Raw genomic sequence first — 72,089 nt, forward strand, 5'->3', positions numbered from 1 at the left:
GTATATCCTCTTCTTTTGACCTTTCTTGCTCCTTTTCTTCTTCCTCTTCACAATCTATTTAGAATAATTTCTTCTCAGCACACTTATGACCTTTAGTGTATTTGCTATCACAACTGTAACAAAGCCCTTTTGCTCTTTTTTCTTCCAATTGTTGTGGTGTCAACCTTATAGGTTGTGGAAGACTAGGGGCAACAACACTTCCGTCTTTATAGTTGTGAGTGGTATGCTTCCTGTTTGCCATAATTTTGCTTTCCATTTTTCTTGCTAACCTGAATGCCTTCTCTAATGAATTAGGTTCCCAAAGGCGAACATCATGTTGGATATTATCCATTAAAGACCCTATGAACACATCAATCCTATGCTCCTCTGGAATATCTTTTACCCTTATGTTCAATTTTTGGAACTCCTCAATGTGCTCCATTATTGAACCCTTTTGTTTGAGACTTATCAATTGGCTAAAAAAAGTGTTGCTTTTTGTATCCTCATAATGTGCTATCAATTCTTCCGTAAAAATTGCCCAAGTGATAAATTGTTTACGAGAGCAAAGCCATTGATACCATACAAATTGATTTGGTTCCAAATATAAAGTTGCCATACGTACCTTTTATGTGTTTTGCACATTATTGAGATCGAAGAATTGCTCCATCTGTAATATCCATGTGGCGGGATCCTTGCCATCAAACTTCCTCATATCGATTTTTGGAATATGGTGAGTCTTCGATCCAACATTAGAGTCTATGGAATCATGATTAACATTTCTTTTGTTCTCATCATGCGTTTCCTTTAGTACTCTTTCACCATTAGTGACCATTTCTTGTAGCAACTTATTCATATTTATCTTCAATTCTTCCATCTTATCATCCATGCCATCAATTTTAGCGTCCATGCCATCAATTTTAGCGTCCATGCCATTCACCTTAGCTTCCATGCCATCCATATTAGCTTCTACGCCTTTCTTTAAACAGTCCATCTTAGCTTCTACACCTTGCTTTAAACCATCCATCTTAGCTTCTACATCTTTCCTTAAACCATCCATCTTAGATTCTGTTGCTTTTTGTGCAAGTGACACTTGTTGCACTTGTTCTTGTAATTTTGATATATCATATAGCATTTCTTCTTCTTCTTCATGAGTCATGCTAGAGCTTTCAGGTTCCTTACTAGGTGTTTACATTTTCTTTCCTCGGGACATCAGTAACCGATAATAATGCTCTACTAGCCCTTTGAATTCCTTCAAAATAAATTTTCAAACCACTCTTAAGCAAAAATTTAAAAGAATCTACACACCTTTTTTTCACTTTGTAGGAGCTCGATATTGCCTCTGATGTATCTCTGTACTTTCAGATCATCCAATTCTGAAATTGCAACCTATGGTAGCCCTCTATGTCCTCTTTCCAATGCCATAAGTCTGACCCAAATTGGATTCTCCAAGGAAGAGTTATGCGAAATCTCCCACAGTGACTTGATTATAGACTAGTTCAGTAGAGCGAACTTGTACGACGTGCCACGAGTCACTCTTTCGACCTTTGGATCTAAAAAATGCATACAAGAAACTACAGTCTGTCCTCTTTCTATACCTTCTTACGAAATTTCAATCCGATCCATAGAGAGAAAGTCATGACGATTTTTCCCACGTCACCTGTTTGGAATGTAATTCAGGAGTCTGCAAAAAGACCAACTTCCTCAGATCATATCTCCACAAATATAGCGCAAAAAGCTCTGAAATTTGAACCTGAGGTTCAGCGTGATTTCTTCTCAAATGGTTTTTTTCTGCAACTTCCGAAACGTCGAAGAAAAAAATTTATAGTGAAAATGCCACAATGACCTGTTTGGAGCAGCGAAACCGTAGAATCCAAAGCTATGATACCAAATGTTATGAAACCAGCTCAAGAAAAGATAGAAAAAATAGATCAACGCCTTAGAATTCAGCCTCTTCGAGGGGGAAACCTCCTTTACATTACATAAATGAACAATTCTTGGATGATTCAAATGAAAAAACCTCCTTTCTATATATAGGAGTCTGAGGAGTCACAATATAACCCAGCCAACCTAACAATAATAATATAAAGCCACAAAAATAACAATAGAGGGATTCTATGGGGCACAGTAATAACAATATGGGGGCAATAGGGGCACAACAATATTAATAAGGGGTATAACTACAATAGTAATGGGGTAATCACTAGTATTATAGGGACCCAACAGAGTCATATGAGCGCGGAGGACTGCGATGAGTGATTGCGATAAAGGCAAGTCTTGGGAACTATGCAAAGGCTTATGAAAGGCGAAAAAAGGTATGATTTATGTGGTTTTATGTGATATCTATTATAAAAGGTTTATAAGGATGTAAACAGACCCGACAGGGAAAGTATGTGAAGGGTTAGACTATGGGGTTAATGAATAAATGTTTCCATATTAGTTCTAATTAAGGGGGCCTTAACTATTGTTCAGTTATAATGAACCTTTGACCAGATGGTCATATAAATTCTTGGGTAGAAAATGGTTTATGCATAGGTTTATACGCATATTGTGGGTAAAGCAGGGGTAACCCTGCGTCATTTGGTATCAGAGCAGAACAAAGAAATTATGTGTGAAAGTTTCTTTGGAAGAATTTAGAACAGAAATATTTGGAAAGATGTGTATGCACGCAAGGGAGATCAGATTCTAATCTGACAGTTAAGTGCCTAGAGTAAAGTTGGGAGATTGCTAAGAGGAACACTAATCTTGATATTTCTGCATTTTGATAGAATGTTCAAATTTTGAGAAAAGTAGAACAAATTATTTATGGCCAATGAATCTGTATAATTAGAATTGTGAAATTTTTGAAATTAAAATTGGAGAAGAACAGTTAAGTTCTTAGAGGTAGGTGAGTAAGAATTAAGAAGAGACTGCAGAAACATAAAGAATCTACAGCGATGTTTTGAACAATCGAGATTCACTTGGATGTGAAGAGTGGGTGGAGAAACCATGCAGGTAATGTTTTATTTAACTCTGATTTGAGTTTTTTTGGATAAAGAAATAGATTGAAGATTGATAGTTGTAGCTAATGAAATATCTCAGCAAAAGAAGATCAAGCCTTAAGAAGCAGTAATGAAGGAAACTGTTAAGGATTTCTGAGTGGGAAGAAAACTCAGCAAAGGAGAAATTGTTGCCAAAAGTTAAGCTTTGCCAGGATAAATCTGTAAGATTGAAAGAAAGAATCAGATTCTAAATCTGATTGACAGTGGCTGAATATTGAGAATTTGTGCAGTGGAAGCATAAATATCTGTTGAAACAGATTTGCAGAAATGGTGAGATCCTGAAGGTAGGTGAAGGTATGCAAATTTGTCTAATGATTAGCAGATATTGAATGAGTGAAGTTTTAGAGCAAGATTACAATAGTTAAATTGTAAGAAGGACTATGTAAGTTCTTGAAGTAACAAAGCTTGAAGATACAGCTGAAGGATAGTGGAAAGAATAGTCCATTCAAAAGTGCAGGTGAATGGGAGGACAAGATCAGACAGAGATCTTAAAGGTGAGGAGATATGTTCTTATTTTAATTTGAATTGAAAATTGGGGAGGTGTGGTTTTTATATTGATGCACAGGTAGCAACAGAGGAAGGTGAGAAGATTGCAGCAACCTAGAGCGAGGAGTGCTTAATTGGTTCCAAAGGAAAGAACCAGAGAAATGCCAACAGACTGAGCTCAAAGGAGAGAAGCTTAGTGAGGCATATGTAGCAAGAAGGAGACTTGTTACTGTAGGGGTATTGTTGCAGCTCACAAAGGCAATTCCATAAAGGATGTAGGTAGAATTACTAAGAGATAAGGGAAGCTAGTAAGAGTTTCTAAGTTAAAGCAGAAATGTGGCAGAACCTTGAGGAATTCCTATAGAGATTGGATAAAGAGGACAATTGTGTTCTTCGAAAGTACAGATGAGTTGAAGCCTAGAAGGAGCAAAGAGAATTGTTCAAATGAGGTTCCAAAGATAGAGAACCAATTGCTTGCCAAAAGACCAAGTACAGAGGAGAGCTTGGTGAGGTAAGTGGCAGCAGGGCAGACTTGTTGTTGTAGAGGCTTTAGTGCAGCTCATAGTGAGTGAGTGAGGAACTCATAAAGATGGAGAGGATGATGACTAGTGACAGTCATAACAGAGGTTCTGAAAGAGATCACAGCAGAGGAAAAAAGGAGAAGGATGCCAAGACAAATGGCATGAGAATGAGCAATGAAGAATATGATAGAGAAATGGCTGAGATATCAATTCAGCTTGAAGTGTTAATGGAGATGTTGCAGGGAAATGATATGTACCAGAAATATGGTTATGTCATGAGAAAGAAAGTGAAGTGGCAGAGGCTACAAGAGAAGAGGGAACAGCAGGTGAATATGCAGTTAATAAAGGAGCTAAGGGAACTTGAACAGATTATAGATGCCAAATTGAAGACAGAGAAGCTCGAAAGAGTTGAGCTACAGCAAAAGGGAGATGCTGAAGAAGATGTTGAAGTTTCGATATGTGAACCAGAATGTGGACCATTACTTTTTGAAAGTGATGAAGAGCCAGAGGAGTTGGATCATATGAATGATTCAAAGCAGCCAGAAGACTTGATGACTGAAGCATCAAATGAGACCGAAAGGTCTTGTATTTTTAAAATTAATGATTTGTGTATGATTGCAGGTTTGGAAGAAGATAGGCAGTCTTTTAAAGCTGTCAAAAACATGAAAGAATACCTTCCAGAAGATGAAATTTTTGAAGTAGAATATGACAAGGAGACTGGAAAAGAAGCAGTTTGCTACAGTGGACAAGTGTTGAAAGACATCATTGAAATAGATGATGAGAAGGAGAGACTAGCTGACAGTCTCAAGAGTTATTTGAGTTTGAATCAGCATATTGATGTGATGACAGAAGAAGAGAGATCAGAGCAGCATACTGCAGTGTTGCCAAAGGAAGAAGAGGTACATAAGCCTTATATTTTTTATTATGATGATTGTCTTATAATTGAAGATTTTGTTGCAGAAACTGGAACATATTTGGCACAGGTGGACAACCAAATGAAAGAAGAAGAGGAAGAACATCTACTGAAGGATGTTAATAAAGATTTAGCAGAGGAAGAAGGACCATGTGATGATGGGTCAATAACAAATGAAGAAATAGGAGATTGTGTAAAATTTCCAAAGTTTACTCCAAGTAAAATCATTGAGTTATATAGAGAGTTAGACTTTCAAAGAAGAAAGTTAGAAGAGCAGAGGATAAATGTTCAGGATAAATTGTTGAAGAAGGATGACAAAGAAGTTGTCATAAATAATAATCAAGAAGAAGTTGACAGGTGCAGAAAACAGAAGCAGGAAATTATTCTGAAAGCCAATATAGCAGCAGCTGAAAAGGTGCAAGATAACAGTAAAGAAGAAGGTAAGGATGAAAAGGAGGCGATCAGAATAAGTGCAGAACAAGGAAAAAGGAGAGTTCATCAATCAAGATATGAAATCAATCAGCAAACTGAGGATATACTGGACAGAGAAATTGATCTGATAAGAAGGTTAATGATGAAAGTGTCTCGGAAGAAGACAACAACAAGAAAGGAGAGGAGTGACAACAAGAGGAAGGCAGCAGTAGACCATGAGAGCATGGCAAGTGGAGCATTGCAGCATAAGGTATGGAGACCTGGAGAACAGCAGCAGACAATAGCAGCAATAGAACAATGGACAAGCAAAGACAGATTACAAAATAAAGTCTGGGATCCAGGAGGAATCAATTATCCAGACTTATGACCAGGTGGTCATAAATTTTTATTACATGGGGAGTCTGATGTAGGAGCATTCAGCTCAAAATTATCATTGTATTTTAGTATACATAGGGGGTCTTGTGTTTCAAGGAAGTTGGTTTCCTAAGTATTGAATTAATGTAATTATTAAGAGTTTTGAGTGATTTTAATGAGAGAAGCTAGAATAGGATTTAATTGAATATGGTGAGGCATAATTGTAAATGTTCTCAAATGTAGGAGAACATGAGAGATTTAGGATAGTTGAGTGATGAGAGGATTGAGAATTGATTGTAAATCTTAGATTAGGATTCAGTTCATGATTTTGTGGATTTGAGAGAATCCTTAGGGATGAGAAAGAGATTTTAGGATTTTGTTGAGAAGCTTATGGATCTAAACCAGGAATTGGTTTTAGAATCCCTTTTTGTATAAATGTAAGCCTAAAAGGCATAGACAGGGGTAGACAAAGATAGAGAGAGAGAGAGAGTTAGACATTTAGCTAGTGTTTGTAAGCCTACGGGCAGATAATGAACAGAGGCCATTAAATTAGAAGATCAGGCCAAGGAGAGACAAAGAGTCTCATTATGTAATTGTTTGTTGATATATATATGCACAGAGATTCAAATTCCAATTTGTATAAGTGTGTTATCGAATATTGAATGATGAATGAATGAATTAGCATATTCTGTGTAACAGAGAGTTGCAGGTGGAGTTCAACAATTACACAGAGAGGGACATGACGAGGAGGATCATAATGGATCATTGAATCCATTAGAAAGATCAAAGCCAAAGCTCAGGAGGTAGTGTGCAGTGAAACAGCCAAGGGATCAGAACCTTGAAGAAAACCGGAACCACAGAAATACTGAAGAAATAGTGTAAAATCATAAGCAAAGAGAAGAGCAGAGAAGTGAAGAGGTGATGTACAGAAACCGTTGGATCCAATAGATCAACAGACCAGATCCAATCGCAGAGGAGAGAGAAGAATATCGCATTGGTGGAAACCCTCCAAGTGTTATCGGATGGCCTAAGGGAATAAGCGATTGCGATCATGCGATTAATCGTCAACCGTCGAATCGCGAGCCTGATCGATGGTTGAGATGTAATCGCATATCGCAAAGATTAGGAGCTAAAGGATGGTGTGATAGCCGATAGCCGATAGTGATAAGCGCTGATCGAAGATCGGGCAGATTGAAGATCGGAGGTCGGGGCGATTAGAGGTCGGGCGTTTCGAAGATCAGAGCAACAATGCGGAAATATTTGGTATTAACGGACCCAACAATAAATATGAATGCGTATGTATAATATTTGAGATCCGCTTATGTGTTTCGGAGCAGAATTTCAATGTAATTCTATGTATTACGGTTAAAGTGGGGTCCCAGTCTTTTAATGTAAAAGTGGTGTTAAACGATTCCGATAGTCGCATATCGAATGCGAAAGGGGTGATAAGAGTCATATGAGCGCGGAGGACTGCAATGAGCGATTGCAATAAAGGCAAGTCTTGGGAACTATGCAAAGGCTTATGAAAGGCAAAAAAAGGTATAATTTATGTGGTTTTATGTGATATCTATTATAAAAGGTTTATAAGGATGTAAAGAGTCCCGACAGGGAAAGGATATGAAGGGTTAGACTATGGGGTTAATGAATAAATGTTTCCATATAAGTTCTAATTAAGGGGGCCTTAACCATTGTTTAGTTATAATGAACCTTTGGTCGTATCGTCATATAAATTCCTGGGTAGAAAATGGTTTATGCATAGGTCTATATGCATACTGTGGGTAAAGTAGGGGTAACCCTGCGTCACATATGTAGGTAATCGATCATACCATGATAGGATGATGAAGAAGGAGATGGAGAAGGGGAAAATGCAAGAAGACACCTCTGTAGTTGAATATGCAACCGAGTCAATTAGAAGAAATGAAAGGGACACCAGTTTGTGACCGTTTCTCAAGATATGATATCACTAAAGACTCCTTATCTCTAATCCATATGGAGGTGGACAAAAGAAAATTCCCAAGAAGACACATAGCAAATAAGCAGCAAGAATGACTTGAAATTACCATTTTATCATGCAGTCCATGTCATCAGTGTCATGTCATGTCATGTGATGAGTCACCGTATGCCACATCACTTTTGTGGATTATGTAAATTCCTTTTCAAATGTATTATAAAGTTGAAGTCCAAAGGACATGTACAGAATATGAAGAGTCATGTAAAGTTGAAAAGTCATAGGAAGTCAAACAGACACAAGGGATTCAAAGAGTGACAAGGGAGGTGAAACATCACCCCATTAGTTATATATACACCCTAATTGTATGAGCAGAGGAATTTTCACCTTGGCTCCTCCCGCAAGGAATCGGAGAGATAATTTATTTCTTTTTGGGACCAAGTGGTGGCTCCAACACTCCATTATTGGAGCTAGTGGTGTTCGTTGTATACATTTGTCTTGGGAAGTTTACTGAATATATGAATCTTGATGGCCAACACATTCTTCATGCATGGATTATGAATGTTTGTAATAATGTTCTGTGAATGTTTATGATTCATGTTTGTTTTTACCTGTACTAAAGGAGTTGAACTATTTTGATTATTTTAGTGCTTATCATATTGATAATGTGTTGTAATGGTTGCAATGCCTGTCGCATCTTTGTGGACTATTCCTGTGGATGTTAGATGGATATATATTGTTTGTGTTTGTTTCTACCAAAGTGATACTATTACCTCTCTCTTAGAGGCTCACTTTCTTTTCCCTCCATAGTAGAAGAACATTGACACACCTACAACCAGACACTCACCAGGCACACTTACTTGCTTTTCGAAGGCACATGTGCATCCCTCTCTCTTGCTGGAAGTTAGATCCAAGAAAAATATTTAAAAAAATGGTAATTGGGTCGTATTCTATATGAGGATCATATCCCAAATGGTGTGATATCTAATTGGGACCACACATCGGGGAGACACCTTGAATGTTGGCATGTCCAGCACTGTCAACATTTATGGTGCTAGAAGGAGGGAAGCCATATTTTTATGGCTAATAACCTCACCCACCCTCATCATACTTCTTTTGTTCAAGGAAATTGTTGTAGCTTTTTCTATCACCTATTGCACAAGTGCTTCACGAAATATAGAAACCTCCTAGAGACAACCTCTGGGTTGATTGTAGACCAGTGCCTAGTGCATGTGAAATTATGAATAGGGCTTTCTACTGCACTCCAATTGTCACTTATTTTGAAAAATATAATAAAGGGGGGCTTGGTTCAATGGTATTTCATTAAGTTAGACTCAAGTAAATACATGGATTTGGATACACAGGGGGTAGATCTAGTTAATCTCGAAGAGAAATGATTGGTTTTGGTGGCCGACACACAATAATAGGCATCCTTAATATTGGCATTGTAGTAACATGAAGAGGAGGACAGAAAAAAAGGGAATTTGATGCAAGGTGTTGGGTACAAAGTAGAATCTTGGACATCAAGCTCCAACATAAGTATGAAATAATGAGGAGGTGAATTGGAAGAATTATGGAGCGCAAATTAAGATCTCGTACTCTATATCTCATGGACACACTTGTCACTAATCAACATAAGTAAATTTGTGATCATAAAGGTATTGTAAGCTATCAACTAACACATGTAAATCTTTAATTAACACAGGGACTATTACTCCTCAGCAGCATACATATAATCATGAGAAAGTGAAACTAGCAGCTTCATTACACAATTTCAAGAGAAGAAAAACACACATGAAGTAAAATACAAAGAGGAAAACATATTGTTCATTTATCTTATAAGAATCAACAAAATAGTTTCATTAATCTTTAAAGATCATTCCAAATCACCAATCCATATACATATAGCACTTATTGCTCAAATCCCTCATGAACAGGCAAATAGAACCAATTTGGAACCATGGAATTCAAGCCTCTTGCTTGCAGAATTCAAGAACCTTACTTAATTGTTTATACCCTCTATTTATCGGTCGAGGAAAGCTTTGAAAGAAGTTACAAAAATATCTTAGCTTGAGCTCCATCTGTCTCATGGACTAGATGTCTCGACGTGTTAAGGCTCTATCACCCAAATCATTGCAACGGAATGATTCATTTCTTTAAAATACAGCATAACAGAATAACAAAAAAACATAACAACAAAATCATGGGAAAAATTGAATGATGATTCCAGCTAAATATCTCCATGCCACTTCCTCTGATGACCTTCGATCAACCCACGTATCTTCTACAATGTGCCTCTTTCTGTTACTTGGCCATTCTCCTTATCGCTTTCTACATGAACTGAATGAATTTCCCATTTTCTAGAGTTGGGGGCGATCAATGGTGATGGCCTTTGTGCTACTCAGGAATAGAAGTTTTCAACTCATCCATCCCTCTAAAATTATTGTGTAACACTCTCGGAGCCTGATATACCCAATAACACTATGAATTTCCCATTTTCTAGAGTTGGGATCAATCAACGGTGATGGCCTCTATGCTACTCAGAAATCAAAGTTGTCGACTCATCCATCCCTCTAAAATTCCTGTGTAACACTCTCAGAGCCTAATATACCCAATAACACTATCTTAATGTTATATCGTAGATCCTCATTATTGGCACTTTCTACTTAAAAACATTACAAAACATGTGAGTTTCAGGATCCTTTGGACCCCTTTGTTTTAGCCCCTTTCTGCATTTCTTTTCATATGACCGAGGGCTATGACCAGGTGTTTAGCCTTAAGGTGCTAGGGCCTTTCGTTCCTATCCCAGGAACATTTTTCCTTTGTAAATAGCTTAGCACCCCTTTCTTTTGAGTTGCTCTAGTGACCATGCACTAGTCTAATATATCGAAGCTCCCTTATCAATGATTTCCAATCAGGGTTTTACTTTGGGAGTTGCAACACACTTGTTTCTCTGATCGTCGATAGCCCTCTGCATTTAGCCCCAGCCCCACGCCTTTGGTTCTTTGATTCTTCTTCCGATTATGCACTAACCCTGTATCAGAGCCCCTTTATCGGCGTTTTTCAAGTGTGTACTGTTGTAATATGTTGATATCCATCAACTTCCGATATGTGATTATCGATGTGACATCATCACTGCCACATGGCACTTCCTGAGTGGTGACATGTGTCACCCAAATATGTCCCCATAGCCCCCCTCACAATGGAAAAACAGACTGTCACGTGTCTTTTTATACTGCCACGTCAAGTTGACATCATCTTCCACATGTCCTTATCGAAGCCAATCTTGTGCCGCCACGTGTAGCTTATCGGGACCAACCAAAAGTTGCCATGTGTCCTACTATAGGCAAGAGGAAAGGGTCCATTCACCCTTGGTTTTGTGGGGAAATATTTGTAAATTTATTTTTGGGTTCCCCGGTGATTTACATTATCGACACTTTTTCAAGGTTCACGCGTTCAAGAGTTGCGATCCTCTAATCACTGATGTGCCAATCTACTTGATGTTGTGATGTGCCGACCGTCAATCTTTGATACTGTGACCTTTGATATCACACCTCTGACATGCAATATGTCGATGTGCTTGTAGTTCTAATTTACGATCACCGATCTTCGATATGTCAGACTGTTGGGACCTCCAATTGCAATTGTCGATATTCTATGTTGTTGAACCTTCAATATGTTGGGGCTCTGATATTTGATGTGCCGATATGCCATGTTGTTGGACCTCCTATTTGTGATCTTTGATATCAGGCTTCTGACATTCCTTCTTTCCTTGAATATTTCATCCTTGAACTTCAGAAGACCATAACTTTTGTTCCAAGATTCCATTTTTGGACTTCCACATATCGTTGGAAAGATTGTTCAGAGAACTTTCCAATGGAGAGGGTTTCATTTAGAATTTGAGTCCTTTTGAGGCTTGGAATATGCCTGCAAACCATGCTTATATTTTGCACTCTTTCGACAGTTGAAAACATAATTTTCAGTAGGTGACAACATTGGCTCCACCTGGGGACAATGCCTTGCTAGAAAGGTGCTGAGAACCTACAGACCAATACCCTTCTATCCATTGGGCATGGAGTTATTTTATTCAAGTATATAAAAACATAAAAATAAACATAAAGAACTGAAAGTATTATTGATATTTTACAATGGATCATCGGTATGTATAATGAGTGAGAAATTAACCTCTCAGTGCTAGAAGTAAAGCTTGAGGAATTACCCATTTACAGGCAGCTAAAGCATCTCACCCTCCAAGTTTTCCATCAAAAAATTAGTGTTTCTCTTTGTCTCAGAAATCTTTAAGGATCCAAACCATAAGGGATCAGGTTTGGCATGTTTCCCTTTGTCTTCTATTCTCACATCCCACCTCAAAACTAGATCTCCTAGCTGGAGAGGTTTGTCTTAGCCTTCTTATTGAACAAAGATTTCATCTTCTGCTCGTAGTTGATTAAATTGTGGCTTACCTACTCTTTGTTCTCCTGGAGCTCCACTAGTTGATTAATACTTCGAGTCAGGGAGTTTTCTTCTTCTTCCACATCTTGTAGCATCTTGGCAACTGGCATAGTGAGTTGTATAGGGAATATGGTTTCTTTCCCATAGACCAATTCATAAGGAAATTTCCTCGTGGACCTTTTTCGAGTTACCCTGTTATCCCATTCGAGTCCCAATTTCTCTAGCTTTCTACAATTGTTTTCTTCAGGATCCTCACCACCATTTTGTTGGAAGACTCAGCTAGTCCATTTCCCTAAGGATAGTAGGTAGTAGAGTGGCCAACTGTAATGTTGAATTTCTAATAGAAGTTGACAAATTTTACAGACTTAAAACCATGAGCATTATCAGTCACAATTTTCACAGGACACCCAAACCTAGCCAAGATATTTTTCTCCAAAACATTTATGACCACATTGTCAGTTGCATTTCCCGGCTAGGATTTCTTCCACCAATTTTTTGAAGTATTCTTTGGCTATGAGTATCCACTTGTGTGGGGTGATGGAAGGCAGGTGTATCTCTCTGGTAAATTCTAGGCCCCATTGTCTGAAAGGCTCTTCTATACAAACAGGGATTAAGGGGAGTGGGGCTAATTTATGCTTCTCAGTGAACACTTGACACTGCTGGCAGGCCCAAACATAAGAGTGAACTTCCTCGAATAGTTTAGGCCAATAGAATCTTGCTTTCAATATTTTATGCACAGTGGTCTTCCAGTTATAGTGCCCCCCACAAATGCCACTATGGAAATCATCAATCATCCTTTGAGTCTCTATTTCTACCAAACATAGAAGAATAATTCTCACTGGGTATTTCTAGTATAGTTTTCCATTTGATATAATAAACTTTTGGGCTTGTAACCTTAATGCTCTATACTTGGATTTATCCATGTTCACTGGGCACCTCAAGAATAGAATATAGTGGATGAAATCCTTATACCAGGTAGATGTTTCATACTTGATATGAATCTTTTGGACCGATGTCTTGATCAATGGTTGTTGTGTCCCCTCTTCATCTTATTCTATCAATAGGTTAATCCCCAAGGCCTGGAAATTGGACTTTGATAAGATTTTGGCCAATCCCTGTCCTTTGATGATTTTAGTGGGCTTGATATCCATGTCATACCCTTGGATTTTTTGCAATCCATTTACCTCTTTTTCCATCATTGTCCCCTTGCACCAGGATGTCTTTAACAATAGTTGTTGGAACATAAGACATAATGTTAGAATGTAAAACATAAACTATGAAGGCCTTCAAAGCTTTGACCATGTCATAAGCCTATTTTTCCAATATGTTATATTTCATTTCAACCTCCCGCAACACCTAGCTGAAGAATGCTATAGGTTGCTTGTGACCTTACTTATTCTTCTGTGATAAAACAACAACTATAGTATGAGGGGAGGCAAAAGAATATATGTAAAATGGCATGTAAAATCAAGCTAACTAGCATAGGGGCTTCTGCAAAATATCTCTTGATCCTAGAAAATGATTCTCAGGAATTTGGGCTCCACTTTACTTCGTTCTCCTTCTTCAACATCTTTGTGATGCCTTTCACTATCTCTGCATAATTAGGTATAAATATTCTCAAGAAGTTAATCCTTCCCAAGAACACTTGGACCTCCTTTTTATTTCTTGGTAGGGAAATGTGACTAATGGCTTCTACGCACTTAAGATCAATCTTCACCCCCTCCTGTGCTACTATATGCCCCAACAGTTTTCCTTTGCTCAGAGTGAACTAGGATTTATTTGGATTTAAAGACAACCCATACTTCCTACATTTCTCAAAAGTAAGTTTCAAATGTTCAATATGCTCCTCATTTGTTTTAGAGAAAACAGTGATATCATCTAGGTAGACCACTACGAATTTATCCTGCTCTCCCACGAAAGCTATATCCATTGCCCTCTGGAAGGTTTCTCCTTCATTTATAAGGCCAAATGGCATTCTTGCATACATGAAGGTCCCCCAAGGTGTAGTGAATGCAATTTTCTTCTGATCATCAGGATGGATTGCTACTTGATTATACCCTGAAAAGCCATCCATCATGGACATCCGAGTTGAGCCAACTACCTTCTGTAATATATAATCCATTTTTAGAAATGGGTAATTGTCTTTCAATGAAGCTCTGTTGAGGTTTCTGAAATCCACACACAGTCTTATCTCTCCATTCTTCTTCCTGACAGGAACCAGGTTTTCCACCCACTCTGAGTACCTCAATGGTACAATGATCTTGGCTTGAAGCAACTTCCTCACTTCCTTCTCGATGGATGGGAGTAAAAGGGGATTGATCTATCTGAGTTTCTGCTTACAAGGCTTCATACCATTCTTTAAGGGAATCTTATGTTGAATAACATTGGTATCAAAAGTCTTTAAATCTTCATATGACCAAGAAAATACATATTTATAAGTTTTAAAGAGATTTAAGTATCTTTGTTTATATTTTTGGGGGATCCTTTTGACAACTTAATCATGCAGGGTTTGTTCTCTGATCCGATGTTGCAATCCTCCACTTGTTCATCAACTCCTTGTTCAATAGGTTGTGAAGCCACATCATTGGATTTGAATATCCTCTCCAAAGGAACTAGACCACAAAGAATAGTATTTCCCTTTAGCTGTAGAACTATGTGTCCTGTGATAGTTTCCTCCCAAGATGTTGGTTGTTCCTTTGTTACTTCTTCTTCTTCTTGGTCAATCACCAAACTCGAGAATTCCCCAATGACTTCCATGAAACACCTAATTTTTTCATCATCTTCGAACACCTACCATTGTTTTACATTGTCAAGCATTTAGGGTATGTACCTAACTTCAATTTCATATCTAAGGAGTGGATTTTGCAGTGGCTTGAAATTATTGGAAGTTATAGCCAAGGAATCAGCCATTTGATTTCCTTCCCTGGGTAAGAATTGGACATTAAAAGCTAGGAAGAAGTTGTCAATTAAATCCCAAACCTCATTTTTGTAAGCCCTCGATCGGGGGTGCTTAGTTTGACATTGGTCTTTGATCTACTTCACCACTAGTTCTGAGTCTCCAAACACCGTCAGGCATTCAATGTTCAAATTCTTTGTTTCTTACAAGCCTAGTAGCAATGCCTCATACTTTTCCACATTATTTTTTGCCTAAAATTCAAATTTGAATGAGAGGGAATCAGGCTACCCTCTGGAGATATCAATAATACTCCTATCCCATTTCCTTCTTTAGAAGTTGCACCATCAAAGTACAGCTTCCAGACTTTGCCATAATCTCTGAGCTGTTGATCTAGTCTGCCTTTAGGTTGTACCTTTGTTTCTTCTAAAATGAAACCATATTCTTCTAGCATTAACAAGGATAGATCCCTCTCATTCCTAGACACTGGAGCATTGTTTGGGAAGTAATCTCTCTTGATTGTTTTAACGAAGCTTGATTCCCTGTACAGTCACCTTTAATCTCCACTAAAGATAGGGATGGTAGCATAAGTAAGATCCAATTTGATGGAACCTCCAATCTTTGATCCCCAATATCTGGACAAAAGCATACCGAACTTTGCAGGGATATTGGCTACTACAATGTCCATCACTAGAATTTTCACTGGGATATGGGTCAAATTCACCACCAAGTCCTTTATCACACCCAAGCACCTTACCCTCTTGGAGTCAAAAGAGTAGAGATCTTATTATGGTATTATCTCTAAACCTAGTTGCTCCATTACTGACAATGGCTACAAATTATGAGAAGCACATGAGTCATGATGTCGTTCTGTATTTTTGAGGTTGAGGGAGTAAACACATAGGACATCATCAAAACCACTTTGGAAGCTAGGATCTAGCCCTGCCAGCTTCAGAGAGGGATCTCTCTATAAAATTTAGCTTTGTTTTATGTGAATTTTAGGCTAGTTATGACTGTACTGATTGTTTTCTTTGAATGGTTTGGTTGATTTAATGGTTATAATTCCATTGGGCTATGGAGTCTGAAGATTTAACTGGATTTGGCATCAAATTTTAGAGGATTTTCCCAGGGCAAGCTAGGTTGTACTAGTTGGATCTTTCATAATATTAAATGAATTGTGAAATAGAAAAAATGTAAGGTTCAGTAGAAATTAAGGAGCAATTAAGAATTCCTTAATTTGACTTCAGAAGAAAACATGTAAATTACTAACAGCCAGAATAGGGTGCTCTAAATAACATATCCTATTCATCACAGTTTCTGTTAAGTAATTGATATTTTTAGAAATAACATAGAAATGAAAACAATGTTAAAACAAATGAACTGAAGAAACACATCACCATTTGGTACACCACATGAATCCTATGAAAAAGGTCCCTATATTATCAGTGCTCTGGCAACTTTGAAAAACTACAATATGCAAAGGAAATTACATTCAAAAGTCAACCCTTAATACTTCAAACAGTGAAGTATTTATACTAATAATTACAAAATCATTACAAAATCATTGTCTCAACCGACAGTGTATTATTAGCCTAATTCTAAACAATAAGATTTATCTTTGGAAGAAAAATAGGCCACATAGACAGCTGCATGGAAAGGTGGCTCTGCTTTGGTGGGTTCGATTGCTGAATCAACCTGAAACTGTGTTGCATTAATGTGTTGGCTGTTGTGATGGCTATTGTGTTGGCCATTGTTTTTACTGCCTCTAAATTAACCTTTAATCCAGTAAATCACAAACTTCTTCCCATCTTTTTTCATCTGGTATGTTCAATTTAATTACCCTCCAGTAAATGTCATCAACCTCTGTGTATTTTGCAAAAGTTGGATTCATTGTAAAAACATGTTTTACCTCATTCTGGATGTAGAAGTCATTTTCCATGGTTTCTAAAAATGCTCTTGTTGTCATACTGCCCTTTATCCCACTGAACTTGACACTGCTTCTGGCCATTTCCTTCATCTTCAAAACATAGTCTTCCTAAGTGATCAATTTATCATTAATCACATATATGCTGGGCAACCCTTTCTGGATTAATGCTTCAATTATGTTACAAAACCTGTTCACTCCTAGCTCTAGTGTTTCACATCTTTCCTCCAATTGATCAATGAGGTTCCTTTTAGTCAAAACTTTCTTGACTTCCAAAATAGTGGCAGTCCTGTCACTAATTCCTAATTCTTCAAGTTCATATTTAGACTTAGAATTCAGGAATATGATAATGTTGGAGGCTTTTGTGGGCATATCTCCAAGCTTTTCCCTTACCTGAACAATGGTTTCTGTGGCTTTTTCTATCAATTCTTTCTGTTCAAAGATGATTTGGATAGATGGCAAAATATCATTCATAGAGTCCAGAATACCCATCCAAATGGTTTCCTTGGCTTGGGCCAAGGTTTGACCAATTGAGGTATCTTTTTCTACCTTTTTCAACCTCTCCAATAGTCTCTGTGATTTCTTCACTTCAGTAAGACGAGAAGCTTCAGCTCTGGCTTTCTATTCTTCTAGAGCTTTGATCTTCCCCTGCAAAGTCTTGATCTCTTCTGACTGGATTGACATGTTCTCTAGTGCCTTTATCACATGTTTAGCACTTGCAATATGAGTGGAAGAAGTAGTTGTAGGGGTTGTTACTGTTGCTGGAAGCTGAGAAATGGGTATGGAATCTAGGAGGACAATGGCCATCTTCTGACTCTATTCTTTCTCTTTTATCATCTTCTCCATTTCTACCTCCATCTATCTAATCTGTATATTCTGCTCTATGATGAGCATCATCATGTCAACCTTTTGTGCATCATTTTCTTCAATGTCTTTGGTCAAGGGATCCTCTATGACTAGCAACTTAAGTTGCTTTCTCAATGCTGCAGAATCCATATTTTCTTCTTGATGATCTCCTCTGCAACATTTACATCTTTAGGATCATATCCTATCTTGATTATCAAACCTTCCAAAGATTTGATCCTATTATCCTTTTCTAAGGAGGATACCTTCTCCATTTTCAACTAAGACTGGATATTGGCAAATGAAACCTGTAACTTGGACAATGACATAGCAATATTAGTTAATGTGGAAGAACTAATCTCACTAGTTTGCTTATGCATCTCCATTTTATCAATGGGATGAATGTCTTTGGTGTTGAACTCAAATGTAGTACTCTTGTAGTCTACTGATGTTTTTGGATGTGGAATTTGGGCCTCAAGGAAGGCCATCTGCATCTTTCCATGCTCTGTGTCAAAAACTGATAACAATCTGCTCTGTGAGCTGGAGGTCTGCTTCCAAAACTGATTATAGGTACTGTTTTTAAGAATATCATTCTTAAGTTTAATTTCTTTGTACCTATCAAAAACAATCTTTTCCTTCTCTCCTTGGACATTCTGTGAATCTAGCTCTGTTTCCTTCTAACCTTGTGATGATGAAGGTCCAGTAGAAGATGTTACAAATTTGTTGCTTGCAGGAGGTGAGTCTATAATTATGATGGCAGCATGCTCTTCTATCTCCTTTTCAACATATGTCCTAGGAGTCACTTTTTCCCTTTTCCTGTAACTGATCCTGAATTCTTTGGCCTCACTACCTGTTGTTGATGATGATCCCTCCTCTCTTTGTCTTTTACTTGTTTTCTCCTGAGGAGTGGGAGTTTGTAAACTTGAAGTAGAAAAGAGTTGTTCTTCAGCTTCCTGCAAGGTATTCTCTGTCCATTCCAACTTATTTGCATACTTTTCTATCTCAGGCCTTGAGGTATGGATGTAGGGAGTAGTTTTGTTTTCTACTCTAAGCTTTGAAATAATACCACAAGGGTCATAAGACCATGTAAAAATCAAGCTAAATTTCATCTCTTTAATAATTTTGTCTGCTTCTTCACCTGTTGTCCTAGTATTACATATAAATGGGCCCACCTGTGTCTTTATGCGAAACTGTGACTTCTTCTTAGCCACCACAAAATGAATGTCATCATAATTTAACATCTGCCTAATGTATTCCAAGGCGAAAATCCTCAAGGGGAGGTATTTTGGGATTCTGTATGGTGCCAATTCACATCCATAAAGTATGATTTCTGTGTAGTTTTAATATAAATACCAACATCCAGTTTTGGCTTGATCTGTTAGATGTAAAAAAAAATTAATATCTTCACTGATTCTAGGTTGTATTGAGTTGTTTAGGATGTTCATTGTTGGGTGAACAAATTCTTCAAAAAACTTCTTGTATGAGAATTATTTCTGCTCTTTCATGACCAATGAAGTCCAAAAAATCATCGGTTGCTAGTTTCTTGCATCATCTAGCTTCTGCATTGAAAAATTGAACTTGTCTGCTTGTTAATAAAGGAACATGTAGATTAAAATGGAAGTGTAAGTAAACACTTTCTCTGTGGGAAATTTAAGAAACTGTTCATGAATCCTATCAGCCAAGAATTGAGTGAAATTGGATACAATGGATGGTTTACTATCGGTGGAAAATATGGAGAGGAAACCTAAAATAAGCTCATCTACCCACTGATCAAAATAATAACCCAAAATATATGAAATTATGGATATAATTTCTTTAGCTTGATCAGGGAAGATAGAGGAAGGGTATGGAGGATTCTTCTTAGGTAACTGGGCATTTTCAGGCAAGAAGATCTCAAATATTTTGGCTCTTGTAGTGAAATCCAGCTTCTGATAAAGCTGGGTGAGGGCTTCTAAGGAGAAAGGGGCATTATTTTCCATAGGAGGCGCTAGCATCATTTGGTCTATAGACTGGGCAGTAATTGTAAACAAGATGTCACTAGATGGGGCCATGATAGCTCTTTCGGTAGGGACATAACAAGCCTGACATTTTCTAGTGAATTCAAGGGCTTGGAAGGTCAGAGGGAAGATATAATGGGGAATATTTGACTCCTAGAGTCCAATTTCATCAATCTTGTCTACATGCTTGTCTTCCAACCAACTGTATAGCTCTAAAAACTCACAGTCACACTGGGTTTCATTAATCTGATAATCCCTATCAGCTAAAGGGATGTGATCTAAATCTATGGAGGGAGGGATCAAGGGATTGACAATTTTCTCTCGGGTTTTACTCTTTGGAGGCATGATTGTGTTATCAAAAATTAATAATAAGCGACAGGGTAGCTTACCAAGAAAAGTCTGAGGTAATGAAGTGTCAGGCAAAGCAAACATAGGACTTTCAATTCCGATCTTGGTCTGATTGTGCAAATACTTTGAAAATGATCGTTGTGTAAAATTTATGAATTACAGGGGATAAGCCAGTGAAAAGGAGAGAAAGGCAATGTTTTGAAAGATTTTTAAAGGCAGAGAGGTGAAAACCATTGGAGGTGGCACGGGATCGTTAATTTTGAACGGTTACCCGGGAAGGCGAATTGAATTTCAAATAGTTATTTTTGTCGGGAGAGCAATTAATTGGATAACAGCTAGGTGACATGGCGGGAGGTGAGTGGTGGAGGTGTGGAAGCGGGGACACAATAAAGTGGGTGAAGGGAAAGGTGGTTTCGGAGGGGGTAGAGGGTGGTAAGTAGTATCGCAAGGGGGGGGGGGGTACGAAATCAGGAGAGGGTGCCACGTTAGGATGGGGCCCGACGGAAGAAATAGCCTTTTCAGACCCCCCCCCCCCCCCCCCCCGGGTGGTAAAGGTAGGATGGAGAGGGGGGCCGAAAAAAGATATGGACCGTGGATCATGAGGGGGAGAGGATCTCGATGTTCTAACAGTGCTATCCTTTAACCAAATACGACAAAGAAACCTTCGCTCATATGTGCTTTTATTCTTTTCTTTCGAACATAGGATAAAGGTGAAATATGAAATATATGAAAACACTTTATCCTATCATGCATGTTTTTCCTTTTTACAATGTCCTTAAACTTAGGATAAAATGGTGTATAAGAATACTTATAAAACCAACTATTTTACCTACCTTTAACTAAACTAACATTTTATTCTACTAAGGGGTGCACTTAGACTAGCATACCCATTTTTTTCTTTTTGACAAAACGAAAAACTATCTAAATCCTATCACTTATTTCTCCTATTGATTCAGATTAAATAGTTGAATCAATGTCATTTTCTACCTAACTACTGATTTACCAAGATTAAACTGTTTGGAAAATCTTTATTCTCTAATCTATTACAGAAATTTAAACATGTTTAACCATGATTGTATTGTATGATTAAACAAATAGATAGTCATTGTGGCATTTTAAACAAGTTGCACACAACCTTTATTTATCAATGATGAAGAAAACTATCTATCAGTAATGGAATTTAAACTTGCAACACTTTTAGTATTATTTCTTTTTGTTTTTCTTTTGATGGGGTTCTATCTTTTATTCTTTTTCAATATTTTTGTTTTTTCCTTCTTTTTTTATACCCTCTTTTCATTTAGTATTCTATTTTTCTTTAATTTGGAAATATTTTTCAGATTGACAATTATTTACAATATAAGATTCCTGAGATAAAATACTCAATCACCTTCAGATCCTATAAATTATAGGACCCTAACAAGTCCAACATACAGTTATGGATAAGGAGGTCATGTACCACTAGAGTAACATAGAAAGGTGGTGTGGAGGGATCTTGTTCTTCGACATGGGGTCCAAAGAGAACCATTGGCCTTTCTTCTTGGAGGTTTAAACTATCAAAAGGTTGGACTGAAGCAGATGGAAACATGAACTGAGAAATTCAGAGTTATAGGTGTTTTGTTTTAGGAGTTTAGATAACGAGACAGGGATCTTGACTTTCTCAAGCTCTTTTTGAAGATTGAAGATGGCAGGGCCCTTTTCTGTTGTGCTAACTTCTACTGAATCCTTTTATTTTTCATAGATGGGTCTGGAAGGGGGAGGTGATTTCTCTTCTTGGAGGGCTTCAGGCTTATGGCAGTTTGGGTCTGAGGACCCCTTATTCTTTTGAATAATCGGCTCTAAAATCCCCTTCCCCTTGTCAGTTTGCTTAGGAGGCTCTGGGGAAGAAGTACCTTCATTTTGGTCTTGCCCTCTTGATCTCTTTCTAGATGACCATAGATCGTATTTCTTGTGTAGCTGAGCCTGCATGAAATCAGCGAACTACTTGCAGTAGTCATCGATCTCGTCATTGTTCAGCATTGCCTCAAGCTCCTCCTCCTCTTCTTCATATGTTATGAGTTCTTGTTCTTCATCAAAGAAAGAGGAATACAAGTTCCCCTTAACTTCATTAGCATCTGGTGTATGTTCCTCTGGATCATCTTCTATATATAGTGGAGGATGAATGTGATCTTGTTGCTCTTTCCTCTCCCTTTGTAGTATCTATAGGGGAGGCCTTCTGTATTGGGGATTGAAACCCCGATTGGAAGCTGGAAATTTCTGTCGTTGAAGGCATTTATTTTACAGCTCAATTTTTTTCAGTTTATTTGATAAGTTATTTATCAACATATCCATCTCCTCGATCCTCTATTCTTGGGATTCTCTTCCTTGACTTGAGGAAGTTGCCTCCTCTTTTCCATGTTTCTTCTGTCCAGGGTTAGATCTGCCTCTTGACTTCCCAGTTGACGTAACATTTGCTTCTACCTCGAGAACATCAGTTTGAATCTGGTCTAGGGAACGATACTTCCTCTCTTTGAGTGTGAAGCCAAAATCTGATTCAAAGGCCCCAGAAAAAACTACTCAGGCAGTGGCATGTGAAGGTTTAATCTTAGTAGGTAGATTATTGTACAATTTATTAAAACTTTTATAAAAGTTGAGATATCCTCGTCAGGCTTCTTCTTCATAGCATTGAACTCAGTAAGAATGTATCCATGGTCTCTCTTCTCTCCCCATTTCTACAAAAATGAATTCTCCATTTCTTCCCAAGTGGTAATAGAATCATTCAGCAAGGATTTGAACCATTTCCTGACTTCCCCATCCAAATATTAGACGAAAGCCTCAACACTACGTCCTGGTGCTAAACATTCAATTTTTTTGCAAAGGCACATAAAATTTCTATGTGTCTCTGTGTCGATATGTCAGCTTCTTCATTAAACCTAGGCAGGAGCTTGAGATAGTCATGTGGCATAGCATTTAAAGGTTGAGGCAGGTCTAATGGAGCATATTTTTTTAACAAGAAGCCTGGGATAGCCATTTGGATCATAGGGGGTGGTGCTTGATTTATTGGGGGTCTCTGAGGTATGACCAATTTTAAGACAAATGACTAGTCATGGAATGAGAAACTATTCACACTGTGGGTAGGGATTCTCTAGAGTATATCTTTTACCTCCTCAAATTTAGGGAGGAGAGGAAATGAGAGAGAAGGGGTGTCGATTGAAACTTATTCTTCTTTGACCTCCAAGGAGGTAGTACTGAGTAGTTGACCACTTTCTAAAGGATATACCATAAATCTAGGAGGAAAATCAGGGTAATGAATTATGGAATTTTGTGAGCTGGATAAGGTTTTCGTAGGAAATGAAGATACAGTAGCACCAATATTTGGTGTTTTTTCCTTCCAAATCCTTCTGAATATGATTCTTTCTGGGTTAGATATAGGTGGTGTTCTTTTCAGAGAGGTATCTGAGCAGGTATGGGGCCTCTTATAAGCCAGAGTGATCAAATAAAAATATGGACAGTGGAGTCGCCAAGGTGTTTATAATGAAATTGAGACAATGGAGTCACCAAGGTGAGATATCTTCAACCCACACTTCCCTTGCTCACCTAACAGAGAGAATGTAAATATTTGTCATACCCAAGGGAAAAAATATCTAATACTTTCCCCAGAAACGGTGCCAAAAATATGTTGTCACTTTTTCTATACATTGTTGCACAAGTTCTTTAGGAAATATAGAAACTCCTAGAGATAGCCTCTGGGTTGATTGTAGACTAGTGCCTAGGAAATCTTAAGAGATGAGTGCATGTGAATATTATGAATAGGTTTTCTGCTGCACTCCAACTATCACTTAGACTAAAAAATATAATAAGGGGGGGCTTGGTTCAATAGTCTTTCATTAAGGTAGACTTAAGAAAATACATGGATCTGGATACATAGGGGGTAGATCTAGTTAATATCAAAGAGAAATGATTGATTCTGGTGGTCGACACACAACAATGGGTAGCCTTTATATTTGCGTTGTATTAACATGAAGAGGAGGACAAAAAGAAGGGAATTCGATGCAGAGGGATGGGTACAAAGAAGAATCTTGGACATCAAGCTCCAGCAGAAGTATGAAAGAATGAGGACGTGAATTGGCAGAAATTGTGGAGCGCAAATTAAGATCTCATACTCTATATCTCATGGACACACTTGTCACTAATCAGCATAAGTAAATATGTGATCATAAAGGTATTGTAAGCTATCAAATAACACATGTAAATCTTTGATTAACACAGGGACTATTACTCCTCAGTAGCATACATATAACCATGAGAAAGTGAAACTGGCAGCTTCATTACACAATTTCAGGAGAAGAGAAACATACATGAAGTGAAATACAAAGAGGAAAACATAATTCTCATTGCTCTGATAGGAATCAACAGAATAGTTTCTTTAATCTTTGAATATCATTCCAAATCACCATTCCATATGCATACAGTACTTATCGCTCAAATCCCTCATGAACATGCAAATAGAACCAATGTGGAACCACATAATTCGAGCCTCTTGCTTGCAGAATTCGGGAACATTTCTTAATTATTTCTTCCCTCTATTTATCATCTGAGGAGAAGCTTTGAAAATAGTTACAAAAATGTCTTAGCCTGACCTCCAGTTGTCTCATCGACTAGATGTCTCAGTGTGTTAAGGCTTTGTCACCTAAATCATTGCAACAAAATGATTTCTTTCGTTAAAATACAACATAACAGAATAACAAAAAAATAGAACAACAAAATCATGGGAAAAAAATGAATGATGATTCTAGCTAAATATCTCCATGCCACTTCCTATTATGGCCTCCGATCAAGCCATGTATCTGCCACAATGTGCCTCTTTCTGTTACTTGGTCGGTCTCCCTGTTGCTTTCTACTTGAAATGAATGAATTTCCCATTTTCTAGAGTTGGGAGTGATCAATGGTGATGGCCTCTATGCTACTTGGGAACCGAAGTTGTTGACTCATCCATCCCTCTAAACTTCTTGTGTAACACTCTTGGGGCCTGATATACCCCTTAACATTGTCCTAATGATATATTGGAGATTCTCATTATTGACACTTTATACTTAAAAACATTACAAAACAAATGAGTTCTGGGATCCTTTGGCCCCCTTTGTTTTATCCCCTTTCTGCATTTCTCTTCATATGACCGGGGGCTATGACCAAGTGTTTATCCTTAAGGTGCTAGGGCCTTTTGTTCCTGTTCTAGAGGCCTTTTTCCTTTATAAATATATTAGCGCCCCTTTCCTTTGAGTTTCTTTAGCGACCATGCGCTAGCCCAATATATTGGAGCTCCCTTATCGGCGATTTCCAATCAGGGTTTTACTTTGGGAGTTGCGAAATGCTCATTGCTCCGATCGTTGATAGCCCTCTGTGTTTAGCCTTAGCCCCCCGCCTTTGGTTCTTTGACTCTTCTTGCGACTATGTGACAACCCTATATCAAAGCCCCTTTATCGGAATTTTTCAAGTGTGCACTATTGTAATGTGCCAATATCCATCAACCTCCGATATGCGATTGCCTATGTGATGTCATCATTGCCATGTGGCACTTCCTCAGTGGTGACATGTGTCACCTGAATATGCCCCCATACACCCCCTCAAAATACCAAAACAAATTTCCACGTGGCCTTCCGTACTGCCATGTCAAGATGACTTCATTTTTCATGTGTCCTTATCAAAGTCAATCTTGTGCCACCACATGTAGCTTATCGAGACCAACCAGTAGCTACCACGCATCCTACTGGAGGAGAGAGAAAATGGTCCATTTAGCCTTATTTTTGCAGGGAAATCCTTTGTAAATTTATTTTTGGGTCCCCCGACGATTTACACTATCGACACTTTTTCAAGGTTCATGCGTTCAAGAGTTGCGATCCTCCAATTGTCGATGTGCCAATCTACTTGATGTGTCGATGTGCTGACCATTGATCTCTGATACTATGACCTCTGATATCGCACCTCTAACATGCGATACACTGATGTTCTTGCAGTGTTCTGATTTGTAATCGTCGATCGTCATTATGCCTGACCGCTGGGACCTCCGATTGCGATCATTGATATTCTATGTTGCTAGACCTCCGATATATCAGGGCTCTAATATTTGATGCACCGATATGTCATGTTGTTGGACCTCTGATTTGTGATCTCCAATATCAGGCTTCTAACATTCCTTCTTTCCTTGAGGCTTTCATACTTGAACTTCGAAGACCATAACTTTTGATCCAGGCGTCCATTTTTGGACTTCCACATATCCTTGGAAAGCTTGTTCAAAGCACTTTCTAATGGAGAGGGTCTGATTTAGAGTTTGATTCATTTTGAGGCTTAGAAGATGACTTAAAACCATGCTTCTCTTTTTCACTCTTTTGATAGTTGAAAACATAATTTGTAGTAGGTGACAACAACAACAATATTCCTAGCACCTCCCCTGCTCATATTCCTGAAGTTAGTGGATCTTCTCAACCTGATCTTGAACAAACTTGTGAAAAACCATGCTTCTCTTTTTCACTCTTTTGATAGTTGAAAACATAATTTGTAGTAGGTGACAACAACAACAATATTCCTATCACCTCCCCTGCTCATATTCCTGAAGTTAGTGGATCTTCTCAACCTGATCTTGAACAAACTTGTGAAATATCTTATGAGCGCATCTAAGCCACCCCTCCTATAACCTATAAGTTTTTAAAAGCTATTGGATTGATTCCTGGAGTACACAATCTTCCTTATTTTCCAAAAAAGAACGCAACCACTCCGACTAGGATAGTGGTTTCAATAGTCGAAGGTATGGTTCTTGCCACCCTTGAATAGTTAGTAGAGACTGTGAAAAGCACAAAGAAACTATAACATCCTCCATATTTTAATGGAAGTGACGCAGACAACATTGTACTCTCAGACAACACTTTCTGCAGATTTGGTAGTGACGAAGAAGAGGAAGAAGATCCATCAGATTTCGAAGAAGGAGGAAGATCCATTAGATTATGACAAAGAAGAGGAGCACAAATATGAAGATATGGTGGACCAAGATCTGGGTTGTATGATTCAGGGCCGACTTTCTCTACTAGGTGTTTTATACAAGATGTCGAGGCACCTGGAAAAGTTGTTAGCGAAGTATGACACTGACAAAGCAGTGAAAGCGGACTCACAATTTGGACAACTTCTACTTGCATCTGCAAATGATTGAGGTACATTATGATCATGTTGCATGTATACTTTTTCCTTGTACCTTAGATGAGAGAGCAGTTGTATGGTACCACAGTCTCCCTCCAAACTCAATCCAAAAATTGAAGGGGTTTAAAAAGTTGTTTCTTGGAAAAATTGTCGCTGCCAAAACCCCTACGATGTTATTGAAAGAGTTGGGTAATCTGAAGATGGTGTAGAAAGAGAAAGTTAAATATTTTAATCATAGGTTCAATCGCATATTGAACATATTTCCTACATATATGAAACCTCATGAATCTATCACTATTGAGTATTACACTTATGCCTTACCAACAAGCATTACATAGTTCATGAAGAGAACTACGAAAGGAACTCTTGCAGAAAATTACGAAGAAGCTATTGCAGTTGAGAAGGACTTGCATGCAATTGGAGTCATCATGGATGATGAATCATCAAAGGACTCCAAAGACACGGGCAAAAGGTCTCAAGCCTCCTTAAGTATTGCCAAGTATAAAGAACCAACCGATCTTAAAGCTTGACCCGTACTATCAAGTCTTTGTCCAACGAGTTGGCAGAGTTGAAACAGAGGTCAAGAAAGACCATTGTAAGCAATAAGCCCCCTAAATTCAACTTCCTAAGAAGAATTTCCAACTTTGGCAACAACAACAATCAGCTAGCCAATTCTTCACAAAGCTCGAACGTCATGTTGAATGTTGAGAGCATGGACATGGATAAATATTGTTCATTTCATAAAGAATGTCACTCAGAAAAGACATGCCCACAAAGGAATCACATCATGAATTCTCTAGTTGTGCATTTTATCGAAACAGTACTTTCAAATGATCATATTGAGCCTGCAAAAGAAAGGGAAGAAACCACTGCAACCGAAGAAACTGTGAGTGTTGGGAATGCAGTAAATACCCTCAGTTGTGTACACACGCCTGAAAAGAAAATTGTTGACAAGCAGCCACTAAGTGAGGACTTGGATCAAAATGAGAATGGTCGATATAAATTAAGAAGCCAAGGTCCAGTTTCTAAACTAGAGTTGACAAGGAAAAAACTGACAGAACATTTGTTAAAGAAGATCACACCGCCTGTCAACTCAACTCAAACCACTCAGAGCAAGTCTAGAAACAATATTACAACGAAGAGTACTTCCACCAATGGAAAAATCAAGTCCATCACTCCAGAAGTATCAGATCAAGTTACTCCTCCAGACACTTCAGCGATGCCCACTGCACTTGATTATAATATAGTTGAAGAAATGAAGAAAATTTGTGCTAACATTTCACTTTTCAAACTTACAAGGATCGCGAGCCAACGGCAACTGCTCGTCCTCATTCTTGAGCAAATTGCCTCAGGTAACAACACTTCTTCACATAAGGGATCTGGTAAGTCTTCTGGTACCTTGGAATATGTACTTAATGCATTAACATTAGATGCTAACACACTCTGCCCTTCATTTTTGTTAACATTCAAAATAATTAATTACAATGTACATAATTTCTTAGTCGATTCTGATGCATCTGTAAACGTAATGCCACTATCTGTAGCTAATAAAATCAATGTAAAATAGGCTAAAATAGATGAACAGATCATCCATCTAGATAGGACTCTTTTCCATTCTATCGGTGAAATTAGAAATGTGCTTATCCTCCTATCATTTGATCAACGAGTTCATCAGTGTATAAATATAGTAATTGTGGACATCTCGGAAGCATACGGTGTATTGCTAAGTAGAGATTGACCCAGAAAATTACAGGTGTATTTTTCTATCGATTGGTCACCTTTATGGATTCTGTACAAGGGAAGAAACAACCAAATCTAGGTAGACTTACGTCCTTACATGAAGCATATTGTCACACCCTTCGAGGGAAAAAGTGAACCAGTTTCTTTCACAGATCTAATCTTTGGTAATTGCTTCTTGGAGACTGAACCAGGGTGCTACCTTGCTCAGCCTTCCCCAGTCCCACCAGACACATAGTTGGAACTCCTTCCTAGTCCAATTAGCGCAAATTACCTTTGTACAATAGATATTAGTAGTATTAGTAAAAGTGTAGGGTGTAGCTCTTGTACATATGATTTTTAGACTATTTTTTTTACAATTCCAAGACACAGGAGGGCTTTGTAGCTGGTTGTGTTTTGGTAGACCCACGACAGAGAAAACATCTTATCTCAACCTGCTTTGAATTTGTGTGCACTAATAACACAATGGAATATGAAGCACTCAACCTGGGCTTACAGAAGGCCATTGACCTCAATGTTGGGGTTCTTAAAGAAATAGGTGACTCAGAGATCATCGTGCGAAAGGTACGTAATGTTGGCATTATGATGCATGTGGTTTCCTTGATGGTAACTCACTAGCAATAGAATTCATAGGAATCAGTCCAGAGGAATGATAAACTTGGAAGTTCAAGAACTATACATTGGTTCTGTTAAGCCAAGTCACGTATGCACCCGAGTTTAGTGAAGAAAAGTAGTGTATGGTTTTTGCACCATGGTATTCTAAATACTAGGGGTCCTTGCCATGGTATTGGCCCATAGTAATGTGTGCGACAACGAATATTGATCCCGTCAAAGATTACCACCGGCACTAATGTAGTTTTGACCTGTGGTATTGGATAAGGGCTAAAATATATAAAGAAGTGAAGATGAAAGTGCTAAGGTGTGCAAGTGCAAGGGTTTTTGATGAATACTTCAATCTAAAGTATACTTGCATTGTAAGGGCCATAATTGTTACATTGGTCTGAAATAAATATTGAACCGATGAATACAATGATGGATCAGGATCATGAGACCTTAAATGACTTTTCATTGTATGATCTGCTCATGAATTGACTAGATCTAAGTACGGACGCATCTTTTTATCTCTGATTATTATGATCTAGGTATTTCTAAAGTTCTGAAGAGCTGCATAATTTTAGGTCAAAATTCGCAGATCTATACGCTGGTTGGTTTCAGGAAAAGCACGTACACACGCAGGTTCACTTCTGCAAAGTCGCATATATAAAGTAAGGGGTTTTTGATCATAAAATACTGGTCAACCTAATCATTGTTGTTGTTTCTCTGTTGTCTATCAATGATGTCCTCATGCTGATCTAGGTTGAGTGACAATGCCTGAAGTAGATCTGATTAAATGATGAAGTTGAATTTGGTTATTAATTGAATGAATATTGTTAAGATTACTTGTTGATTGTAATTGAAGATCAGAGATAGTTTTATTATTTGTTTAGAGTGTTCTAGTAGATCTGAGTATGATTCAGTGTTCTTTTCATAAATTGTAGTGGTCAAGTTTTCAGTTTTCAGTATATTAAGATCTGTACGTGGGTCTCTCTCCAAAAAAGTGTGTAGGCATGCGGGTTTCCTTAAGTGAAGTTGTATATACATTTTGGAAAATGAATGATTAGGGTTGCAGTTGATTATGTGTATTATTCAGTTATGTGTACTAGTTACAGTGATCTGATTGTTCCTGTTGATTGGTTAAGTTTTGGTTATGTATCGGTTGTTTTGGTTTCAGTGGTTGGTTGATTCAGTGTGTCATAAATTGATGATTGTATTACAGTGATGATTTAACATAGGTGTTGATATTGGATCCAGTCTAAAAATTTGATGAAATGTGATCCATGGATATTGTTGAGGCTTGGAGCCTTCAGTGAGGAAGTTGAAGCTTCCTGCCAGTAGTAGTTGGTGATCAGATTAGGGGGTTGGAGCTCCCTTCTACTAGGAGCTAGAGAACGAGTGAAGGTTGTAGCCTTTAGTAGGTGGGTGCCTACGTACTAGTATGAGTCTACACCAGTACAAGAATGTAAGAATTTTTTGATATTAATAAGTTTTGAAGACTTAGACGACAGCAGCGGTGGTTTTCTCCCACATTGGGTTTCCACCTTAAATCCTAGTGTTCATGTGTATTTACTTATGTGTGATAATTTATTCTATTCTTACTGCTCCTAGTTACTACTTATCAAGTACCTCATAGATCTCTTACATTTTGGTTCAAAGTTTAACAGATAAAGAATTAGTTGTTTTACAAGTTTACTGAGCATACGCTAGTTTCTTTTACAACAGTCACGTATATATGCTAGTTGGGTTCAGTCAAGTCACGTATACATTTTAGAAAAGAAAATTATTATTGAGAGCTTTTAAAATACTGATTCACCCCCCCCCCCCCCCCAAGTATTTTTCCCAACAATTGGTATCAGAGTAGGTCCTTCAAAAGAAGCTTGATCGCTTGAAGGAAGATCTCCCAAGATGAACAATCAAGACAGATCAGAATCTATCAGACCACCACTTTTCAATGGAAATAAATTTATATATTGGGAGACAAGAACCAAATCCTATATTCAGTCTCTTAGAGCAGATGTTTGGGAAATTGTCTAAGGAGGTTACCAATATTCAGTTGTAGTTCCCACAAATGCAGCAGAAAAGAAGACGTATGAAACCAATGCCAAAGTTTTCAATGTTTTATTGGGAAGTTTGATAGAATCAGAATTTGTCAAAGTTATGCAGCTAAACACAGCAAAAAAAATATGGAACGGAATCATTCAAATCTATGAAGGTGATACCAAGGTAAAAAGTGTTAAACTTCAAACTCTCAGAATTCAATATGAAACTCTCATTATGCATAGTGATGAAATTATTGCCAGTTTCTTTCTACATATAGATGAGATTGTAAATCGCATGAAAATTTTGGGTGAATAAATAAAGGACGCTACTTTAGTAGAGAAAATATTAAGATCTCTAACTCCTAAATTCGAGTCAAAAGTACTTGCCATTGAAGAGAAGCAAGATCTGCAAACTCTTACTATTTTTCAACTTCATGGGATCCTGACTTCTTTTTAAATGAGGAAAGGAGGTCCCTCAGAAGTCAGAGAAGCCGAATTTAAAGCATCTGCAAAAGGAAAAAAAAAAGGAAGAACGCAAGGAATTATGATACATATCAGAAGAATATGAGGTGAACTTTGTAAAGAAACTTCAACTGGGCACCGGAAGGTTCAGAGGTAAGCTTCCCTTCAAATGTTTTTCTTGTGGTAGAGTTGGTCATTATGCTGCTAAATGTCCTCATAAAGACAACCATGACAAAGGGAAGGATTCTGCAAAAGGTAATAGGAGATGGTTTGACAGTAGAAGAAGTTATTATACTCATGAAGATAGTGATGGCTTGTCAAATAGTGAAGAAGGTGAATCTGATCAAGATCTTAAATTACTCATGGATTTTGAGAAAAATACTAATGAGTCTAATGATAAATTTGTGGATGCATTAGAAGAAAAATATTTCTTTGAAGAAATTACTCAACTCAAAATTTTCTTGGAAGAAAACAAAGTAGTCGTAGATACTTTCAAGCATCAAATCATAGAAAAGGAAAAGCATAATGAGAAGTTACAATGTGAAGTAGTAAGTCTAAGAAAGGAACTTGAGAAAATAAAAATTTTGAATCTTAGATTTGCTAAAGGATCTGAAACCTTAGATTAAATTATCAAGGTACAAAGCTCTCCTCTTATGAAGAGAGGTCTTGGATTCATTGGAGAAACATCTCAAACAGAAAAGTCTTCATCCACCACCGAAAGTTATCTAAATGTAGCAAAAACCATTCAGCAAAGCTTCAGTAATGTAGCAAAAATTAGTCAGCAAAGCTTCAGTAATACAGCAAAACCCAGTCAGCAAAGGTCCAGTCCTTAGCAAAAGAATAAAGGCATTCCACAGGTAAATCATGATCACTCTAATCCAAGGATGAACAACAACAGAAGCACCAGTCAAAAGGTAAACAACACTAGAAGATTCTATGCTCACAGAGATTTCCTCTTTAATGGACAATGTTTCTCATGTCATAATTTGGTCATAAGGTTGTTCAATATCTGCTTACCTCTTATAGATGAAATTGAATGATTAGTTTGCAATAACTTTGGGCATGAAGAATCTAAATGCAGGAGAAAATTACAGCCAACATCTCAAAAGGGGCAACTATCAACAAGTTCCAAGGTATGGAAAAGGAAGGAGTTACAATCTAAAAGCTATGGCATAACATTGTTTAAAGAAGGACAAGAAAATCAATGGTACATTGATAGTGGATGCTCAAAGCACATGACAGGTGATAAAGATAAACTTACTTCATACAATGCTTTAGAAAAGGAAAAGAATGCCACTTTTGGAAATGACTCACTTACTATCATTAAGGGTAAAGGTTCTGTTTTTCTAAAAGAAAAGATTAAAGATGGTAATGTTATGTATGTTTATGGATTAAAGCATAACTTTTTGAGTGTTATCCAAATGTGTGATCAAGGAAATGAGTTGGTATTTTGATCACAAGAATGTGTGGTTCGTGAACTTGACACAAGAAAGACCATAATAAAAGACACAAGAACCCCGAGCAATCTGTATATATTGAAAGGTGGAAAAGAACAATGTTACCTAGGCAAGGCAGAAGAAAATTGTTTTATGGCATAGAAGGTTGGGACATCTAAGCTTCTCTCAAATAAGAAAATCAAGCAGGCTCAAAATTGTTCGTGATCTACCCTACATCACCATACCAGAGAGTACCATATCTAATTCATGCCAATTCGGTAAGAAAACCAGAGTTCAATTCAATGTCAAAGAAGGATCAGAAAGTAAGCCTCTTCAACTTATACATACTAATTTGTTTGGACCAGTAAGGAAAAATTCACCTTGTGGAGAACAATACTATATCTTATTCATTGATGAATTTTCTAGAATGTGTTAGATCGGTCTTTTGAAACACAAAGATGAAGCATTTGATAAATTTGAAGCCTTTAAGGCATTATTTGAAAATGAATTATATCTAAAAATCAAATGTCTCAGATCTCACAGAGCAGGAGAGTACATATCAAATGAATTCTTTGATTTATGTGAACAACATGGCATAAAAAGCCATTTTTGTGTACCTAAAACTCCTCAACAAAATGGCGTGGCAGAAAGGATGAATAGAACTATTCAACAAATGGCTTGTGCTATGCTTGATGAGTCTAGAACTCCTGACACCTTCTAGGGTGAAGCTTCACATACTACAATAAATATTCTCAACAAGGCTCATGTTCGTGTGAATAGTGATAAAACTTCGTATGAACTTCGATACGGTAAGCCTCCCACTATAAAGCATTTTAGAGTTTTTGGAACCAAATGTTTCATAAAAAATAATGATGAAAAACTTGGTAAGTTTGAAGCTAGAGAAGATGAAGGAATACTTCTTGGTTACTCGTCTAGAAGTAAAGGATACAAATGTTACAATAAGATACTTCGGAAAATTGTTGAGTGCATTGATGTTGTGATTGATGAAGCATGCACATGGCCCAAAAATGTACCATCAGCAAAAGAGGATGATGATTATGATTCTTTCCCACATCAAATTTCAATGATATAGAAGAAGAAACTAATGAAGTTGTAGAAGAAGATACATCAGACAAAGAAAAGGCTCCATCCAGGTATGTTCAAAAGAATCATCCAAAAACTCAAATTCTAGGAGAAAAGGAATCTGAGGTACAAACAAGAATAACACTTATAGGATCTTCTATTTATCTAGCTTTATTATCCACCATTGAACCACAAAATTTAAATCAAACTAGTAAAGATGAATGTTGGGTTAAGGCCATGAATGAAGAACTTGATAAAATTGAAAAGAATGATACTTGGGAATTGGTTCGAAGGCCTCATGATAAGAATGTTATTGGGACAAAATGGATATTCAAAAATAAGTTGAATGAAAATGCTGAGGTCATTAGGAAAAAAGCTAGAGTTGTTTGTAAAGGTTATCCTCAACAAGAAGGTATAGACTTTGAAGAAATATTTGCACCAGTAGCCAGACTTGAAGCCATAAGAATGTTTCTTGCATTTTCAAGTTTTTGAAATTTCAAAGTTTATCAAATGGATGTAAAATATGCTTTCCTTAATGGAGATCTAGAAGAAGAAGTATATATTTAACAACCAGAATCATTCATTATGGAGAATGATGAAAACCTTGTATGCAAACTCAAAAAAACTTTATATGGGCTAAAACAAGCTCGACGGGCATGGTATTATTGTCTTGACAAATATCTTCAAGAACAAGGTTTCACAAAATGATCCGCAGACAACAACTTGTACACAAAAATTGAGAGTGATAAACTGCTAATTATTGTTGTTTATGTTGATGATATCATTTTTGGTAGTAATGAAGAATCTATGAGTCAAAACTTTTCTTTTGTTGTGCAGAAAGAATTTGAAATGTATTTACTTGGGAACTAACCTATTTTCTTGGTCTACAAGTACAACAAGCAAAAGATGGCATCTTTCTCTCACAAACAAAATATCTCAAGAAAATTCTGAAGAAGTATGGGATGGAATAATGCAAACCTGTATGTACTCCCATGATGATAGGATGTAGCCTCAATTCTAATGATGATTCTCCTACAGTAAACCAACCAGAGTATAGGTCTATGATTGGCAGTCTACTTTATCTAACAAGTACCAGACCAGATATCATGCATGTAGTTGGGATTGTTGGACATTTCCAAGCCAATCCAAAGGAATCACATCTTCAGGCAGTAAAGAGAATATTCAAATATCTCCAAGGAACCCAATACTTTGGTCTATGGTATCCTAAAGATGCAGATCTTACCCTTCATGCATACACAGATGCGGATTGGGCTGGAAATGTTGATGACTAGAAAAGCACTAGTGGAGGTGCATTTTACATGGGGCCCCGATTGGTATCTTGGTTCAACAAGAAACAAAGTTCCATTTCCTTATCTACAGTAGAATCATAATATGTAGTTGTTGCATCTTGTTTCACACAACTTCTCTGGATGATGCAAACATTACAAGATATACAAATCAAATGTTCTCCACCCATCTCCATCCTATGTGATAATACAAGTGCTATTAGTATTTCGAAAAATCCTGTTATGCACTCCAAGACCAAGCATATTCCTATTAAGTATCACTTTCTACGAGAAAAAGTGCTTGAGAAAAAGGTTAAATTGGAGTATGTTCCCTCCAAAGAATGTTGTTGATATATTTACTAAACCCCTTCCTAGAGAATAATTTAAATATCTCAGACAAAAATTGGGGAGTTTTCTCTGCCTCCTTTTGTTGCTAATTCAATCTACTCAATCTACAAGTGAAAATTTAGAAGGTTGTTGGCTATACGTGGGTTTCATGAGGTATAGTCACATATATACGTGAGTTTCTTTGTAGACAGTTGCGTATGTTTTTTTCTAATAGAAAAATAGTGGGACAAACCCAAGATCAGCCTCTGACATGCTTCTGACAGCTATGATTTGATTTTGTCTTGGTCTAGTGTTGATGGGTACAGTCTGCTGATATGATATTGAGTTATGATATTTATCTGATTGATGAAGATGCTTTGATGAATGAGTTGTTGAAAAATGAACAGGTAGCACAGGTTCACAGGGAGAATTAGCCTTGCAGAATATAATGCATTGTTGGCATTCTCATTGCCGAATTATGCTACTTTTTATATCTTTTGGTCTTTGTTATAAATATCATGTATATCATTTAATGTAAAGGTCATGTGAAATAATTGTCAGTTTCAGTCATGTATGGACTTTTAAGATCATGTCAAATATGTAATCCCACTTGGTTGGGTGGTTGTGTTTAAATGTAATCCCACTTGCTTGAGTGATTGATGTAAGTATGGGCCATTGATGATAGGAAGGTCATCTTCTGTTGAGTCACAAAGTCATGTACTTCATTTTACATCCATCAGATATTTTGGCATGTGCTCAGGAGGAGCATGATCATAGATTTCAACATGTGCTCAAGGGGAGCATATTCAGCAGTTCAGATATGGAAGTCTTCATTTAACATTGGTCAGCCCTTTGCCCTTGTTGTCAAAGGGGGAGAGTAGCTTAATGTTTTGAAAATCTTGGTGATTAACTTGATGTTATTTACACGCTGTGGTGACAAAACACCAAAGTGGTTGCCATCAAGTCCAAACGAGGAGATTGTTGGCATTATGATGCATGTGTTGTCCTTGATGGCAACTCATTAGCAATAGAATTCAGAGGAATGATAAAGTTGAAAGTTAAGGAACTATACGCGGGTTCTATTAAGACAAGTCACGTATGCACATGAGTTTAGTGAAGAAAAGTAGCGTATGGTTTTTGCACCATGGTATTCTAAATACTAAGGGTCCTTACCATGGTATTGGCCCATAGTAATGTGTGTGACAACAAATACTAATCCCGTCAAATATTACCATCGACACTAATGTAGTTTTGACCCGTGCTATTGAATAAGGGCTAACCTATATAAAGAAGTGAAGATCAAAGTGCTAAGGTGTGCAAGTGAAAGGGTTTTTGATGAATACTTCAATCTAAAATATATTTTCATTGTAAGGGCCATAATTGTCACATTGATATGATATAATTATGCACTGATGAATACAATGATGGATTAGGATCATGAGACCTAAAATGAATTTTCATTGTATGATATGCTCATGAATTGACTAGATATAAGTACTAACGCATGCTTTTATCTTTGATTATTATGATCTGGGTTTTTCTGAAGTTTTGAAGAGCTGCACAATCTTAGGTCAAATTTTGCATATCTATACACTGGTTGGTTTCGGGAAAAGCACGTATACACGCGGGTTCACTTCTGCAAAGTCGTGTATATAAAGTAAGGGGTTTTTGTTCATAAATGACTGATCAACCTGATCAGTGTTGTTGTTTCTCTGTTGTTTGTCAATGATGTCCTCATGTTGATCTGGGTTGAGTGATAATGTCTGAAGTAGATCTGATTGAATGATGAAGTTGAATTTGGTTATTAATTGATTGAAGAATGTTAATATTACTTGTTGATTGTGATTGAAGATCAGAGACAGTTCTGTGATTGGTTCAGAGTGTTGCAGTAGATCTGAGTATGATTCAATGTTCTTTTTAGAAATTGCAGTGGTCAAGTTTTCAGTTTTCAGTATATTAAGATCTATACACGGGTTTCTCTCCAAAAAAGCACATATGCACGCGGGTTGCCTTAAGTGAAGTAGTGTATACATTTTGGCAAATAAATGATCAGGGTTGCAATTTTATTATGTGTGTTGTTCAGTTCTATGTACTAGTTATAGTGATCTGACTGTTCCAGTTGATTGGTTAATTTTTGGTTATGTATCAGTTGTTTGGGTTTCAGTGATTGGTTGATTTAGCATGTCATAGATTGATGATTGTATTACAGTGATGGTTGAACATAAGTGTTGATGTTGGATATTATATAAAAATTTGATGAAATGTGGTCCATGGATGTTGTTGAGGGTTGGAGCCTTCAGTGAGGAAGTTGAAGCTTCCTGCCAGTAGTAGTTGGTGATCAGATCAGGGGGTTGGAGCTCCCTTCCAGTAGGAGTTGTAGAATGAGTGAAGGTTGTAGCCTTCAGCAAGTGGGTTCATGTGTACTAGTATGAGTTTGCACTAGTACAAGGATGTAAGAATTTTTTATATTAATAATTTTTGAAGACTAAGACGACAACAGCGGTGGTTTTCTCCCACATTGGGTTTCCACCTTAAATCCTGGTGTTCATGTGTGTTTACTTATGTGTGATACTTTTTTTTTTCTCACTGTTCCTATTTACTTCTTATCAAATACCTGATAAATCTCTTACATTCTGGTTCAAAGTTTAACAGATAAAGAATTAGCTATTTTACAAGTTTACTAAGCATACACCAATTTCTTTTACAACAATCACGTATATACGCTAGTTGGGTTCAGTCAATTCGCGTATCCATTTCAAATAAATAAATAAATACACACACACACACACATATATATGATTGAGGTCTTTTAAAATATTGATTTACCCCCCCCCCCCCCCCCCCCAATATTTTTCCCAACACGTAATACTCTACACTCTCTCTCGCCTAATTTGAAAATTTATCAACAAGAGGTATGGAATTTAATTTCTCAACTCCAAGATTTTAATATCATATTTGTTCCTAAAATGTGTAACACAGTTGCGGATGCATTAGAAAATGTTTTTGCTAGGTTGTCACCACTTAGGGATGGTTTTTCTATTGAAATTATTTATAAACTATCCATCCCTAATACTATCACAATTTTACGCATTTTTAATGATGACCAGCAGATACTTCATTTCATGACAAATGCTGATGTATTCAAAGATGCAGCTATTAATGAAGACAAGCACGAAAAATCGTTGCAAGATGTTACTCGCGCGAACAAGGAGAACCACATGCCTAAGGACGTGGTATCATTATAAAATTTGTATGACTTGTGGAATTGCTTTATAGGGCCAGCCAACATTAAAATCCACAGTTCAATGTTGTCACATGAACAAATTAATCTTGCAATAGAGAAAGATCTGAAGTTTGTTAATCTCGGCACTTGCTACACACCACAAGAGTGGAAAGCCTTTATCCACTTATTCAAGCAGTACCAATATGTTTTCGCATGGACATACGATGAACTCAAAAATTATGACACGTGAATAATCTAACATGTTATCCCAATCAAGGAAGGGGTCAAGCCTTTTTAGCAAAAGTTGTGGAAGGTACATCCAATGCTTGAGCCCCTAATTCAGAAGGAGTTAGAAGTTGTTGGAGGCTCGGATCATTTTTAAAGTGAAACATTCAACCTGGGTATCTAATCAGGTCCCAGTAAGGAATAATTATGGGGAAATACGCTTTTGCGTATATTTTTGTTGTCCCTACAAAGAACACCCTCTAAAATTTTGAGTACACTCAAACAGGGAAAATTTTAAGAACCACCCTAAATTTATATGTATAATAAATGGGCGAATCCCCATGATACATAGGAAAAATGGGAGGCGATTTTATCACTAATATAATATATATATATATATATATATATATATATATATATATATTGGCGAATCTCTCAACAGATTATATTATCTTGTAAAGTCATGGCGAATCTTTCACTGAATTATAAAATCTTGTAAGTTCTTGGAAAAATTTTCATTGAATAATAAAACATTGTGAAGTCTTGGCGAATGTTTTGTTAAAGTGTGAAACCATATATGATAATAATAAAACACATTCATTAAACTGTAATATACTAACATACATGTTTGGAAAAAAGAAACATAATTTTCACTTCCTACAAACAATGTTGCAAGTTTTAGTGGCCATGTTTGTCATGGTAGGAGAGATTAATGTTTTCTCTACCACTTTTGTCAAGCTACCACTTTTTCCAAGCTATCAAATTTCTTTCTTATTCCATAGACTCAAATTGCGAGATTAAAAAAAAAAAAACACACACACATCAAGTTTGTTTACCCCAACACGCCAACAAGTAGCAAGCCCCAACTATATAATATAATGAATTAGTAGGTATCCCAAAGGCCTGAAGGGGATCTAATGGAAAGAAGTGACCATTGTCAGAAGCCTTCCAATCAATATATAAATGTAGATTTATTATTGTTTTAGTTGGAAATCTTCAATTAAATAATAAAATTTAACGTCCCTCCCAATCTAAATTTCTTATTAGCATAATTCACTACCTTCATACCATTTTTAACAGTGTTGTAACATGTGGATTAATTTCCTTTTTGGTGAAAATATAGTGCAGTGACCCAACCCCTACAGATCATTACGACAAACTAAGAATAGCAGAGAAGATGAAAGGTTGTACAAACCAACATATTTTTCAAACAACTAATCCAAGATCAGTACCTTAACTTTTTCATGAAGATATCATATTGAGAATGTTTGAAAAATGGTGGGAAATCTGGGCAGCGAATATCTCTCTTCTACGAGGGTGATGCGGAAAGAGTTAAGATTTGATTGTTTTGAATTTTTTTTTGTTAAATCAAAAAAACAATATTAATGGAGATATCGGTATTTTTTACTAAATTTTGTGAAGTGACTAAAAGTAACTTTAACCGTTCACCTTAAGATTTTTTTTACAATATAATTTCCTAACTCTATTTAATATCTTCATTATCATAAAAACCAACCTATATCCATTTTAACTCCACATCTACCACTCTTAGAGGGATGAAATCTATTTATCCCTCCTAGTACTTGGTAGACCCGTAATTAAGATGGATGTAAGCTTATAGAATTTCCCCTTTAAATAGTTTATGCTCACATGAATACCATGGTATTACCATGGGTCAATACCATGGGTTATCATAAACCTGGAGCTTAAAAACTACTATTAGTAATTTATAAAAATTAATAAAATTAATAATTGATTTTTATTTTATTTTTTTATTTTAACCAAGTTAAAATGTTTAAGTGACATTAAATTACAAGATCCATTTTTACTCTTGATCTACCAAGCCCCGAGAGGGATCAAATATTTTTTCACTCTATGTTAGTTTGCATATCATGATATTTGATCCAGAGTAAAGATGGATCTATGCTAGTTTAATTCCCCCTTTAAATAGGTTGCATTCCATGTGAATACCATGGGTCAATACCATGTGCCATCTTATTTTTATTAATACTATTATTAGGGTTAATAATGTTTTTTTTGCATGGTATTAATAATAAATATAAGGTGGCTTATGGAGTAAATATAAAAAAATGTTTTATTTATTTACCATACCTCTCGTTTATTTATATTTTTATTAATTTACCATACCTCTTTTATAAATATGGTATTTGGCCCATAGGATTCAATTAAATAAAACCTCTTTTTTGAGCCTTCTTAAATAGAAAGAGGGTTATGGACTAAATATAAAAAGGTTTTATTTATTTACCATACCTATAGTTTATTTATATTTTTATTTATTTACACGCTTGCGTGTTCATAAATATAAGGTGACATATGGAGTAAATATAAAAAAAAATGTTTTATTTATTTACCATACCTCTTGTTTATTTATATTTTTATTAATTTACCATACCTCTTTTATAAATATGGTATTTGGCCAATAGGATTCACTTAAATGAAACCTCGTTTTTTATCCTTCTTAAATAGAAAGAGGGTTATGGACTAAATATAAAAAGAGGTTTTATTTATTTACCATACCTCTAGTTTATTTGTAATTTTATTTATTTACCATACCTTTGGAGTAAGTATAAAAAGAGCTTTTATTTATTTACCATACCTCCACTATATTTATATTTTTATTTATAACTATCATAAATACATTTTCTTGAAAATGAGGGCGAATGGAAGATTATATCTCCTAATTTCAAGGGCTAAATTTACCTTTTTTACCCTCTCCCTTAAAATAAGGTGGGCTAACCTCCATACCTAATTTTTTTATAAATTAAATATGAAGTGATTTGTAACAATGTACTATGATACAAAATATTCGCCCAATAAAAATATAAACCCCTTAATTTAGCCCAAGGGCGAAAATTCGCCCCTAAAATTTTCCATGGACTCGAATTTTGGAGCCTACTGTGGATCATGCGATCAAGCGTTCCATAGTTACTTCATGGTCAGCTGATGCTTTTGAGCTCCCTCCTTGGATTGAAATTGTCAAAGTCACTTGCTCACACATGCTCAGTCTGCAACAAGTTCATGGGCGCATCCTTTTATGCAAGCTTGGAAAAGCATAGCATGTTCCATCAATAATGTGTTTGTGCGATGTCCAATCCATGTCGACAGTCAGTGCGCACTGACAATGACATTTTATCACATTCTAGTTGCGTTCATTCTTCCATTTCAGTGAGTTTTTCAAATTGTCGCCTTCGCTCACCTTTGATTTCGCGAGTGTCGGTTTCATGTTTCCGGTTATCTCTTTCACTTTCCTTCACTCTAATTAGTTTATTTTTCATGTTATCTTTTCTCTGGCATGTGTTACTTTCACTTTCGTTCACATATAGCAAGAGTCGTTCGCACTTTAGCAATTGGCATCTTTTCGCATGTTAGCTTTTGCGCAATGTATGCATTCTCATTTTGGTGGACTCAAGGGGTTATGTTTATGTGAATTAGTTGGTATAACCATGTAAACATCATTTTCACTCATTCCCAAAGTTTTAAGCATTGTCACACAAGTGTCATCACAGTCATCACAAAGTGTACCTTTAGTGTCACACTTGTCGTAAAGTTGTCACATTGAGGGAAATACGTTTATAATGTGTTTTGGATGATCTATGTTGATGTGTTTTAAAAGTATATCAAGTGTGTGATCATAGTCAAATCATATCACTATTCACAACAGTCTCTTCGGTCCCACACTTTAAGCCAAATTTCAAAAAAAAACTGACAACCTAGCCTCATCCAGCTCTCGAGAACTGCGTATTTTGCAACTTCAATGCTCAAGCTCAAAACTCAGCATTTCACAACTTCAGTGCTCAAGCCCAACCTTGCCTCCCAGAATTACTCAATTCATCCTCCCAACTTAGCCTTAACCACATATTGCATAGTCTCTAGCCTCAAACTCATCCTTGAGTTCTTGAACTATGTAACTGCACAATGTCCTAGCCTCCTTTGTGTCCCATAAATACGTAGTTTTCCCAAGCAGTGCAAAACCCCGCAGCTAAGCTCACTGAGTCAAGAAATTGTGTAGTTTATCTCCCCAATCCCACTTTAACTACGTAATTTTGCAATCACTTGGGCTCCTCTCTCCTCCTAAACTACGCAATAGGTTGATCTAGTGCCTATTCCCTCAGCCTCCCACCCTGAGCTCCTAGACTACTAGTTTTCTTCCATAACCCAGCCTGAACTGCGCACTATGCAGTCTCAAGGCTCAAGCTCACCCTTGACTTTCTGAAATGTGTAATTATGCAGTTAGTAAGCCTCTTTCCCAGCCTATCATCTGGTTCCGTCTAAGTCAGTGGATCAATATGCACCATATTATATTAAGGGTTTATCATACTGATATCGCCTTGTCATGATTTGATTGCAGACACAGGTACTCTATCATGAACTTATGGAAATATGGTGAAGAAGGAGATGGAGAAGGAGGACATGCTATAAGACACATCTGGAGCTAAAGAAATAAGATGATCATCCGGCGAGAAGACGAAGGAGCACCTAACTCTAACAGAAGATCAAGATCACATGGAAGACTCCTCACATTCAAGTCATAAGGAGGAGGAATAATAAGAACATGTACCATATTTTCGAGAAGACACAAATAAAGAAGCAACAAGAAAGACAGCTTGGCACTATCACATCATCATGTAGTTCATGTCATCAGTGTCATGTCATGTCCTATCATAATTCATCATATGCCACATCATTATTGTGGATGTTGAAATATGTAACTAGGTTCAGTATTAATAAATGTATTTGAGTCACAATGAAATGTATTTATCAAAATAATAATGAAGATATTTTTATTATTATTATTATTACAACTTATTAAAGCATGGGTTTCATGCTTGGGTCATCATGTTTTAGTTCAAAGTCCCCATTGAGGACTTCTAGGATTTATTCTGAGTCATAAGAGTCATTGTCCATTTAAAGAGAACCTTCTTGGGCTTTTGAATCATGCAAAAAGAATTAATATTGAGTCAAATAAGTTATTTGTCACCCCCACACCAAGTCGGCCTTAAGGAGATAAAGTCAGCTTCAAGAAGGGAAATTCAACCTTACTAGAAGGCTATATATATATAGGGCAGTTTGTATTCATTTGGAGAATTCACTTCTCTCAAGCAAGTTCGATATCCAGAAGAAAGAGCTAGAAAAGTTTGAAGTGAGGAAGGAAGTCAAAAAAATTGTGAAATTAGAGAAAGAGAAAGAAAAGAAGAAAATAAAAAATTTGGGATATCTCTCTCTCTCTCAGGTGGATTCCTCTAGGAGATCAAACTCTCTCTTTTTAGGTAGAAGTGTTGTTGTTGTTGTTGCTTCCAATTGCTAGATCGAAGCTGCTACTACAAGTTGTTGCTTCTAGGTCGAAGTTGTTATTGAAGGGTTATCATCTATAAGAAGGAATAAAGGGTTGACTTGGTGTGGAGGAAGTATTTTTCTAGGTCAAGAGTCTTGGATTATCTCGTGAAATTATTAAAGGAAGAATTGTTGACTGGGTTTTCCAATAGATAGGGGTTTTTCCTTGGCAGAGTGCCTATATCTTGTGTCTTGTGTTTTTTTATCTTCATACATACATATTTGGTAATTGCTTGATGAAAGAAATATAACAAAGAAGTAAAAGAATCCAACATAATTCACAAGTAATTATCATGAAAGAGAAATCTAACACTAACTCTACTAGAATTGATTTCTCAACATGGTATCAAAGCTAATGTCAAAGAATATTGAAGTTCACTTTGTTGGCTTGACGGAAATGGGTACTCCCTCTATGATAAGAATGGCATTCAATACTGCAGGAAGCTGGATCAAGAAGATCTTCTACTACTTATTCAACAAGGTCAAAATTCAAGGGTTCTTGTTTGCACTTACAAATTATAATGCATTAATTATTAATAGTGGAGCATCAAAGCATATGACAGGGAAGAGTAAACAACTTCACAGGAACCATCTTCTCATGTAGTGGAATTGGGATACAACAAAAACTATGTTATTATAGGCCTATGATCGACATCATTGAAGATGGAGAATAGAGCTAAGGTGAAGGATGAGGAAAAAGGTAGTTGAAGAATCTATTGAAAGGAATTTAAGGAACCTCAAGAAGTTGATAAAAGGACCATATAAGGATACCTTCTGAGGAAAGAAGCTTATTATCTTCAAGGACAATGTCTAACACAATAAAAGGGAGATAACAAATTAGAAGGAGCATCCAATTACAATGCTTGGAAGAAGAGGATATATCTCATCCTCGAAAAGAATAAATTCTTGGATCTGGTAATAGGAAAGGTGAATAAATCTACAGATAAATCAAGAAGTCTGGAGGGCCAAGAAGGAAGGAATAAAAGAGGGAAATGGATCAAGAAAAATTTGACCAAGTTTCACCAAAGAAGAATAAGATGGAAGGATCTGAAGTCAAAGACCTATTTGCTAGGAACTCGTAGGGACTTTATCCCTTACATATCATTCTACTCTAAGTTTTGAATTGATTTCCCTTATGTTTTGATTTGTAGGTTTAACATATTTTGGAAAAACATTTTTGAATTTTTTTAATAATTTTATAGGTATCCCTCGAGTTTGGAGGGAGCCATCACCAACCTCCAAAGATAAGTATATTATTACCTTTTCATTTTTAGTTTTCCTTACTTATTTAAGTTTGTTGGCATTAAATACTAATCACATTTGTATTTTTCCTTGTTTAGGAAAATATTGTTGAATACTCAAGGATTATGGAAGAAGGCCTCACAAAGACAAAGCATTGGAGTTACAAGGTTTGTTAAGAAACAATAGGTATGCCTTAAACTATAAGTTTTTCTCTCTTCATAAAGGTATATTAATTATTGATAAACTATTCTACATTACTAACATTATTGTGTCTAGCTCTCTTGAATCATAAGTATTATTGATTGGGTGATTCATCATTAGATAAATCTACCCTCATATCTTTGATTATCTTGTGAAACCCTAGAAAAGTTCTTTTTAAAAACCCTAACTGAAGGGTATGTTTATGATAATGTGTGAAACCCTAGCCTACTTAGGGTTATTGGTGAGGTCTAAGAGAATGTTATTCTTGATGTTTGATGCTATGATGATGTCATGTTTGGGTTTTAGTATGGTTAAGAAAACCCTAACTTGTTAGGGTTGAATGGTGATGTCGAAGATCCAAAACCTTTGAAGCATTGATAAATTAGGGTTTTTTATGTTTTGTATTATAACCCCAGAACATTAGGGTGTGGTAGGGTGTATAAGCAAGACCCTTATTTTAGATAATGTCCTAGAAATTAAATCCTAGGCATATGTGTGTTTGTCTGATCAAAACCCTAGTCTGATCAAGTTTGTTAGATGTCTAACTTTTAGTATATTGATATTTGTGTCATTGGGTTTGACTAACACATGTTATGATATGCTAGTGCATGAGGATGGAATTCTAGATATATTTGTTGATATAATTGTTGATGTTCATGAGTCCTACGGTTTGGAACTAAGCTCTAGTCAAAGTTTGATTCTCTAGGATGATAGTATTTATGAATTCTAGGATTTTGTAACTAAACCTTAGTAGAAGTTAAATTCTCTAATATGTGATGACAAGTGTGATAATCTGAGATTGATGAAATATTGTTGAAATCTGAATTTGAGTTGTGATTGGTTTTGATTATTGGGGCTCATGTATGAAATCTAGGATCTTGCACTAAATCCTAGTGGAAGTCTAACATATTAGTTCTAAAGTTGTTAAGATGCATAGTAGAACTATATTTGCTTGAATTTCTTCTAGGATTTGAAATATTTTGTATACCTCTCGAAGAAATATTGAAGCCTTAGATATAATGAAGGTTGTTATCTTGATTGAGGTACTAGAAGTCTTGATGATGAAATCTAGGGTTTATGACAAAACCCGGGTATGTAGTTATAAAAGTATATGTTTTTTGTTGTTTATGAACCTAACTAAGTTTAGGTATTTGGTTTATAATGTATAATGCCTCCATTATTGTATGACTTTTGAAATAGTTAATTTCATGCTTCTATAGATTTGGTTTTACTTGCTATCTAAGTTGTGCATGTACATAATATTCAAGATAGTGAAGATGCTCATAAGTAAAGCTAATATGATAAGCATGATGAAGAAATTTAAATGAATGATGATGGTCATAAGAAGGACGGAAGCCATGAAAGATTCTTCGATGTCGTAGATATTAGTGTGATAATTCTTGGAAGGTCTACCAAAAATATCTCACTTAAGTCACTATGCGACAAGTGACCTTAACAACAATTTGATGGTTGTTGTCATTCTAGATCTGCAATACAAATAGAAAAACTGCAGTAAAAGAAGATATAATCCAAAACAAAAAGCAGCAATATAAAGTATCCAGTATAATAATCCAATTGGAAAGACAAATTTAAATGATTTAATCTTTTATTGATAACACCTAGTGAAGGAGATCTACAGATTGGTCTGTGAGTCCCCCTCTGTGAGATGGGTCCTTTGATATCCTTGACGCTTCAGAAAAATCGATCCTCTCTCTTAATGTGAAAAACCCAAACAAAAGTGAAGAACTCAAAATGGGAGCTCAAATAAAAATGACGATAATGTTGACGATGATAATGATCATGGTGAAGAATGAATGGAAAACCCTCTTTATATAGCAAAGTATGGAGTTAATATCGAAAATGGAGAATAATAAAATATTATTGACCAAATTCAAATCTAACTACTTGGAATACTTTATTATATTTACTGGAGAGGGAAAAAGTATTTAAAATGGTTACAAAAAAATAATTATTAATTAAAATGATTATCTAGAAATAATTGACAAATAAAATTATTTATTTATTATTTCGCGAGAAACAAGAAAGGTTCAGAAATCAAAATAATTATTAAATAGTGATTTAATAATTATTCTAATAACAAAAAATGAATTTCAAATAAATAATGATTTATTTAAATATTCATAAGGGATTTAGTCAAATGCGAAAAGGAATAACTATTAAATAATGGTTTAATAATTATTCCTAGAGAAAATTAAATAAATAATGATTTATCTAATTATTCTCATGGGGTTTTTTTATTTAAATCAAAAAATTAATTAATAAGAGTGGTTTACTAAATTATTTTCCATAATAAAAGTGATTTTACTTTGGTAAAATTAAATCTACATGGTGTATTTCGATCCACCTAGTTAGAAATGTCTAGGTGATCATTTTTTAGTGATAACAGTACAAAAGAAGTTTAGCTCCCTAAGTTAAGAGGGAGGTTGGATGAAAGGAATCTCCCTAGTTGAGAGGGAGGGAATATCATAGTCACGATGGACACCTTGAAAGAAGAAACTGGAGAATGCATTTTGAGGATCTATTGAGATAAGAAAAGAAGGATCTATTTGTAGAATATGTTGTTGCATGTGAAGTAGGAAATTAAGATGTATGATTAAGGAATATTTTTTAAAGATTCATTTCGAAGTCCTACTATGATAAATTGGGAAGAAACATCTACTTGTCTGAAAAACCCCTGAGGCTTGTCTTTACTTATGTACATTTTAAAGTTTGTTACCGATTGGGGTTATGTTTGTACAAGTAAATATCTTAGAGGTTCGATAACATGTTGGTTACACGAGATATTTGTTACCGATTAGTTTGATTGGGGAGGACTCTACCGATTGGAATAATCAAGAGTGTTGAGGATTTGTGTGTAAGGCACATCTCTTGGGAGGACATTTGGACGACACTTTGTGTTGATATCTGGATCCCAAAGTAGAGAGGGTGGCATTGGTCATAGAGCCCTGACCTCGGATACGCACCTAGATCCCTCGGTTGATGGTTAGAAAGTAAACCTTATGGTACGTACAGAGGCTAAAACCTTTAGTCCATCTTAGGCCCCGCCGGGATAGACTACCCTGGTTAGGAATCTAGTCCATGGCATCGTGACTGCCTAAACTGGCTGAGGACCTTTTATAGATTTCCCTCATTGGGAATCTAGTCCATGGCACTTTGGTGCCTAAATTATTCATGGTTCATGTGATTTGAGATCCTCCTTGTACTTATGAATACCTCCCTAGTTAAGAGGGAGTGTTGAAATATGTAACTAGGTTCGATCTTCATAAATGTATTTGACTCACAATGAAATGTGTTTATCAAAAAAATAAAGAATATATTATTATTATTATTATTATTATGACATATTAAAGCATGGGTTTCATGCTTGGGTCATCATGTTTTAGGTCAAAGTCCCCATTGAGGACTTCTAGGATTTATTCTGATTCATTAGATTCATTGTCCATTTAAAGAGACCCTTCTTGGGCTTTTGAATCATGTAAAAAGAATTAATGTTGACTCAAATAAGCTATTTGTAACCTATAAACCAAATCGGCCTCAAGGAGATCAAGTTGGCTTCAAGAAGGGAAATTCGACCTCACTAGAAGGCTATATATACAGGGCAGTTCGAATTCATTTGGAGAATTCACTTCTCTCAAGCAAGTTCGATATCTAGAAGAAAGAATTAGAAAAGTGTGAAGTGAGGAAGGAATTCAAAAGGAGTGTGAAATTGGAGAAAGGGAAAGAAAAGAAGAACATACAAATTTTGGGCTATCTCTCTCTCTCTCTCTCTTAGGTGGATTCCTCTAGGAGATCGAAGTCTCTCTTGTCAGGTTGAAGTTGTTTTTGTTGTTGTTGCTGCCAGTTGTTGGGTCGAAGATGTTACTGCAAGTTGCTGCTGCTAGGTCGAAGTTGTTATCGAAGGGTAGTCATCTACAAGAAGGAAGAAAGGTTTTAATTGGTGTGGAGGAAGTCTTTGTCTAGGTCAAGAGTCTTGGATTATCTCATGAAACTATTGAAGGAAGAATTGTTGACTAGGTTTTCCCCTAGATAGGGGTTTTTCCCTGGAAAATTTCCTACATTTTGTGTCTTGTGTTTTTGTGATATTTATACATACATAATTTGGTAATTTCTTGATGAAAGATAATATAACAAAGAAGTAAAATAAGCCAACATAATTCACAAGTAATTATCAAGAAAGAGAAATCTAACCCTAACTCTACTAGAATTGACTTCTCAACAATGGATTATGTAATTACCTATTTGAAATGTATTGTAAAGTGGAAGTCCAAAGGACACATTCAGAATATGAAGAGTCATGTAAGGTTGAAAAGTCGGAATTCAAACAGTCAGCAGGGTAGCCAAAGAATCACAAGGAAGGTGAAGCATCACCTCTTGGTTATATATACACCCTCATTTTATGAGCAAGGGACGTTTCACCTTGGCTCCTCCCACAAGGAAATAGAGAGATGAGCTAGTTAGTTTGAGGAGCAAGGAAGTGGCTCCAACACTCCACTATTGGAGCTAGTGGTGTTCATTGTATACATGTGTATTGGAACTTTTACTTAATATAAGAATCCCTATGGGCTAGCACGTTCTTCATACATGGATTATGGATATTTGTAAGATTATTCCGTGAATGTTTTTAATTCATCATATGTGCTAAAGTAGTTGAAATATTTCGGCTATTTTGGTACTTATCATATTGAGAATGTGTTGTAATTATTATTACCATTATCTCATCCTCGTGGACTATTCGTTGGATATTAGACAAATTCTCCTCGTTACATTGGTTACACTGATCGTCACCTCTGTGGACTATTCTGCTTGATGGTGTACGAATCATTCTCATTTATGTGTGTCTCTAGTAGGGTGGTACTACTACCTCTCTCTTATAGGATCACTTTTCCTCCCCTCCGCAGTAAAAGAACTTTGACACACATACGATTTAACACTCACCAGGTACACCCCCCTTGTTTTTTGAAGGCACATTTTCATTCCTCTCTCTCGTTGAGAGTTAGAGACAAGATATATCTTTAAGATAATCGGCAACCAGGCCATATTATGGATGGGGTTCCTACTCCAAATAGTGTGAGATCTAATTTTGATTTCACATTGGGGAGACCCCTTAGTTGACAGATTTCTAGCACCGTCAACAATTGGCACTAGAAGGAGGGCCAAATGACAATTTGTGCTCGTTGAGTCTGTTTTGAACCTCTTATCTCATATGGCTCATCCTCAAATATTATTCCTGGGGTGTTTCTATAATCTATCCATTTATCAATTTTCAATCCTCAATGAGCCTCTCTATCACTTGTCTCAGCTGAAGTTTGATGGTGAGGATGGAACATCCATAACAGCGCACATATATAATTTTCTGAAATTTTTTGAATCTTACGAAATCAGCGATGAAGAGTTTTCTTGTGTACTTTTCTTCCTCGCCCTCGAAGGTTGTGTTAATCAATTGTGACATACCTTACCACCTTCCTCCATCCATTCTTTCCCTAATTTCCTCAAGGAGATTTATCAAGCCTTTGATAGGTATAACTACCAAGATGTTTGTAAAAGAATCAATCACTTAAGAATGGAGCCTAATGAATCATTTGAGGATTTTTCTAGTCGAATCCTTCACCTTTGTTATGAATTTCCTTAAGAATACATGGATCAAGATTTCTTAAAACAAGAGTTTGAGCACTTGGTTCTTATCCCTTTACACAGTGAACCGGAACCCCTTGATTTTCCTACTTCCCTAACTCTTGTGAATCATGAGACACCTCTAGTTTCAAAGGCGGAGTTTACTGCTCCTTTATTTCTTTTTCCTCATCATTTTCCAGTTCCAATGATGGTGTCTCCGTACAATGATAATAAAGTTGGAGAATCTGCAAATCAAATTCCTAATCCATCTTCTCATCCTTTTCCACTTGTCATGACTTGGATTCAATGGATGAAATCCTAGAACGGCTCATGAAGCCCATGGTGAAGACTAACTCCTCCATTACACAAGATGATGTTACTATTCATAACTCTGGTCTTAAATCTGATCTAGATTTATTTTATCATCTATCATCTACATGCCATGAATCTTTGTACCGTGATCCACCCGATCAACCTACTCCACCAACTAGTTTTTCAAACTCTCTCGATTTTTGAGTTGTTGGTTCAAATTGTGATCAAATACAAGGAAGTCACATTACACATGAAGAGGATTAGGAAGGTGAATATGCTTTCAATATTTCTTCTATTTTCCAAAACCCTCCATGTGAATATGATGCGCTTCCATTCTTGGATGATTTTCAATCTACTAATCTCAATAGTGAATCAACTGTCATCAATTATTTTGATTTGAATGCCCAAGTGCATCATCTGATCTTTTGGTTTCCAACAAATACTTTACTTTAGATCTAGAATCTAATTTGGTGAAAGAAGATGTCATTATCGAAACTTCCTCTTCATCTCACTATCCCTTGTGCTTTGTCGTTTGCGATGCATCTACTTGTGACGAAGATACTCCATGCTCTTCAAGTTCTTCATCTGATGAGTTAAATTCTTAATTGACACAAGGTGGTGAGATTACCCATGATGAAAATGAATGCAATCAAATCATTAAGTACTCTTTCCATCCCTCATCATATCTTCTCTTTCATTAAGACAACTCATCAAATCAGCCTGCTCGCAAAATTTCCCCAATTCAAACTTTGAATTTTCAATCAGATGAATCTTTAAACTTGAGTAATCTAGTTGTTGAAGTTGAAAAATCTAAACAAATCAGTGACAGAGATGGTTTCCACCTAGTTAATAGTGATCTCATCAAAATTAATGAAAGCAGTTATCCTCACACCATGCATGATCAGGTTCAATCTTTAGAATGCAATTTTACAATCCTTGAACGTTTTGGGACCTTCCAGGCAGTCAAGGAACTTCAACTTACGTTGATGGTTATGTCAAGATCATGTGACTCTAGCAAGACCCCCGAAATGAGTCAGGTCTGGTTTTCTTCGCAAAACTCTTCCTTCTACATGATTTCGCTCGATGTAAATTCGTTCTTGAAATATAATTTGCATTGCGAATATGATCTCTCGACATTTCAAGATTTGATTTCTAATTGGATTCAAGTTTCTATTTTAGAAAATTCATCTTCTTGCAAGTCTCTTGTATCAAACTTGGGTCTGGAATATGTATCTCTCATAGAATCATGGAATTGCAAAGTTGATTATTCTAAAAATTATCTTTGGCCAAAGGAGTCATACATATCACACTCTTTTGAAAACAATTAGCTCCTAGTCCTTCTTGTGAATATTCTAAACCTAATATTTTTCTTCATCGCACCTAAAATCCTCTTGAGCATCAATGAATGTGTGGATTATTAGATGAATCAAATTCTTCCTCACTTGTTTTACGTTGATTGGTTTCATGTTTTTTTATACTAGTGTTTCTTCTTACTCCTTTTGATGATTACGATGCTAGTACAGTGTGTAACCAATTACAAGAAAATGGTTTGTTACAATCATCACATAAGGAAGATGATTCTAATATGCAAAGAATTTGTGACATTGTTCAAATTGATTTATCTTTGGTAATTACAAGCTAGGAATATGATGCTTTAATCAGCCTATCTGATCATGATTTTGTTTTTGATGGCCATCGTTCAGCTCTTTATTTTCCCATCAACACTGTTAGTGCCTAAATATACCTCAGGCTGAGAAAGGTAGGATCTAGGACAACATCAAACCACGCTTAACCTGGTAGCTAGCCCTACCAGGTCGGGAGAGGGCTCTCTCCTGGTCAATCTCAGCAAAAATATGATAAATGAGGGCTTGAGATGACTGATATAAATACTGATCTTAGGCTAGGTATGTGTGCAAAAGAGTTTGATTGAATAAAATAGTGTTTTTGTTTGGCTCAAATGGAAAAGTGGATTTTGGGTGCGGGGAATGAGGCTGAGTTTTGCAAAGATCTCAATGGGGCAAGGTAGGCAACTGATTTGGCACTTCAAATTGAATGAGATGGAGAGATTAGACAAGTGAGGAGTTGAAGAGGGCAAGAAAGCTTAGGGATCCTCTTCAAACAGCTAAAAACATCAAAAGCTAAAGCAAACCCTAGGTAGAGACTGTATTTTCAATGGATTCTACCTTTTCCCTTGTTTGTTTTAGTTAAGAAGAAACAAGATAGATAATGCCATACATAACACATAAGTAAATTCACAATTACAGAAGAAAGCACTATACCAAAACAAAATGCCACATGAATCCCAAAGAGTTCTACAAACCCTGGTCTCAATTCCTTAGCCAAAATGCTGATATGAGTATACAATGAAGCTCCTTGCTTTCTCAAAAGTCCAACCATGCTAATGACTGAAATATCACAAAATATAGACAAACCATAACTCATACTAGCCTCTAGGGGTTGAGCTCAGAAGTTTAGGAGCTATTCCAACTAATTCTAAACTGAGAACTAGAAATCAGGCAGTGGAACAGCTTGCCTCTAGAAACTAGGGAACTGATTCATTCAGTTTCAAACAACTTTTTGATAGATGAATCTACCTCCATAAGTGAAAATTAGACATAATTACATCAAGATCCATCAATTTACATTAAATTACATCACAATTTTGACATTGAGAAGGAGAAAAAGTCAAACTGCCAAAAACTAGGCGAAAAACATAGTATACTTGGTCAAACTGAGCAAAATTTCCCCTATGCGCCGCACTGAATTCTCTATGCATAGCGCCTGTTTGCAGCCACTTTTGGAGGCCTTCTCGGTGTCCAAATTTTCTCCAAGTGTGCTTGTTGGAAAGGTCTACCTGTCTACTTTCCAACCCAAGTGGAATTTTTGAATTTAGCCTCCATTTTCCCCTCCAAAACTGAGTTCTCCCAACACTGCTTCCTGTGTGTCAAAATAGGGGCAGTAAGGTCATTTTTTGAGTGTTTTTGACCTTTTTGAGGGCTCAAAACCTGTCAAAATTTCTTGGCCATTGGTAGGCAAGCATATTTTTCCATGCCAAATCCAAAAATGCTAATTTTTTGTCATTTGGAGGCTCCCATCAAAAGCGAGCGCCAGGTGGCGCGGCGCATAGGGCAGAAAATTCTGTTTTTTGAGCCAAAAATTCCAAAAATGCAAAAAGTGCCCCAAATTTTTTGAAATTTGGGCTGAGTCTTCTCCATCAAGTGCTGTGTTGGGCCAAGGAAGCCTCAGCCAATATCTAAAGTTTATCTTGCTCCTTTCTCCTCCTCGATGCCCTCTTTAATTTTGCCTTCAAGCTCCTGATTCTTGCTTTGCAAACTTTGTTTCTTGCCATGTAATGATAAGCCATATGCCTCAACAATGCCTTCTCCTTGTTGGCCTTCTCTAACCTTCTCTCCAAGTGGATATTATCTCTTTCAAGCCATGATTCCTGATTGGCATTGATCTCTTGCTCAAGCAGTGTGAGCTTCACCTTCCTCCTTTTGGCAGCTTGGCAGTTTTCCTTAATGTTTTGCAACTCCATAATCGCTTTCTGATCCTCAAGCTACTTATTTATTTGCTCCAGGTACTTTATTATCCACTCAGCTTTATCTAAGTTGAGGGACAAAGCATTGATGTCCGCCTATTGCTCTTGGATGACTTCCTTGAGATTTGAGCTTTGTGGGCCCAAATCCGTGTCATCGTCCTGAATGAGAATGAAATCAGTCTCCTGCTCACCTGAAGGCCCCTCATCATGTACTGGCCTCTTTCCCTTGTCCTGAACCTGCTGTGCTGATGAAGGAAGCGAGACCCCTTCCACCCCGGGTGGAGATAATACTCGCTTTGCTGCTGCAAATAACCGTCTAGTGCCCTTCTGATAGGTGACAAACACCGGCATACTAGCGATCTGTGTCTCATGACCTTCCTGCTGATGTGAAGGTCCACCTGTCTCATGCAAAGCCTCTGGAGGTCCCTGAGGAGCTGTGAAGAACTCACGAGAAATGAAATCCTCCCAAGTGATGCCCTGCAAACCAAGCTGATGCATGACCACAATCTTAATGAGAGCAAAATGATATATATTGTTGAACTGCTGCTGAGGAGTCTTTTGTTGTACTAGGGTGGTCATCTTCTCAATATTTCAGCACATGAAGTAGGGGAGATTCATCATTCTCACCCTGGTAAAGTGCATCAACAACCTGATATGATAGGCATATAAACGAGAAAACTGGCCCTCACAGCTGAAATACTTCATTATCAGTTTCATCAAAGGAGCATAGGAATCTTTCAGGTACCGGAAAGGAAAAACTCTGCTGAGTTGTCTCAAATAACCGGGCTTGATGTATGGTTCATAATGTTGCCTGTCAATTTGCTACCTCTTGTTCCATTGCTCTCCAATATTAGGAATACCAGTTGCTAGAGAAATAGATTCTGGTGTTAAAGTGAATGTTACACCAGCTAGAGTAGCTTGACCATCATGTAAATGAAGCACAAACAACCGGGCCAACTCATGGTGAAATTGGACTCTAGCAACCATCTCACAGAACTCATAGTAGGATTGGTGTTGGAAGCATGTGATGGCGAGAGGGCAAGCCTGTAGCTCAGCAAGGGTAATAGGTTCCTCTTGTATATGTTTGCCACCCTTATGAGGCCTCCTTGGTGCATGTACCTCTGTAGGAGAGTCACTGTGTGTCTCTTCTTCACGATCATATGAAGGATCAGACTCCATGCTTGCTAGTAAGTGAGTTTTCTTGATGAGTAGTAGGAATTTATGGTGTCTTTAATTTTTTTCCACCAAGGGAAAAGTATATGAGGTACTGTGGAGGGAGAGAGTATGAGGGATTTTGGGACTGTTGGGACAGGGTTTTGTTAGGGAAACAGGGAATTAGGGAGTGATATGTAAGCCTTAGGGACAACAATTAGGGTTTGGAAATTTGTAGTTAGGATTTGGGAAATGGGAATTTGGGATAGGGATAGATGATGTTTTGGGAATATGGGAGTATGGGAATGGGGGAATAAGCTGGGAGAATAAATGGAGTGAAAAAAGTAAAGGAAGGGCAGAATAAACTTGGCAGTCAAATGATAAATGCAAACCCTAAGCACTGTTTTCTTTGAGAAATGGCAAGGAAGTAGGGTTTGATATTCTTCACATAACCACCATAAACCTTGAAGAAAAACTCCTTCACTAGCAATGAATAGATCGTGACTTACTTGCACAATGAAAGATTTGAGCGTTTTGGGCGATTTGAGGGAGTTGTTGAAGAAATCAGGCTTGGCAGCTCTATGCGTCGCGCCTCAAACCCAACGTGCCGCGCCTTCTGTGTGCGCCGCGCCAGAACAACTTTACACTGGAAATCGCGGCCCTATGCACCGCGCCTTCCACCCAGTGCGTCGCGCCTCCAATTTTGCACAGTTTTCTCCAAGTTTCTCTCCTTTTGCTCAAACACCGCTTCCCCTTTACTCACACTTTGTTCTTTGAATGCAAATGAGCCTTTCAATTGAGAAGAATGATTTATACCCAAGAGCTTTTAATTTTTGTTTCATAAAACCCACTTTTACAATGTTTGCAATATGACTTTACTTTTCCACTTTGTTTTTTAGAGCTTTTCATTTTATTTGAACCTTTTGATGAACTGAGTGACATAATTTGTCTTGATTTTTGTTTGCTTTGCAGCGGATGGAGCTACTGAGGCTTGGGAAGGAGACCAGGGTTGCCTCTGCACTGCTTTACATACAAGAGAACTGAAATACATGAATTAATACAACAAAATCTAAAATACTCTGTTTTTCCTCAAAACAGAGTTTTGAGGAAAATTACATCTCTGAGCAATTAATTATGAAATTTATTGGTACTGGAACCTCCTCATGTGCCTACTGACTGTTATTGGACATTCTGAAAACATTTTTTATGAAACCCTAGACCTAATGATAGTGAAACCCTAGAAAAGACTTTTGAAATTGTAAAGACAAAAAGTTACTGCAGAGGATTTTGATAAATAAAAATGGGCCAGCAGGCAAAGAACATGAGGGCAAATGTACAGCAAGCCACTACCGTCAGATGATCCATGCTCCTAATGGAATGCAGCTGACTGAGCGAGACACCTAATATGCAATGCAACAAGAGAATTTGATCTTTGATGAAGGGATGAAGATAATGACACTAACAAACACATCCAATGACATTCTTTTTACATCCTTTGATTTTCATGATTTGACATCTCATTATCCAGGTACTTGTCAAGCGGTTGAGGCACTTCTGCCTCACAAATGGTTATGTCAAATCCTCATTGTCCTAGCACGCCTGATGAATTTGATCAGATTTATTTTACTTCACGAGATTCGCATTGTAATTATGTTCCTCTAATTGAGAATTCATCTTTTCAAATATTCCAGGGTTGTCAAGAGGATTGTCATGAATTTTATGATCCAATCATTGAATTGTTGCAGCAAACTTTCTTGGCAAGATCTGACGCAAATAACAAGTTTCCATCTTTCCTTATGCTTACTAAAGAGTTCAGTGTAGATGAAGACACATTCACAGGAAGCTTTACGAGGTTTGTTAAATGATGGTTCTTATCGAAAGGGTAAAAATGTAAACTGGTTAGTAGTGGCTATGGCCTATCTTTCTACTCACAGGCGAGACCTTCAGATTTTTGTGCAAGTTATTCAAGTTCTTATTTTTTTTTGTTGCACATTACTTTATATCTGTTTCAATCGATCGTGTCTTTGTCATTGCAGGTCGGGAACAACTACGGTGGCTTCATTGGAAATTCCATTATATGTGACCCTGACTTTCTAGTTGTTAGGTTGGGAGTATGATTAGCTGCATCCTATTTTTTCCTCTCTTGCACTCATTCTGTGCCTAGTCTCTCTTATCTTCTTACTTACATCTTGCATTATGTTTTGGTTTAGCCTCTTTTTCTTGTGCTTCAGTTTTGATTTCTTGTTGTATTGTGCTCTTTATTTTTTTGTTCCATCAGTAAGACCTTGCATGGAGATGCTTTTTTGGCCTAAAAGGAATGTGGAAAAATAGAAAAGGACTTTGTAACATTGCAACATTTGGCTAACTCTTTGTCCTTCTTCCTTGTCTGGGTTACATCTTTTGGTTGATGATGTTCCGATGGAAAATATGATCCTTGCATTAAGAAATCCTTATGTCGAACCATGACCTCCATGTCTATTATGGAAACCTCATGCCTACACTCAGGTTTTTATGTTTCGGTGTTTCAAGCTGATCCAATTAAGTAGAGAAGGACAAGGGGAAAATCTAAATGAGAAAACCAATATCAGAGGTCTTATATATGCTTCTCTGAAGGGAAAACCTCTCCTACTCTCAATAAGTCAGGATCCATCTTCCACCCATGAAATAAATAAGTGTCGATGCACAATCCTATATAAATAAATAAATAATGACGAAAGAAGAGAAAGGCCCCTTGTGCAGAGAGGTGAAGCAAGAAACTCCTTCGGGGTACTGTCTAGGCTCGCTGGCATAGGAGCAATGTTTGTGTCCCCGAAGTGACTCTGTCAGGGTACTATTTAGGCACGCTGGCAGTAGAGAAACACCAGAGATGAAAATATATACTCTAAAAATCTAAACCTTGCGAACTTCATTACCCTATCCCGATTCAAAACATTGTGTGACCATTGATATTTTGTTTGTGTTTAATCGAGTAAAGAAATTAAGGGGACTATTTTTATGCATGAGGTAAGTTTGGAAGCCACATAAATCTCAATGATGAATCAATACTTCCTAAAGAACTAAACCTTGTACGAAATAATTGACCAAGGTAGATAAGTTGGAGTTCTACCAATGTGTTGCCAAGTGCTGTCACTACGACGAACACCCTCTAAAATGTTTCGTACACACGAATTTTGGAGCATACTGTGGATTGTCTGATTGGTTGTTCCATATTCACTTCATGGTCAGATGATTCTTTTGAGCTCCCTCCTTGGATCACAAGTGTCGAAGTCACCTGCTCACACATGCTCAATACGTAACAATTTCATGAGTGGATCCTTTTACGCAAGATTGGACAAGAATAGCATGTTCCATCATGACTATGCATGTGCGATGTCCAATCCATGTCGATAGTCAGTGTGCACTGGAAACGACAATTTCTCACAATCTAGCTGCGTTCATTCTTCCATTTCGATTAGTTTTGCAAATTGTCACCTTCCCACACCTTTATTTTCGCAAGTGTCAATTACATGTTTTTGGTTGTCACTTTCACTTTCCTTCACTCTCATTAGTGTAGTTTTCATGTTATCTTTTCTCTAGCGTGTGTTACTTTCATTGTCGTTCACATATCGCAAGTCATTCGCACTTTAGCAATTGGCGTCTTTTCTCATGTTAGTTGTCGCGCAATGTGTGCATGCTCATTCTGGTGGTTTCAAGGGGTTATGTTTGTGTGAATGAGTTGGTATAACCATGCAAACATCAGTCCCACTCATTCCCAATTTTTTAAGCATTATCACACAATTATCGTCACGGTCGTTGCAAAGTGTACCTTTAGTGTCGCACTTATCGTAAAGTTGTCGCATTGAGGGAAATATATTGTTAACATGTTCTGGATGATCTATGTTGTTGTGTTTTCAAAGTGTTGCAAGTGCGTGATCACAGTAAAATCGTAGCATTGTTCACAATAGTCTCTTCGGTCCCACACTTAGCCAAATTTCAAAAAATTCTCAGCAACCTAGCCTCATCTAGCCCTCTAGAACTGTGCATTTCACAACTTCGGTGCTTAAGCCTAGAACTGCGCATTTTGAAACCTTAGTGCTCAAGCCCATAACTGTGCATTTTTTAAATTTAGTGCTCAATCCTAAAATTGTGCACTTCACAACTTCAGTGCAATTCATCCTCCCATCCTGGCCTTAACTGCACATTACATAGTATCTAGCCTCAAGCTCATCCTTAAGCTCATGAACTATGCAACTCTGTGATGGCTTGACCCCCTTTGCCTCCCAGAACTGCGTGGTTTTCCCAAGTAGTGAAAAACCCCGCAGTTAAGCTCACTGAGTCAATAAACTGCACAGTTTGTCTCCCCATTCCTGCTTGAACTACGCACTGCACAATCTCAAGGCTCAGGCCTTAGCTTAAGCTCTTGAAATATGTAATTACACAATCACTTTAGCTCCTTTCTCCTCCTGAACTATGCAATAGGCTCATCCACTGCCTATTCCCTCAACCTATCACCCTGAGCTCCTAAACTGTGCATTTTTATTCCTCAACCCAGCCTAAGCTACACATTGTGCAATCTCAAGGCTCAATCTCACACCTGATTGCCTAAACATTTAAATTGCATAGTTACTGAGCCTTTTTCCTAGCCTATCATCCAGTTTTGGCTCAGTTAGTGGATCAATATTCACCGTCTTAGATTAGGGGTTTATCAGAATGATATTGTCTATTCATGAGTGGATTGCAGACACATTTAATCTATCATGTTATGGCAAGATGATGAAAAAGGAGATGGAGAAGGAGGACATGCTAGAAGACACATATGGAGCTGAAGAAATAAGATGATCATCAGGTGAGAAGACAAAGAAACACCGAACTCTAATAGAAGATGAAGATCAAGATCACATGGAAGACTCCTCATATTCAAGTCATAAGGAGGAGGAAGAAGAAAAACATGTACCATATTTTCAAGAAGACACAAAGAAAGAAGCAACAAGAAGGATAACTTAGCACTGTCACATCATCATACAGTTCATGTCATTAGTTTCATGTCATGTCCTATCACAAGTCATCATATGCCACATCATTATTGTGGATTATGTAATTACCTATTTGAAATGTATTGTAAAGTGGAAGTCCAAAGGACACATTCAAAATATGAAGAGTCATGTAAGGTCAAAAAGTCATAGGAAGTCAAACAGTCATGAGGGTAGTCAAAGAGTCGCAAGGAAGGTGAAGCATCAGCCCTTGGTTATATATACACCCTCATTGGATGAGAAAGGGGATTTTCACCTTGGCTCCTCCTGCAAGGCATTAAAGATATAAGCTAGTTCTTTTGAGGAGAAAGGAGTGGATCCAATGCTCCACTATTGGAGCTAGTGGTGTTAATTGTATAGATGTGTCTTGGAACTTTTACTTAATATAAGAAGCCCTATGGGCCAGCACGTTCTTCATGCATGGATTATTGTTAAATTTGGAAACTAAGGACAAACTCCACCTTGGATAGCTCATATGATGGAGATGATATTTTTGTTGGATTCCTCTTTCCAAGAGGTGTAGGATTGATCTAAGGATCATATCATTCTGACATGTAAAAATGGAATTATTAATTTATTTCTTCTATGGACAAATTGTCAAGGTCGGCCACCAATGTAATATAGGCTCAAGAAGCCCAAAAGTGATGTCTCTTCACCCTCAATGTTGCATATAAATAGAAGGAACATCTACCTCATTTGGACATCAATCATCTCACACATATCTCTCTCTCTCCTCATTTGATTGGGTCGTACAAATTTCAGATATCATTCTTCTCCTCCACACATGTGAAGGGTTGACTGCAAATTTTCTTTTCCAGCGTTAACCAAGTTGCAGCAAGTTTGACCAGCATTAATCGGGCATCGTTTGACCTTATTTGACTGTGATTTTTGTGGGAATATCCTTGTTTGGGCAGGCCGCATCTTTCGGCATATAAACCGAGATGTTTTGTTTTGTATGACCAGCGTTGACTGTAGCAAGTTTGACCGCAAGTTTGATTGTGCATTGACCAAGTTTGACCAATTTCTTCAGGAATTTTTTGGGCTGATTTGGACTGTTGTTGGAGGCCGAATTAACTGGGTTTGACCAAGCTAATTTGGAGGAGTAATTCTGTTGATTTGACCAGCGTTGACTTTTTGGATAGGGCATCCTGTTGACTGCAGTTTGACTGGATAGATTTGACTGTGATTGGGCAAGTGAATTTTGTATATTGTACTCTCTCTCTCTGTTGAACTTTTGAAGAATAATAGGAATACTTGATCAAACGGTTTCCTCACATTAGGGTTTTTCCCTGGCATTCGCCAAATATTGTGTCCTCTTGTCTTGGCTTGTCTTCTGCTTTTTATTTATGTTCTATTTGCATTTACTATCATGTTAATGTGATTGCTAATCGAGAAATTGATATTGGGCTAATAAGAAAAATTGAATTAAATTGATCTTAAGCATAGAACATACCATTGTTATCTAAAAGTAACATGGTATTAGCGCTAAGGTGAAGACAAAGCCCAAGCAAGAGTGAAAAGAGAAATCAATGCGATTTGTTGGACAAGGACAAGATTCAATGACCTTTGTATCTTACTTCAAACCTGATGAAAAGCTCAATGATAATTCTGATTATCATGCATGGAAGATGTCTCTTGATTTGACCTTGGAAGAGGAGGATGTTATGGACTATTTGCAGGGAAAGATTACTAAATCTCCTTCAAATGCATTGGTTACCGCTAAGAAAAAGTACAATAAAGGTGAAGTTAAAGCTAAGAATATCATCAAGGATTCTATTAACAAGAATTTTGTTGCATACATCACCAATTTGAACACATCCAGGGAGAAGTATGACAACTTGGTTGGCATGTTCAAAGTTAGGAATGCAAACCAAGTCCTCTTTCTCAAAAACAAGTTAAAGGACATAAATAAGGGAAGAGGTGAAGATATCCAATCCTACTTCATGAGGATTATCGAGATCAAAAATTATCTTCTTTCAATTGGAGAAGTTATTGCTAATAGGGATCTCACTCTCATTACCCTTGGAGGTCTCCCTCATGAATCGCATGTGTTCAACACTACTATCCTCAACAATGACAGGATTCCAGGTTTTGATGAATTTTTAACTAGATGTACTCAAGAAGAAACAAGGATGATGAAGAGAGACATGCCTTCAAATAGGAATGAACCTACTGCATTCTCCGCTCATGCTAAAAAGAAGAACAATGCAGGTTCAAAGAAGCAATGTCAAGGAAGACCAGGGTTTAAAGATGGAAGGAAGGGAAGTTGCTTCACTTGTAACAGGTTTGGCCATTATGTTAGGGAGTTTCCTAATAGAAGGGATACACCTCGCGATGATGACAATATCAACCACAACAATTTGAGGGTCAACAACAATAAAAGGAATGGCAGATTCAACAACAAAGGAAAAAGGAATGCTCTCGCTACTCAACATGGAAATGGTCAACCTCCCAAAAGACAAAGAAACTCTGAGTATGTTGAATCTAATGTTGTAGATAACAAGAAAAAATAATTTTATCTTATATCTTCCCTCTCTACTGCCTTTCCTCTGGATACCTTGGGAAATTGGTTGATTGATAGTGGTGCCTCAAGGCACTTTACTGGGTATAAGGAAGCTCTTTCAAATCTGATAGAAAAATATACAAATTTCGAAATCATTCTTGGATACAGTGCCACGTATCCTGTGAAAGGAGCTGGAAATGTTACTTTTCAATTATATCAAGGTAGCACCATTCATCTACAATAAGTACTCTATGTACCTGATCTAAAGAAGAACCTGGTATCCATCTCGACAATGGAGGACAAAGGTTTCAAGGTAGAATTCATCGATGGAAAAGTACGTGTTTGGAAAAGAAATTTCAAAGAATGATTTACTCTTGTATTCAAGGTTGATATCATATATCAAGTTAGAGGAAGCCCATTGGGAGCTATGTCTTGTGACACATATCTTCAATCTGAATTATGGCACCGGAGGTTCGCTCATCTACATTATAAGGCTCTACTCGATGCAAGGAAGATGGTGACAGGTATGCATAAAATTAAAGTAGAACATGAAGGTGTTTGTCAAGGATGTGCCGAAGGAAAACATAAAAGGGGACCATTCCCCTCAAGTGATAGCAATACTACCGACATTTTGCAATTGGTTCATTCTGATTTATATTATGCTATATTTGTGGATGACTTCTCTCGCAAAACTTGGATTTATTTCTTGAAGAAGAAGGACAAAGTATTCACATGGTTTCGTTCTTTAAAAACCTTGGTTGAAAATCAAACAAGGAAGAAGATAAAAATATTGAGGACCGATAATAGAACCGAATATGAATCAAATGAGTTCAATGACTATTGTAGAGAAGTTGGCATTAAGAGGGAGACTACTACCGCATATACTCCTAAGAAAAATGATGTTGTTGAAAGGAAGAATCATTTTATTATAGAAGCCACTCATGTCATGCTTCATGATCAAAGCCTTTCAAAGTTCCTATGGGCAAAAGATGCCAACACTGTCGTGTATGTTCAAAATAGATGCCCTCATCAAGCATTGGACTCCAAAACTCCCGAAGAAGTTTTCACTGGGAAGAAACCTGATGTTTCTCACTTTAGAATTTTTGGTAGCCCTGTTTATTTTCAGGTGCCGAAAGAAAAGAGAAGCAAATTGGATGCATCTGGGAAGAAAGGAACATTTGTGAGCTACAACGAAACTTCTAAGGCATATAGAATCTATGTACCTGGTCAAAGAGAAGTGGAGATAAGCCATGATGTCACCTTCGATGAGAATGATGCCCTTGGGAAGATTAGTAACCTTCCTATTCCTAGGAAGGACAAAGAAGGATATACAGGAAAATAGGGAGAACCGCGGGATGAGCCGATGCTCAATGTTGAAGGACCAATGGATCCCATTGATCCACCTCCTCATGAGCCCTCCTCCTTAAAAAGGAGACCCTCATGGCTTAGGGAAACTCTTGAAGATGTTAAGAATTGTATTGCTCTAAGGGGGACTTTTTGTGAAAGTAAGAAGTCGAATAGGTACCAAGGGTACTTAACTGCCATGAGCACCATCATTCAAACTGAGTCGTTCACATTCAAAAAAGCTATGAAGCACCAAGTTTGGAAGGATGTTATGAACGAAGAGTGTGAGTCAATTATGAATAATGATGTCTGGGATGTGGTTCCTAGACCCAAGGACAAATCCGTTGTCACCTCTAAATGGATCTACAAGATCAAACATGGAGCTAATGGAAGTAAAGTTCAAGGCTAGGTTTGTTTCTCAAGGATTCTCTCAAAAGGAAGGTGTGGACTATGATGAGATATTTGCACCAATTGCCTGATATACCACCATTCATTCGATTATAGCCCTTGTTGCCTCACAAGGATGGAACCTACACTAGATGGATGTCAAAACTGCCTTCTTGCATGGTTCAATTAAGGAGGAAGTCTATGTAGAACAACCCAAGGGGTTCGAAGTTCAAGATCATAAGACACATGTATGCAGGTTGAAGAAAGCTCCCTGGGCTTGGTCTGAGAGAATTGACAGCTATCTGATGAAGCTGGGTTTTAGAAGAAGTGAAGTTGATCTGAACCTTTACTTTAAGGTTGAGAATGATAGACCTCTCATATTGGTACTTTATGTGGATGATCTCTTTCTGACAGGTACAGACCCTCTCATTCATCAATGCAAGAGGGAGTTGGCTTCCAAGTTCGAGATGAAGGACCTAGGATTGATGCATTATTTCCTAGGATTGGAGGTCTAGAAAAAGCCAGGTGAGATTTATTTTCTTAAGCAAAATACATTTTGAAGCTACTTGAAAGATTTGGGATGGTGGATTGTAAGTCCATGACTACTACGATGGAACTCAACTTCAAGAAGTTATGTGGAAGTGTTGTTGGGCCTGATTTGGGAAATCCTTTTGAGCATCATCAACTCATGGGGGCCCTGATGTTCTTGGTGAAATCCCATCCGAAACATGCTTTGCAGTGAATACGTTGAGTCAATTTATGTTCGAGCCACATCACATACAATAGATTGTTGCCAAGAATCTTCTGAGATATCTTCAGGGAACTATCACCTATGGACTAAGATACATTGTTGGGAATGTAAGGCCCCATGGTTATTTTGATACTGACCAGGTTGGAAGTGCGGTGGATCGTAAGAGCACATGAGGGTGTTGCTTCTCACTAGGTTCTGCTTCAATATCCTGGATGAGCAGGAAACAAAAAATGCTTGCTTTGAGCACCACCAAGGTCGAATATATGGTTGCTAGTATGGCCTCCTGTGAAGTTGTTTGGTTGAGGAAACTCTTTAGTGAGTTGTTTGGACATGTGTTGGATACCACCGTGATCTTTTGCGACAACCAAAGTGGGATTCGTCTTTCTAAGAATCTCACATTTCATGACCGCTCCAAGCATGTTGATATCAGGTACCACTTTATCCAGGATATGGTACAATGGGGAGAAATAAGGCTCCATCACATTGGGACTAATGATTAGGTCGCAAATATTCTTACGAATCCCCTGGGGAAGGTAAAATTCTTAACCTTTCGAGAACTACTTGGAGTCGTGGAGAGACCCTCTTATGAGGGTCCCGTTTGAGTTGGATATTGAGCTCTGGGAGCTCCAGGGGGGCTTGGGGTACTTCTTGGAGCGATGAGTGGCCATAAGGTGAGTAGTTCACCTTCCCCTAGTGTTTCGTTGTGTACAGGGTGAGTGGTTCACCTTCCCCTAGTGTTTCGTTGTGTACAGGGTGAGTGGTTCACCTTCCCCTGTGATACCCCATGATGGTTGATATATGCATAGGATGAGTGGTTCACCTTCTCCTATGGCATATGAGCAAGATGAGTGGTTCACCTTCTCTTGCTGATACATCCTACCCGTGCAATCTAGGACTCATGGGGAGTACCTCTCATATGGCCAATGAGTAAGGAAATGAGGATAGGGACCATCATACTACCGTACTCCCTATGCTAGGATGTTTGATATTGATCTAGGATCAATGGAGACTGACTTCGGGTCAATGGAGAGTGGTATGATACACTCTCAATCATTTCTTCTTCCTTATTTCTTCATGGTTCAGCAGATTAGAGCAGAGAAGAGATGACAGGGATGGTGCAGATTGTCAGATGATTTGGCAGGTGGAGTTCTTCCTAGTTGAGAGGGAGTGTTAAATTTGGGAGCTAGGGCCAAACTCCACCTTGGAAAGCTCATATGATGGAGATGATATTTTTGTTGGATTCTTTTTTCCGAGAGGTGTAGGATTGATCTAAATATCATCCCATTCTGATAGGTATAACTGGAATTATGAATTTATTTCTTCTATGGACAATTTGTCAAGGTCAACAAGCAATCTAATGTAGGCTCAAGAAGCCAAAAATTCATGTCTCTTCACCCTCAACATTACATATAAATAGAAGGAGCATCTACCTCATTTGAACATCAATCATCTCACACATATCTCTCTCTCTCCTCATCTGATTGGATCGTATGAATTTTAGACAACCTTCTTCTCCTCCACATGTGTAAAGGGTTAAATACAATTTCTGTTTTCCAGCTTTGACCAACTTGCAGTAAGTTTGACCAGTGTTGACTAGGAAGAGTTTGACCTTGTTTGACTGTGATTTCTGTGGGAATATCTTTTTTTGGGTAGGCCACATATTTGGGCATAGAAACCGATATTTTCTGTGTTGTTTGACTAGTGTTGACTACAACAAGTTTTTCCACAGGTTTGACTGTGTGGACCAAGTTTGACCAATTTCTTTAGGACTGTTTTGGGCTAATTTGGACTGTTGTTGGTGCCCAAATTGACTAGGTTAGGGCATCTTGTTGACTGCAGTTTGACTAGACATATTTAATTGTGTTTGGGCAAGTTAATTTTGTATATTGTACTCTCTCTCTCTATTGAACTTTTGAAGAATAATAAGAAGACTTGATCAAAGGGTTTCCCCACATTGGGATTTTTCCTTGGTATCCGCCAAATATTGTGCCCTCTTCTCTTGGCTTGTTTTTTTCTTTTTATTTATGTTCTATCTACATTTACTATCATGTTAATATGATTACTAATCTAGAAATTGATATTGGGCTAATAAAAAAAATGAAGTAAATTTCTCTTAAGCATAGAACATACCATTGTTATCTAAAATTAACAATTATGGATATTTGTAAGACTATCCTTTGAATTTTTGCAATTCATGTTTGTTGTCATATTTCCTAAAGTAGTTGAACTATTTCAGTTATTTTGGTACTTATCATATTGAGAATGTGTTTTAATTTATATTATTGTTGTCACATCCTCGTGGACTATTCCACTGGATATTAGACAGATTCTCCTCATTATATTGGTTACATTGATTGTCCCATCTCTATGGAATATTCCGCTTGATGTTGTACACATCCTTCTCATTTTTGTGTGTCTCTACTAGGGTGGTACTACTACCTCTCTCTTAGAGGCTCATTTTTCCTCCCCTCCAAAGTGAAAGAAATTTTACACACATATGACCAAACACTCACCAGGCACACCCCCCTTGATTTTCGAAGGCACATTTTCATTCCTCTCTCTTGCTGACAGTTAGAGCCAAGGCATGTCTATAAGATAATTGGAAATCAGGCCATAGTCCGGATGGGGCTCGTACTCCAAACAATATGAGGTCTAATTGGGACTTCACATTGGGGAGACCCCTTGGTTAACGGATTTCCAACACAATCAATAATTTCCAAAATCTTAATCGCACCTAAAACAAAGACAACTACCATGTATTTTCTATGGAACAGATATTGCAGATACTATCGGGGTCATAAATGTTCTCTTTGCTTGACGATTACTCTACATACAATCAAGTTCTATTCTCAAAGCTTGACAGACATAAGACTACCTTTTGAAAAAATTAAGGCATGTTCAAATTTAGAAGAATGGCTTTTGGGTTGGTTAATGTTGGTGCGACCTTCAAACATGCGAAGGACATTGCATTTCAGGCACTAATCAGATAGAGCGTAGTGGTGTATCTTGATAATGTCACGGTGTTTTCAAAGAATAGATTTGACCACCTACACCACTTGAAGCAAATATTTGAGTGATGTCGAAAATACGAAATATTACTTAATCCCAAGAAGAGTATTTTTGTAGTATCTGAGGGAAACCTCTTGGGCTATATTATCATGAAAATTAGGATTAAATGGGACCCTAAAAGGGCCAGAGCTATTACATAGATTCCATTCCCAGTGAACAAGAATTCTATGCAACCCTTCCTAGGGAAAATCAACTTTCTCTGCAAGTTCATCTCCGATTATGCTCAAATATTCAAACCTATACAAGAGATGGTAAAGAAGGATGCAAAATACAAGTGGGATAAAAGGGAAAAGGAAGCATTGTTCCATATTAACGAAGCTATCACAGAAGGAACAGCCTTATACATCCCATATTTTAACAAAGATTTTCTACTCTACACCTTCACTTCTGACACTTCTCTTGCCACCATACTTACGCAGAAAGATTATCAAAACAATGAGTGGACGATATCTTTTATGGGTTCCAGCCTACAGGGACCTGATCTTAATTATCACACCATTGATAAACATGTGTATGCAGTCTATAAGGAAGTAAAGAAATTTCGACCCTATCTCTTGAAGAATCATTGCATTATCTTTGTTCCGCACCCAGCAGTCATATCATTATTTGTCCAACAAGAGCTGAGTGAGAGAAGAGTGAACTGGATGATTAGTCTGCAAGAGTATGACTTAGAATTCAAACAAGTTCACACCATCAAGGGCCAAGGTTTATTTAATCTAGCAGTAGAAGTGGTCTATACGAAAGAAGATGATCCATCTAGTTGGGAGCAGGAAATCGAAATGTATAATGTTGAGCGAGCCTACCCCACTTCTACCTCTAACTCTTGGTACGTGGATGTGCATCAGTATCTCGAGCATGGAAATTTTCCCTCTCACTTATCCACATGGTAGAAGAGGGCAGTCAGATTAAAATCATTATCTTACTAGTTGGTGCATGGGGTGCTTTTCAGAAAGCACCATAATGGAGTATTGCTCAGATGCCTGGAAGAACACAATTCAAAGAAAGTGTTGTGTTATCTCCACAATGGACCAACCGGGGGATGCTTTGCGAGTGACACAACGGCACACAAATTTATGCGAACCAAATTTTATTGGCCCACATTATTCAAAGATGCTCACGCATATGCCCGCAAGTGTTTGTTCTATCAAAAATGTGTCGGTTAAGGAAAGAAGTCAGCCACCCCATTGCAGCCTATCGTTGTGGAAGAACCATTTCAATAATGGGGCCTAGATGTTATTGGTGAGATTTTTCCACACTCATCAAAGAAGCACCACTATATCCTCACTATCACAGATTACTTCATGCAATGGGCAGAAGCAGTTCCACTCAAGCAGGTGAATGATCAGGAAGTCATCAATTTCCTTAAGCATAATATCATCTCCAGGTTTAGCATTCCGACTTCACTTATTTTTTAAAATGCAACGTACTTTTCATCATTAAGATTAAATGATTTTCATTGGAAAATGGCATTGTATTGGAACATTCTGCTATTTATTATCCGCAAGTAAATGGTCTTGCTAAGTCCACTAATAAGAACCTTATTCGCATTATCAAGAAGATCATTTTCTTTGAACAAAGGAACTAGCACTCCGCTTTGGTGAATGCCTTATGGGCTGACCAATTCATGCCAAAACCTTCTCTGAATACATCTCCTTACTTCCTGGTGTATGGAAAAGAAGCCATCCTACCCCCGAACATCTATTTTCCTTCCCTTCAAATTTCACAAGAATCTCAGGGCAAGTCATGCATACTAGTTCAAAGTAGGATAGACACCCTCTACAAGGTCTAGGAAGAAAGATAGAAAGAAAAATAGAAATTCTCTCTTCACCAGAGCCATATCAAGCGGTGGTTTAACAAGAAGTATACAATGAAAAATGAATTCAGTGTG

This window comes from Pinus tabuliformis, chromosome 1_2 (genome assembly GCF_031772625.1).
Source record: "Pinus tabuliformis cultivar Carrire ecotype Pingquan chromosome 1_2, CPIR1, whole genome shotgun sequence".
NCBI classification, from domain to species: Eukaryota; Viridiplantae; Streptophyta; class Pinopsida; order Pinales; family Pinaceae; genus Pinus; species Pinus tabuliformis.